Below are 64,289 nucleotides of genomic sequence, written 5' to 3'. Positions count from 1 at the left end.
TAATGTGAATGTAACATTGTGATGAAATGCCTCGGCTGGGCTAACATTTAGATGGTAATTTAAACATAGATTGGAGTTCCAGGAACCAATCCAACCATGATATGAGCCAGGGCCTAAGGACAGCCTATCATTTTGTAATGCTGGCTGAAAGCTTAGACAATGGAAGTGTATTAGTCAAGTATTTAATGATTATACGAATTAGGATTCTTTGAATTGTAAAAAGTATTTTCTAAATTTACTTTTGGTTATATGAATATTTTCCACGGCAAGTAGAAATAAAAGGTACTTTAATCATCGAAAAAAAGCTTTTTAAATTAATATAAAGCAACAATAGAAAAAAAACTTATGTTAAAATACTGTCAAAAATAATACAATTTAATACGAAACTTAAAAAAAAAAGTATAAAAAAATAAAGATGCATTTGATGGCGGATTAGTTGTATATGGATTGATTTCTATTATTTTCTTAGTGCATTGAACATTTATAAAAAACGCGTGTAGAATGTTACTCAGAAATAATAAAATAAAAGGTTAAAAATACAAAGTACAGTTGAACTAAACCTAAAGATAAAATCTGAAAATGTTGAAAAGCTTCAAAAATAAAATTAAACTTTTGACAAAAATAAAAATATATTTATTGTTAATTTTTAAATTAATGTTGACTTAATAAAATAAAAAAAAATTGGTTAGTACTAAAACCAAAAACATATTCCTGTTTTAGCTCCTAAAGCAGTTAATCAGTTAGGATATTATTTATTTTGGGATAATTTCAAGTTAAATATAGATATTTATTTCTTTTAAAGGTGAAGTCTATAAATGGATGGACCTTACCTTTGAGGCAGGGTAGCCGTATACCTCTGCATTAAATCCATAATTCCCTGGCCACTGTGCAGCGGCAACATTTGACTGACCAAAAGAGCGCAATGCGTGGAATTTGCATTCAAATTCAGGCCCGTTCACTGGGGAGGCCGGCGCCTTGAACAAAGTGGAAATACCGCAGAAATGCAAACGACAGGCTAATAAGCCCGAGCGGACAGTTTGGAATGCCTGGCCGGACTGCATATGGTAAACAATTGGCCAAGATCAGCTCCAGTTGGCCGGCATTATGCACCCAGGTCGCCGATTCCCGATTTCCGATCACCGAACGCCGTTGACAGCTTTCTTAAACGCCGGCAAATTGAGCTCCAGGTAAAATCCAGCCCGCGGAGGTGAATCAACTTAATTGCTGGCGGAATTGTGTCAGCAGATCGTGCGTTTGCGATATGCGATCTGCGATTTGTGGTGCAGAAGAAGCGGCGCCCGCCGTCAACAGCCAAAAACAATGCCCTTTAATAAAAACTCCTCGGGGCGAGTCCAAACTGAATACTCTTCGGCATTCAATGGATCACCAGTTACCTGGGAACTGGGAGCAAATTTTTGAAAATATTTTGTAGATTTATTGTTAAGTAATTTACTTTATTACTTTTATCGAGATGTGAGAAAATTAAGTATACGCATTCAATACAAAGGAATTTAATAATAACAAAGGTAACAAAGTTAAGACTAAAATATTTGTTCAGTAGTTCGGACTTATAAAATAGATATTAAGATAAATTTAATGTGATTTCATTTAAATATTTTTCTTACTTTTTTGTATATTATTCCATAGTTATAAATTTAAAAATTATTTCAAGTTTAAAAAGAGTAAACGGACGAGCTAAAAAATTGTTTAGAGCTGATATCAGGTTATTTAAAACATATGAACTTAAGAATTCAACCCGAATTAAGTGCTTAACCATCGTATTGTTATAAATATCTATTTAAATAGATTATATTCTTATTACACTAATCCGTTTTAAAATTAAATTTAATTGGTAAAAAAAACATTTATGTGAAAATTTAGATTTAGCTTTCTGTAACTTAAAATATAAAATAATATATGGGCACTTCCAAAATGTCGCTCGGGACATTTGCACACCTTTAAAGTTGAAAATAAATTGTAAAACAATGGATTTTAATTTTAATTATGGGCTTTTCTTTTCACTCTTCCCAAGCTCTATTTTTGGTAAAAATCTTATTTTTGTACCACTTTTAGTTTTTAAGATATCGGTAAAAAACTGCCGTATTCGCTCGGGACAAAAATAGAAGTGGATTTCGAGGAAGTTCATACAACACCAGAAATTAGCAAATTCTGATGGAATATTTGAATGCGATTTGTTTTAGAATGTTGTTCAAACATGTCGCTGTGAAATACTTTTGGTTTTACTCAAAAATTCTTTGCCGTTTTTTTTTTATGCAGTTTCAACCACATTCGCTCGGGACATGTCGCTCGGGACATTTTTTCCGACTGTTTTGTGAAGCGGATTTCTTTACCTCTATCTCTCAATTGCTGGATGTTTTGCTTTTAACTTAATAGTTTAGCATGTGAATGAAGCATTCAGTACAGAAAAATGTTACAAATTAGCATTCCTATAGGATAAATTAACAACAGAAGACAGGTCCAAAAAATAACAAAAAAATAGCCAAAAACTGATTTTTGCGTATATTGGTGGAGTTTGTCATAAAAATAATCAAACTATACTCCAAATTTGTAGTTAAGCTCAGTATCCAACTAATTAGAAAGTAATATCGGGGCAAAATCATGTGGAAATATGTTTTATTCAAGTTTCAAGGTTTTTGGCTTGGTGGACTTTTTTTGGAAGTGCCCATATGCTTCTAACATCATATGTATTAATCTTTGGAAATAGCTAAATTTTCGAACTGTTATGTGAAACATAACTTAGATTTATTGAATAAATACAAAGTATTCAGAAATAAAAAAATTATTTAAAAATAATTGAAATATTTTTAAAGAAACAGTTATACTCATTCCTATCCAAAATTGATAAATTAAAAAAAATATTGTAACAATAAATCATCAAAATAAATACCGCTATTACTTATTATTCGCACTGAGATCGTTTCGTTGATCAGTTGGCATTTAGTTAATAGCCGAAAGAGGTCTAAAAATAGCCCTGCCAATAAGAGGCGTTGGCGAAACCAGTTTGCAAAACACAAATTCAATTGGATAGAGCATGGGCCTCAAAATAAAGATAAATCCCCCCCACTTCTGTCAATGTGACAGTTAAAGAGGCGATGTAGGCGAAGCTCCACCTCCAATTGGATTAAGCGGGCACACACACAATAAGGCGATAATCATAAATTTAAATAAAGCAAGGGAGCATGCAGGAGTGAGCGAGATGGCGGGCCACTAAATTTGAATAACGTAAAAGTGTGGGTAGTTAATTAGTAAGTGGGATTAGTTGTCTCTTTTTCGCCTATGGGTACAGCTTTTTGTGGAACCTAAGAGAGCGATCGCAGCTTTTCGCAGTTGTGTGAGTGGGGAGAGCGCAAAGAGAGAGATATTTTTGAGGTACATTTTCAGAGAAGGAAAAGCGAGAGAATTGCAGCGGTGTAGGGGGTTTTTCATTGGATTTTGTTATTATATTACAAAAAACCCTCACTTATCAAAGTTTGAGAGAGCTTACTCTTTTATCTGCTCCCACAATTGCAATGTTGCAAGCAGGTGTATCTGTGTGTTCAGCTACCTGCATCAGATACAAAGATACATTCACACTGAGATACAGATACAGCAGATACGAATACAGAGACACCTTTGCATTGCAATTGTTTGAGTGCACTGCCGTTTGTTTATTTGCCTTTTGTTTTTATGGATTTGGCAAAAACTTGTTGCAGTTCGCTGCCGTTAAAGTTGCCGATCTGTTGCGCATCTTTAAGATACTTTTCAGCGAGCTCGCCTCAGTTGAGTTCAGCGTTCAGTGGTTGTAGCTCAAGTGCGCGCGCTCCCCGGACTTTTTGCAACTTTTGTCCTCGCGAGATCCCATGTGATACCGATACTATACCGCTACCATCCGATACGATCCGCTACGATTCGAAGAACCCCTTATAAAATATCCCCTCGTTCTCATCGCTCTCTTTTCGCGTCGCGATTTTTCACCACCCGATCTCTTTTGTGAAGAAGTTTTTGCGTTTTGACGACGGCATTTGTGCAAATCGAGGCGCGCTGCGAATGAGACGCAAATTCCGCTTGCGGAATTATCGGAATTGTTGAAAAACTAATGGTTTATAGTTGAAAAAAAGTGTCTTCCCTTGTGCAGATAAAGAAAAGTGAATACTAATTACAAGCCATTCACTTGATCGACATGAATTTTATTATATGTAAAGCTTGAGTTTGTTTGATCAACTTCACGATAAAGGTAAACTTCATCCGAATTATATTGTAAGTCAATAAGGAATAACTAAATTCCGCTTAAGAAATTATTTACATTTTTATTAATTATATGTTTGAGCCAAAAATTATTATTTTTTTATTTTTAACTTACATTGTATATGTTCGAAAATATCAAGTAAAATACTAACTAGGAAAATATACATTTTGACATGCCTCATTTAAAACATACAAATTTTTAGAAATCCCCAGTATCCTTAATACATTTTAGTTGTTTGTGTTTCCAAAAATCCAACCTATGCTAAATGGATCGAAGAACTTTTTTGTGCCGTATAACAATTCGGTAAAGCAAACTATCTGATCAGAAATTTTTAAATGATCTCTTCTTTTTTTTAGAGAATTCCATCTAACAGTGTTTAGTTTTATATGGATTTTAAGTACATCGCCTAGTTCTTTTTTTCTAAACAGTCACCCATTAAATTCTTTTTTTAATGGGTGACTGTTTTTTCTAAAAATATTGAATATGGTTATCAATTGTAAGCCAATTGACATCCCAAAAAGTTTTTGATAAGACTTCCCCAGGCCACCTGGACCCTAATCATGAATCACTCAATTAATCAAAACAGTGTGGAATTTCACAATCCTAATCTGTAATCTTTAACAACCTTTAATAAATGAAACATTCTTGAATTTATGTTGCTTGGCTTTTGTTTAAGGGGTTTCCCCCCTCCCCCAATGGTAAATTGAGTTCGATTATCAGGAATATGGGTTTTCTTTTGCAACTATTTTGGGCACAGATTGAAAGTCACAAGGTTATTGAAAGCAAACGAAGGTAAAGGAAATGTATACCATTTGAGCAGTGGATATGTTGTTTAATTAATGTTTTATTTTTTGTGCTCGTAAGACGCCTTGAGTCTCCGCCTGGAGGTAAACAGAACCTGCAGTAAAGTTTACTCTACAAAAGTTGAAGTGGGGCGCCCGTAGCACCAGTAACTTCAGGTACCTTTCGCAATATCGTTGGGGTGAACCGTCGTCAGGCGATAAATAATATTGAAATTGAAATAAATACAGCAAATAAGGTGTAAGAAAAACCGATCGATTTACACTTTAAATATTGTACCGCGCCACCATTCGATTTGTTTAATGTATATATCTATATCAATACACGTACGTGTATTATGTTGCCTTATTGATAAGCCGATCGCCTCGATATGTTTTATTAGCATAACACTTGTGGTGCGCCGCAGTTTTGAGTTCAAGTGCCTCTGGACAAGTTGGAGCTGCATTTCCTTTTTCTTGGACTCTTTTAGTTTGTTTTTCTTCTTATTCAAATGCCGTTATCTGGCCGGCGTATATAGATACAGTCGTACAGATACAGATACCAACCATTACCATTTGCTGTAACGATCGAGTGATTGATTATTTTTACAGTACAATAATAAATATTTGTCCAACGTTTGTGGCGTTGGCTGCTTAGCCTAATTAGATAAAAATGGAATGGAAAAATGCAACCTGCTCCTTCCTTTTCGTTCTTGGCGTAGCATTATCTCGACTGCGTTTTCCCCATTTACCATATTCGGTGCTCCTCAGACCGACCGACCGACCGAACTGAACTGATTAAGCCCGACCAGACCAGGCCAAGAAGACCAAGACGAGTTGGGACTTACTGAAGTATCTATATCTATGTCGACCCGTGTCGACAATTGCGTCGAAGCTGTTGTTTAAAAAGAAAAATGAGTTCAATTTGTTTGCTCTGGCCTGATAAGACACCCCCGGCAGGTGAGGTTGAGCTGAGGTGAGATAAAGTCAGCAAAGAACCTGTGTCATGCCCAGAACCTCCACTCATAACTCAGCACTTTGCATATCATCGTCGACGTGATCGACAATGGCACTTGCCCAAGTCTCGAAAAACTAATCAATTGAAGGGGTATCGATTTGGTGGGAAAGTCCACGACGCTGACAATTGGATGCTCTGAATTTGGGAATACCAATTAAAATTCTTAAGGCATGTAAGAAAGTAGGAGAGTTTTAAAAAATATTTTATCTCTTTAAAATGAATAGAAATTTTTCTATAGAAATTCTAAAATTAAATTATACACTATTCTAAATTTTTATTGAATCTTTAAGAATCATTGAATTTATTATTATTATTTTTTTTTTCAAAAATAGTCTAGTTTGTCATCTTTTTAAATAACAAAGTCAGATAACAGTTGATTGAAATCTTATCAAGCCGATAATTTTCATATATAATTTAAATATGAATCACTATTGTCGTAAAGACTGCACATAAGACTTGGCGACCGAAATCGACTCAGTGGATTGTTGATAAGAGTTATTGATTTCTTTGCGGTTGATAAGCCAATTTTGTCAAAAGGATCCTGCATCGCCTTCACCTCTCCGCTCCATTCTCACCATGCGGAAACGCGATACCAACGATCCAATAAAATATAATTTGCAAAATTAACAAATAAGTTGAAGGCTCGCGATTAGAGTTTATTAAATTCACCTGATTTCGTTTATTGCGCTCGCCACTTCAGCTCACTTCACTCCTCACTTAAATTCAATTCTATGAGCTAAGTGCCACGGTTCTAGGAACTCGTAATTCTTTCACCGGGGGTAAACAATAGAATCTCGAAATATGGGCTGATGTTTAGTCCGTGCAAAGTTCATTGGGGGCTTGTTTCGTTTAACACGTTTCACATTTCGCAATCTTGGAAATCGGTTCGTACCGGTTTCGGACTTTTCGTTTTCGATGTTTTGGGTTAGGTAAGGTCCGGTGCGATAGTACTTGCCTCAAGTGCCAATTGGTTTTAAGGGTGAACGATTTGACGGGGCTGAGGGCTATACAGTCGATATTTTAAAATAGGAACATTAATGTTTTATTTGTTTTCATATATTTTAATGATTTTGTATTAATAAGAATATAGGTAACATTGATGTAGTCACAATATTTTTCTATGATAACAATGATGACCCTAATAATATTATTACGAGGGCATTTCTTAGATCATTTAATAAAGATTATCACAGTTCTATGAGATACATTTTTTTGGAGATACATTTTCTTATGGTTATGAGGAGACCGATTCAAAAAGTCTTATACGACGTTCATTGTATCTTATCCTTATCTAAAAGATTGAAAACAATGTGACAATATAAGCCAAATATCACAGTTCCAAGAATCATTTTCCCTTTTATGGATCTTGACTTAGCTCAACTTCTGTGCTTCCCCTTTATTGACCTTTTCCGCTTCCTCACTTAAGTGCTTCTTATATAAATCGATCAGTTAGTACCTCGTGGTCGCCATTAGATCGACGTCTGTTCTTGAGAACCCGCCTGCCACTAAACAATAACAATTGAGCATGACACAAGAACAAAACCAAAGTAATAATAAATAAAATTTGTCACAAGTTGAAAAAGCAGGAACAATGAATGGCATTCATTAGTCAATTACAGTAAGACCTGGCTAGTTAACAAACACAGACGGTTATCAAGATAGGGCCCGGTGATACCGCGAAATGGAAATGAGTCAAAGGCAAGTGCCAAAAGGGGAAGCGATGATGTCTAGATAGAAAGACAAATAATTTGTTTAGAATTACGAATTTGGGGCTCCGACGACAAGGCAATCAGTAAAGTGTTGCTAATTAATATTGAGCTGCATGTGGGTTAATTTGTCTTAGTTGGTAAGTCACAAATTGTTTCATTTAGTATTTAATATTATGAAGTCTATTTCTTGTTTTTGTGGAGCAGAGCTAAGTCGACTTGAGCCGCAGGAAATCTCCCTTTGGCACTTAACGAATGGCGCCCCATTATTCATAAATATGAAAAATTCAGACCCCCTTCGATATTATGAGGGGTGACAGAAATCGATGGGAGACCTCTTCTATTTGGTTATGCATTAAATGTAATTAATTTTGTAAATTCCCTTAATATTTATGGACTTGCAACTAAACTTCTATTAGCATTTTAAGTCCACAAGTTAAAAATATACTTCTATTAATTGTCAATTTTTTATATGAATTTATCTACATATTTCTGACTACCTTAAGCCTTCCGCTGAAATTGATTAGCTGGGAAAGCGAAAATAGGTATTCGCATGAAATATTTTAGACTCACCCGTAATGAGTGCCAAGGCATTGTCACACTTGACTAAAGGTCATATTCATATCATATCCATATGTCGGGGCAGACCTGTTCCACGCAGCCTATCAATATTTACATAAAACTATGGATCGTGTGTTACCAAAATATGGGCTTTGCGAAACTAGAATTAATGTAAATTTGAACTAAGTAGTTTCTATATTTTTTTCGTATTAAATATTTATGATATTTAAAAAAAACACAAAGCTCTGCTGTTATAGTTAAAATATACAAAGGTACTTTCCTATATTGAATAGATTTTTATTATATTAATCTCCTGAAGGAAAAAAATATATCACTTAAAAATAATCAAGTTTTGGTTATTTGTACCCTTCAACTTATACATTAATAATTTCACAATAATTTCCCTCTATAATGCCTTCTAAATGCTATAATATTTAAAAAAATTATATTTAATTATATGACGGCATATAAACCTAAATAACATCTCTTTGACTAAGGTTTCCCCTGATTAAACTGTAAACCGTCTGGACGAACAGTTTGTTCCCATTTAGCACCAAAATAAGTTTCGTAATACGCTTATAGGGTTAAATGTTGGTAAATATTTAACAATGGGTAGCATTCCGCTGCACTCGGATCTAGATCGGGATCGTGATCGGGAACTGAAATAACTCTTTCTACTTCAATAAAAGAACATGACTTGGGCTTAACAAAGTGTTCTCTTCTGTCCGCACATTTAAATGGCATTAGCAATTATGCGTGTTTAAGCCCTATACATGAATGGAAATTTGTTTCTGTCGGTGTTTATTGTCTGATTATTATTTTATTTTTATACGATTGCCCCCGCCCCCTAACTTGGCTACTGTTCCGTCTATTCAACTCTGTCTGCTTCTGCGTTTGTGGCTTAAATGGTCAAAAACATCAGGTAGATGACTTGTAATTACGATGCCGAGATCGGAGTCTGTGCGAGTATCTATTTTGAAGTTGGGGAGTTTAATGCGCCGAAAGCGCTGGGGAGCTTGTAAATATCAATAGTTGCACTGAGAACAAATTTATTTATGGTTAAATATATTCTTAAAATCCGCTATTTTTAGTTTGACCTGGACTTTGAAAATAAAAAATATAAATATTTAAAAGTTAATTTCATTTTGAGCCCTTTGTTCACTATTTATTTAAATTTTTTAAATATTATTCCCATTCTTGGCAAGAGGATTTTAGAAAGAGACTTAGAATTAATATAGAGAAAATACATTTAATGATATTTGTGGTCAAAAATTGTTATAAATGTAATTCTATATAATATAAACTTATATAATAGTAAAAATTACGGAGTCCTAAAGTAATTTGTATTAGAACATCCATTTTGATACCTATATCATTTACCTGTAATACTTAAGAATTGATAGCATATTGTCTAGTAGTGTAGGGTTTATAACTATTTTCTTCGGCTGGCGATTATGAATATTCAGTTCGATTGCCCGCTACCGTTGACAGACTTGGGTCACCTTCATCCCCCCATCTGCAGTTGGCTGATAAGCTAAACAAAAGTAAGAATGAATTGGCATTTTTGGATTTTAATTTTCGGCCACGTCATCTTATTGCTGTTGTCGCCGAGTGAAATTTCAAGGCAATGAGCAGATTTAACCAAAATAACATAAACCGAAATTGAACTAATTAAAATGACAAAAAAGAAGCGAGGAAAAGAAGAAGCTCGACTGGGGCTTTCAACCTGCAGATAAACAGGTTCACATGTCCATCATACTTTGCGTGCGGAGTGATGAGTTTGCATAAATACAAGTGAATTTTCTTTCCAGCTCGTCTTCTAAGCTGAAAATGCGATTTGAGCTCTTTGAATTTCTAATTGTTGCGGCTTTTGGCTTGCCCAGAATTTCCTTTGGCTCGAAAATATTTCTTTAAAAAATATATTTATTACCATGACAATTGCTTTGATATAATTTATGGCACTCCCATGCTCGCTCGCCCCCACGACACACCCTTTATGGCTAATTAATCTTCTTTGGCTAATTACAGACCAGCCCATGTCCACTTGACCAACTTGCGGCTATCGGCTCTAATCAAGGTTCCCGAGGTGTTTTTCGAGAACTCGGACTCAACTGCTATCTGCGCCCGGGAGTGATTACCTATGTGCTCTATGCTGTTGCTGCTGTTGGCACATATAGCCGTAAACACTGATTATGCCATTGTTGCTAGCAAACTATTATCAGCAGCAACTTCAGCAACGGCAGCAGCAGCAGCAGCGTGTTGCTAGCAACAACGGCATGTTACTTGAATACAAAAGCCATTGCAATACAAATCGGGATAGCAACAATTGCAGCAGCAACAGCCGCAGCAGCAACAACAACAGCAACAACCAGCGACAGCTGTCCGCAGCGGAAGCACTAACAATGTCAACGCCGACAACAACATCGAAATATAAAATCAATGGCGAGGCCACCGAAAGCGTTGCAGCATCCACACTGCTCTATCATCATCCGCATCATCATCCGACGCAGCAGCAGCAGCAACATCATCATCATCAGCAGCAGCAGTTGCTGCTGCAACAGCAGCTCCTGCAGCAACATGTGGCCAGCAGTTCGCCGCTGCAACATCTGAGCAATCTGTTTGGCCAGCATTTGCCTACGCACAGTCTGCAGCATTTGATTGCCGCCGAGTACTGGCAGCAACAGCAGCAGCAACAACAACAGCCGGCAGCAACAATTAAAAGCGAGCCAACAACTCAATCAGTGGCAGCAACATCGGTCTTTAGCTTCACGCCGCAGCAACACGTCAATTTTGCCGCCTCATTAGTCGCATTACAGCAAAATGATGCCCTGCCCGAGGCAACAATGGCAACAGCAACACCGACACCAGCGACAACTGCATCAGCAACTGCAGCAGCAGCAGCAACAACAACAATGTGCCCTGCAGCAGCGACAACATCAGCAACATTGCAGGCGCCAACAGCAACAATTGACGACATCGATGATGATGATGATGACGACAGCAACATCGGCAACCACATGCAAAATTCTGGCGGTAAGTTTGATGTTTTATGATTATTTTGGCAGCTGCAGTAAGAAACGAGGGGAGGCTAAAAAGTTTACTAAGATATATGGCAATTTTTTTCTTTAGTTATGAATCATAAAATACATGTATTTTTCTCGTGTGTTTTATTTAAATAAAATACTTCACATTTTTTTTATTACTGTGCGTTAGAAATTTGTATGTAGCTACTATACATATGTATTGCTTTCCGAACCCTGGTTATGATAAACGCAATACATTTATTTTTTAGTTTTTTAATAGTTTTTATATTATAATAATTATTATAATTAAATCAACCAGTCAGATTGATTTTAGAATTAAGAAAACCATAATTCATCTTTTGTTATTGTCAACTTCGTTGTATTTAAATACCCCCTTTCTTATAACGTGACTTTTCGTTCTATACTTCCCTTTTCCCTATTGATTTTCAACTGCTTCTGAGGCGCATCCTTCGAAAACCCCTCGCTGTTTTTTGATAATGCAAGCTCATTTCCATTTCCTGTCCCGATCACGCTTCGTTTTAAGTCTGATTCGTTTTTTGATTCACCTCTCAGCTCCGTTTTGGCAACGTGTGTGTCTTTTGATTTATTATGCGGCCTTTATTTCATTCATAAAATGAAATGATTATGCTGTATGCCATGGCTGCTCGCTCACACTTTCGTGTCATCTGGCTTTGCCTGGACTCATTTTCATATCATTAGCCTCATCAGCAGACACGTTAGCTGCACTGCACATCCGCACCCGCCTCCGCAGCAGTCCGTCGAATCCCGAGGAACTGGAGAACCGGAGTCCCGGCCTCTTAAACATCATCATCAGGCGCAACATTAACATCATCGCAGCGCCCTCTCATCAGCCAATCGTCGACTTCTGTTTCCCTTTTTTTCCCTCAGTTTTTTGTGTCTTTCAGTTTGCTTTTCACAAAATCGTCTGTTGTCTGCACGCAATATTCGTAGATATAAGAATATTTTTGTTGGTTTAGGCCATCGCCACTTGACGTGTTGGTTGGTAGGAAACCGGAATGAATAAATATTCCGTGGTCAAGTTTTGAATATCTGCTCGCCTGATAAATGTCTCGGTCTGCGGAAATTTACATGGCCCCACTGCTCAGGAAACGAAATCGCATGTCGAGCAATTAAATTATGCTTTTTGTTGGAATTATGTAAATCGGCATAAAGCCTTTAGGGTAATATGCTCTAATTAATTAAGAAATGAGACTGGGAATACCTTTATTATGGAATTTTGATTTGCGTAATATATTCGGATTTTTACTCCATAATGAAAATAATTTAAATATTAACATAAGAAATACAAATGAAAAATATAGCTTTTTAATTTTTTAAATAAAATTTGTTGCAGAAAGAATTAAAAATTGGTAAATATATATATTCCTTGACCTATAGATCAGCGGTCGGCACACACATACGTTGACATTTTCTTTTATATTTGTGTGAGTAATTTGCACTGGGCAGCTCATCGATGTGTGTGTGCAGACCGCTGTTCTACGTTATACATGTGCGAGCAGCGCGGCGGCAGAACAAAACCCTATGCTCACTTAATAGGGCGCTGCCGACCGCTGCTATAGATACATTAATATCCCCTAACCGTAAGAGCATTCCTCTCCTTCCTGCTTCTATTGAATATGAATATCATTAATAACCAACCATAAAAGTGTTATAATCACGTCAGAGGTGTCAAAAGCGAATACCCCTCGCCGCTTCTGGGCCAACCCACCGCCAAGACATCTAACAAATTGCCAGCCTCTGTAAGCACGTGGATAATTGATGAGCGGGGCCACAGTCAAGCCTCTGTCGAAAGACCGTTCCTGTACCTGTGCCACCATCTCGGTCACACCTCCTCCCCGTTTGGCGTTTTAGCATAATTTCAAGTGCCCTCGAAGTGATCTCAAAGTGCTTTGTGTCTATCCCATAATTATGCCATTTGTACAACAGTTTTGAGACTTTGCCTTTGCCTTTGCGGAGACGGGACGGCAACATCAAACTAATTTGAATATAATTTCATAGAAAATTAACCACTTCGTTCTCCGCTCTCTCGGTTATTTATTGCTTAATCCTTGTGGTTTGTGCTTTGGAGAACTCGTGCCCCGGTTTGTCTTTTATGCAAATTCTTTTTTAATAACCCCATCGGCCGGGAATTCTTCGCCAGCATCTTTTGTTCGCTCCACCTTGATTGCAGTCTGTCAGATATCGCTATTGTCCGGATCCCTCGGAGGCCTCTGACTTTGACGCCTTTTTTCGGTTTCATTCAGCGCTTTTGATGGCTTTTGATTATTATTGAAAGTGATAAATGAAGATGAGTTGTTGTCCGGGGCGAGTGCAGTAGCAATTTGAACTCATCAGGCTGCAGCCAGTTGACTGATAGCTCTGATTGCTACCTGAAAAGCTCACAAAAGAGGTGGCAGCTGTAAGTCATGTATCGCTAAAAAGCTGAAGGTATTTAAAATAACTCACTTTTGAACTGATTTTTAACCATTTTTGCATATTTTTAAATCGATGTTACAAAACAATAAAATAAATTTTCTTTTAATCATTGAAAAAAACATTTAAATATCTTTTGTCAATATTATTCCTTCAATATTATATTTAGTAATTGAACAAATATTAACAAAATGTATCATTGAAAATTACCACACAGAGAAAAAAAATACCAAAAATAATCATCCATCGGGTATTTTTTCATATCAATTTCGGCCTATCTGTTTTCATATCAAAATGATATTTTCGAACATATGATTTTGTACCATATTGATATGAAATCATACCATTTCGTTATGACAAAAATTGATATGAAACAATATCAGTTCCATATTGTTCCGTTTTTTTCTCTGTGCAATAAATTTTTTTGCGACTTTAAATGGTAATATTATCAATATTATAATAGGAAATCAAATAAATCCACTACACTAATTAGAGCTTAGGCAACTGAACTGCAAAAGCTAGTTCTTTAGTTAAACGAAACCATTAAGATTGATAATTTCCTTGCATAAATTTAAACTTGTACTATCAATATCGCCATAAGCTATAAGCGATCACCCTGTGAACTGAACTGATGATTTATTAATTATATTAAAATAGACCCGGCGACCGCCTATCAGAATCATCAATCAAATATAATTTATTGCGGAGATTCCGCATTCAGAAAGCTTTTCCTGAGCGTAGTAGACAATTTCGATGGGCTGGGGCTTGGGCATTAAAGTTCAATTCGTTATCCCATTAGGCCATTAGGCTGCGGAACTATTACCGGCTAAATGCCCAGTTAGGCATTTGGAGTTGCAAATTGCTGGGAGAAACGTTCTGCGGCTCCTTGGCCAGATCATTGCCATATAACCAAATCCCTGGCCAGGGCGATCATCAGCCATTTGGCCAAGTACAGCAGCCATTAGGCCCGATTCGACCGATCCCGGCTCCCTCCTAACTACTTAACTTGAGTGCGGGACCGAAACCGAAACAGAAACCGAAACCGCGAGAGCTGACAACTGTCAGAATTTAATGGCGGCTTCAATTTTTATAACCAAAGCACGACTACCGTCAAAACTGAGAAGGGAGGGCAGGCACATCCACATCCACAGCCATAGCCATATCCATCCAGGCCGAGTTCGGGTTTTGAGTTTGAGTTCGTTCGAGCCAAGTTAAAACAGATTACGCCAGCCAATCTGACGAGGGCTGACTACGCGGCCGCTGCAAATAAGAAATGCAAACGAGTTCGAGGCCCGAATGCAGATTTCAGAGGCACGATATCGGTTCAGAGGGGAGTTACTACGTACTATACTATAGCCCATGCCTATACGAAGTACGTAGCGCTCTCGCGGTGAGTTGTATGTGTGCAGCATGCAATATCAGTTCCCACAGTCGCCGCGGCGGTTGCTCTTTGGCAACGCCTTCGAAAACTGATGACGTTGTAAGGCAGCCGCAGAGTTGAAGCCGCCGCAGCCTCCTCCGGCCCTCCCCCTTCCGCCGGCGAACTCCTACTCCTTTGGCTGATGACTCGGAGACCTCGACATGCATATGAGCTTGATGGGTTCGAGATGGGTGCGTGAGTCACGAAATAAATTTATAAGCTTATTAAATTTAACTATTTATTTTTTAATTTAACTAATTTTATAAAATGTAGCTTTAAAATCATTAAGGACGATTGTTTTAGTGGGACCAAGTCATGTATAAATGGTAATTCAAGTGGGCCCAAATAGCATGTGAAGCACAGTATGACCATGCATTCTGTAAAGGAACTAATATTTTGTTTTTTATCAGTGAGTGTTTAAAAAAAGTGGGCTAAGCATATTCACAGTGTAAGGACAAATATATCTAATATATGATTGGTTTGTTCTTTGGAGAGCACCTAATAGAGATCACTAAATAGTAAATTACAATTTAAAGTGTTAAGCCTCCATTCAGATTTCCATTACCCCATCACAATTTCCTTAATTTCAATAAATTGACTTTTGAACCTGCTTAAGCCTGGACCAACTGCAATATGCTTCAGTCACGCTCACATCGCAAAGCTCCGGCTTTTGGACCACAACCATAACCATCACCATCATCATCCACGCTCGTCTTCGTCGTCGTCGCTTATCTGGCAAAATTTGATCAACGTTTTCGCAATTCGGGAGCTCCGCCCCGAAGGTATTTCCATAAATATTCCTTGGCCCCAGCTTCAGTATTTTGCTGGCTGCTTTGCTTCATTTTGGACTGTTCAGGCCTTGCTTTTTACTTTTATTAGTTGGCCAGTTGTCTGTGCTGTTTTGGTTTTGGCTGTTGTTGCTGCTGCTGCTACAAATAAATTAAAATTATGCATGCTTAGGCATAGGGCCCTGGGAATTTGTTTGGTGGGAAAGCCTCTTTTGTCTTTGGCTTAACTTCGATTTTTGTTTTTGCGTTTTTTTGGGCTGCGTCTTTTTGGGCTGAACTTAAACAAATATGTTTCGATGGGTGCAGATAATAATTTTTTGAACTTAAATTTATGTGTGTGGGAGCCGATCGTTTTTGGGCAGGAGTTTGTTATGTCAATGGGTAATAAAATGTACAATTATGGTAATTGTGGGTTAAGTCTGTTGGGGATAAACTAAGTTCCCAATTGTTAGGTAATAATTATACAACTCTCAGATGACCGTAACTAAAATGTTTAATAAGTTGTAAAGTATTTAACCGTTATTATTTTTTAGGATTCTATTCTAATAAATAAGGAACGTATTTCTTATGATAAGAAAGAAGCAAGTCAGTAATTGCCAAGCTTGAAGATGTTTCCTGTCTAAAAACCTCCCTTGGGAAAGCCCTAAGCCCGGCACGAATTCACCCTCTTTGCATGGCATTTAAAAATTTTAATAAAATTGCATTCGATTCCGTTCGAATACGAAAGCCGTTCAGGCACGTTCGGGCAGTTAACTTAGTTTGATTGCTGGCCAATGGCCAGTCGCCGGAGGAACCCAATCGAACTGAACAGAACCGAACGCAGGGCCCCTTCAATATGTTTACCATAAAAAATGGTAAATTTGTGCTACGTTCTGTTTGAATTGAGCAATGCAGCCCGGGAAGGGAGGCCTGCATCCTGGCGCCTTCTTCAGAACGCAAGCCGCTGAATTTCCAGCGAACTGAGCGCATCGTAACTCATACGCCTCGTGGGCTCGCAAAGTCAGCGATTTAATTTGCACCGCCGCAAACTTCACCTCCAATTAGCCATAATAAAGTTGAGACGTGATATTTTATTTCGGTTTTGTGGCGGCGAGGGAAATTTGCCTACGTTTTGGCGGAGAGGGTCGGGCTCCTCATAAAAATCCGTCGACGTCGACGCGTCTCTTTCCGCAGAAAACCCGAAAAAAAGGCAGCTGGTCAAATTATATGCATAAATAATAATTTCAAAGAGCCTGGCGAGCAGCAGGCGCAGAGACAAAGGAATAAGAACTATAAATTTGTTTCATTTTTGAGTGTGGAACGTGAGTTTTAGTTTATTTCGGCCAGAAAGGATATGTTCGAGGGAGGACTGGAGGAACTCCCTGCTCACTCAATGTTCGAACTGCGAAACCCTATCATTAGCATTTCCGCTTTTTATTATTGCTCAGCATATGTATAAGCCATGGGGCCATGTGAGAGTACCAGATGATCATACTTAATCATAATTTAAAGTCTTCGGGTCTCCGAGGATCTGCGGATTCAAATTGCCCGAGAATCTCGCCTGGCTTGTCATATGAAAATTGCAGACCCATTAAAGGGAGTCGCGGATCCCGCGGGTCAGCGGATATGTTGTTCTCTGAAAATGTGCTCAAATTATCCGTGTCCCGGGAGAGAAAGGGTGAGAGAGTTTTGGGTCAAATTATTGTCGGGGCCACAGTGGTTGGGGCATGATAATTGAGTCCTTTTACATTTTTCTTACAAAGTGTTTGGGGGAATTATGAAATTATATCAAAATTAAGTGGTCGAAAAGGACTGACTTATTTTTATAGAAAAAGAACCATTGGAGTTTCTGTCTAAAAACTTATTCCAAATATGTCCGTTTATTTTTAATCTTAATTCGATTTAATATTCACCCACTCTCCATGTATTTATTATACAATATTCAGTTAACTATCATTAGAAATATATTTTATTTTAAAAAGCTAAGCTTCAAAGGAATATCTTAAAATATTAAGATTGGTTTTATAGACCCCGAAACCACTGTTCTTCCCTGTGGCAAAATTAATTGACTTTGCCCAGAGATCCCGACTACATTTCGTAGGCAAATTAGCTTTGTGGCCTGGCTGGAGTTTCCTGGGAACACAATTAACCAAGTTCCTTTCGGCCGGGAGGCGTTAGACGGCAACCTCTTTTACAGTTAGCTGGCAAATTGAGTTTCGAACGAGGCCAAGAAGACCAGGAACCCAAAGATTTCGGAGCCAAAAACAGGACCTACCTGAGTTGTAGAGCGAAACACAAAACAATTTGCCAGCTACGGGAAAGATTAATGGTCGCCACAAGGAGCTGGGTCTTCGGTAGCGATTGCTTAGACAGTTCCCGGTATTAATTTTGAATTCATAATTCAGGAAATCTCATTCAGGGAGCCAAACACTCCCCTGTCGGCAAACTCCTTTCAAACCGCTCTCACTCCCTGTGACGACTGACCTTCAGAGTCTTTAGACTAAAGTCAAATATATTTAGTCTTTAGCAGGCGCCGAAGAAGAGTCTTCTGTTCAAAGTCTTTGCGCCACTCTACACTATTCACTCTCCCCATGACGCCGACTTTTATGAGTCCAGTTTAACGCCAGTCCCTGTCCTGGTGCAAAAGTTGTGCTCATCTGACGCTCTTGCGGTTATAAAATTGTGCCAACATTTTTATTACTTTTCAACACATTTTCAAGTTGACGTTCGAGTCAGTCGTCCTCGGCGCTGTTTTCGTTTTCTTTTCGGTTAAGTGTTTTGACCACACTTTGTATAGAAGGTGAGCGCCAGTTCGACTGTTTACCAACTGTCTACAAAATTTATCAATGGTTTTTAGTGTGGAAAAAAATGAAATTTGTATTAGTATTAAACATTTATGAACTTTTTTTCAAGCATATTTCCCTTAGTCATTAATTCCAAAAACCTTATCACTCAAAGTGATAGACCAAATTCTAGCCAGCACTTAAATATTTCTGAGAAAAATACTGAATTAATCAATTTCCAAAATCAATAATCAAAATACCAAGAAATCGATGACAAAAGTTCACAATTAACATTACCAATTGCCCTTACCAATATAATATTTTGTGATTAGGAATATCAGCAAATTTGAGCTTTTTAGACACTCAAAAAAATAATGTCCCTACATTTTACAATAATTGTTATCATTTAGTTTTACTTTATCAGGAATAAATATTTCTTATTATTTTTAATTTTTACAAGGAGTGGCCATTAATACGAATAATATACGAATGTTAGTTCCAAAAGGAACTATGACACCTAAATTTGAACAGGAAGAACATTTAAATCAACTAACCAACTAAAATCAGCTAAATCAACAAACATTTCACAGAAAATAATTGTAGCTAACATAATAATTTTTTGGTTAAATAATTATTATTTTATTTTTATTGTAAATCACAATTTCGAAGTGAAAATAGCAAGATAAAAATATCAGAACAATAAACTCTAAATTCCCACACGTTTTCTATGTTTAAAACTAAATACTTTTAGTTAGCATGCGAGCGAAAACTGTGCTTAATATGAAAAATATTTATAAGCAGAGATATAAGTTAAATATCGAAGTCCACACTTTGTAATACTCAAACTGAAAGTTTACAAAAAGCGTAATTTTTTATTTCATACCTTTTTTTTGGTGCCCGGCAACAACGCAAGTGAATTGAATGGGATGAATGGGAAAATGAGGCGCAGCTAAAGGAGCGTACAATGTACAACGAGACCGCAGGTTGGACCTGTGCCCGACTGCAGCCCGATCTGCAAGTTGCCACAGTCACAGCCACTATCCCCCTTACAAGCCCCTTTCCATCCCCACACTCCATTCCCCAACGCGAACCTGAACCGATCATCCATTGCCAAAGTCATGGGAACTTTTTTGCTGCTTGCGCCTTTCGTACGTTTCATTTAATTTGCATGGATCGTGCGGACGTCGTACGTAAGACTGACGACTTGGAATTGCCGTAGTGCCTCCCCCAGCCACTTGGCCCCCTCCCCCTTCCTCTGAGCCCCCCAAGCCCCCCCTTCTTATGCGGCTACTTTGTGAGTTGTTGCTGCTGTGCCTGCGAAAGAAGGACGCGAGTCATCATCATAATCAACTGCCATGGCGGCTGCTGCTGCTGCAGCTCTGAAAGCCTATCATTATGATTATGACGAATATTACTTTTGTATATAACTTTTACGCTGAGCCAAAAGAGATCCTCTCTCTATATATCAACAGGTGCAGGCACAATACTAGGAATCAAAAGTAGTATATAAAAAGTTGAAACCAATTTTGTCTTTTCTATTATTGTTGTTTGGAATAAAAAAATGTATATTTGTTAATGAACTTATTTTTAAAACTTAAATTTTGATCAAGTATAAGACTTGTTTGCATACTAATAGTATATTATTATGAGCCAAATATTTCCTTAATTATTCTACTAAATTAGCATGCCAAAATGATTAAAAGATACCATCGAAATCATATAAATTTAAATCATAGCTCATTTCAAAAGATATCGAAAATTAAATTTATATATAACAGATTTTAATATGTAAACTTTAAAGTCTTCTTTTTTCTAACGATTTTACATAAGTTACGAGGACCTCAGACATAAGTGCTATTGCGTTGACCCCAGCTGTATGTACATGCACACGAGCAACATGTTGCTGCAGATTCTTTTTGCATGTTGCTGTGATTGGTTTTAATTCAAGCCGAAAGAGCCGGGCAGGTTCAGGTTGAGGCTATTCTGCTCTTTCGGCTTCGGCCGGGATCGTCCAACAGAAGCGACCTCTTGGCCACAATGGAGGGCGTGCTGCAGCAGCCGTGGCAGCAACATCGGCCGATGCATATCTGAAATTAGTTTTGGTAAACCCTTGCGTTGGTTCCCTTTTCGATATATATATATTTTGTTTTTTCTATACTCGTATTTTGCCCCCGCCTTAGTCCGCTCGACTAATTAGCTCCCTTCGCTGTTTAGCTCCTTGTGCGATCTCTGAGCTGGCAATCATAAACATTTACCAATGACAAAAACAACTTCACAAAGTAGTAATTGTTATTTAACACTTTGGCAGCCGCCGCTAGATGTCGCTGCAACTGTCGGCAATTGTCTGTCACGAGATCGCTTCATTGTGGACTTTGCTGGCTTGGCTGGTGAATCATTGTGGCCGCCTGGTCGCCGGGAAAAACTTGTCCAATTCACGGCACTCGCTTTTGTTGTGGCTATAAAAAGTTATTAACTGTTTCGCTTTTTTATTTTTTGCACCTCAATTGCAACCGTAGACAAGCGGCAGACAAGCTCCGTAAAGAAGTCAAGCAAGTTAAAAATAGTCTTGAATAAAAGAATCGGTTGTTTTGGCTGCCGGATAATAAAAACTTTCTTAAGGTGCTTGCTCTCTGGCAAACGGTAAATAATAAATAACAAATTAAATTCAATTAATGTATTGTGGTGGGTCTTTTGAGATTCATTTATATTTAGATGATGGTTCTGGGTCAAGTTGGTACTAGAATTTGATTTGATTGATTTTTTAGTAAATATATATTTTTACTAATCACTATGGACGGCAGTCCATGTAGTGACGAAGCGCACCAGGAGAGTGTGCGAAGGCGACTACTATTATATAGCCGCAAAATTGAAAATCTGCTGTGATAGTCCGATCGAAAGGTATTGCAATAACTTAAAGGATTGCATACCAAGACTTTAAGAAAATCAATTGGCTTGGGAGAGAGAGCGGTGAAAGTGAAAAATTGAAAATTTCGAAATTTGGAGCTGTTGGGGCCGGTGGGGATAAATGCCCCCTCGCAATGTTTTAGTTGTATTCCTCTTGAAAATACCCGTCGAATGAGGGATCATTTGTCAAAATCCGACTCTCCGTTCAAAAGTTATAGCCAAAATAAGATTTTCTTCTTCTTCCCAAAATGAAAATTAATTTCTGTTTGTCAGTTTGTCCACTTGTCCACTTGTCCAAAATATGTTTTTTAAGTTCTGAAAATTTGATATGACGTTCATCACATCGATATAAAAAACTTTTGTTCTACCACTTTTGGAAAAACCCGCTAGTTTAGCGGGAAAACAGCTATAAATAGCTAAAATTCGGAAAGCCGTAACTTCTATACTACTAAAGCTACAGGCTTGTGCTGCATCTCGTTTGAAAGGTATTTTTAAATGCTATAAACGCCTTCTATATGCAATTTGTGTAAATGTAATAATTAAAAAGATATGAACAAAAGACAATTTTTTAAAACTTTTTTTTAGCTTTTTTTTATTTTTCTCAAAAACGGCTCTAACGATTTTCTTTAAAACCTTAAACTGTATAGCCCTTGAGATTCCTTAAATTTTGGTATATAACACATTACTGTAAAAAGTCACGTTTAAAAGTTATTTTTATACGAAAATAGCCACTTTTGCCAGCTCGAACAACTAAAGCTTCCTGAGTATTGAATTTTGTGTGAGGGTATCCGAACTGTATTTTAGGGTCATGGAATCAGTAAATTTGCACTTAAGAGTTCCATATAGGAATCTTTTGTTCTACGACTTTTGGAAAAACCCGCTGCTTTAGCGGAAAAAAAGCTAGAAATAGCTAAATTTCGTTAGTTTGTAAGTTCTACACTACTGAAGCTACAGACATGTGCTATACCTCGTTTAAAAGGTATTTTGAAATACTTAAACGGTTTTTAACTTAATTTGTTTAAATACAATGGTTTACAAATTATGATTGACCAATTTAAATTTAAATGTATATACCAGCTCCTATGAGAGCAAATATAAACAAACAAAAACTTCTGATATCAAATAAAAACACCTCTTAACGAGGTAAAAAACTAGTGACGATCGCACCTTCAACATACAAAAGTTCTGATATCAACATTTGTGACGAAAAATGATTACACTCGTCATTAAATAGACTTTCTAATATTTTCTCATTCGGCACGCTGCAATAGAAAATGCCTGTAAAGGGAAAAAGGCTGGAATAGAGTGCTAGGGCGGGCCGAATGAGAAAATATTAGAAAGTCTATTTAATGACGAGTGTAATAATTTTTCGTCACAAATGTTGATATCAGAACTTTTGTATGTTGAAGGTGCGATCGTCACTAGTTTTTTACCTCGTTAAGAGGTGTTTTTATTTGATATATTTAGAGATCAATTTTGCCAAGCATTGTAAAATTGGCTAGGGAAATATATTTCTACCCTTCAATAATTCTAATCAGATAAATATCAAGGCTGGTCCAATTATATGAAAACTCGCCCTTAGATTTAATTTGTCTACTCAACGCCAGATGGCTTTCTGAAATTTCCTGAAAAATCAAGACAAATTCTTTCCGCATTTTGAAAATCCCCTGTTATAACCATATTTTCTTCGGAAAATCTCAAACCCAAAGACCAACTTCTGGATAACTGCACTTGACTTCTCAGTCCTTACCTCTTCTTATCCACATTCATGCAGTGTTCAAAAAGCAAAACTAATTACAATTGACAGGCAATTGTGTCAGTTCCCCGGCAGCAGCAACAACAACTCACTCAGTTGCTCAGCAAGTCAAGTCAAGTCACCAAGAGCAATTAGTTAAGCCAAAGAACCCAGAGCCGAGGCTTAAAAGAAGGAGCAACTAGCGAATTGTGAACTATAATTAAACATTTGCTAATTACCCCAGGTAAAGTGCGGCCCCTAGACAAGTAGGATGAAGGGGTGCCACCTTTAGGATGCCATAAAACAAATATAAATGCAAGTTGCTGGCCAATATAGAATGACAAAAATATATGGAAAACGAAAAAAACGAGAAACTAGGGGAATGAAAATCCACTGAGAATAAACCAAAATAAATATATATTTTCGTATTTTAACATGCATTGAAATGTTTGATAAGTTTAAAACCTTAAAAGATTGTAAAAAAAATATGTAAATTTGAAAATTAATGAAAAAAGTAATAAAAATTATGAAACCATAGAAATTAATAATTTTGCATTATGAAACCATAGAAATTAATATTTTTGCATTATAATTACCATATCATTCGGTTGAAGTTCGATAAAAAAATCAGAAAACAGTAGTTTAAGGCTGTTTTTATGATTTCAGTTAAATAACGAACATTTTCTCAGTGCATTTTGGCCTGCCCGAACTGGTGGCTAGTGGCACCCCCCGGGGTCAGCTAATTGAACGCTTTTGGCCCGATTGCTGTTGAGAACTTCATTTCGCGATCACAGCTGGAGAGGGAGAAATATGGCATTGAATCGATAGAATTCCGCTGATTTATAGTGAAATTTGCATATGCCACAGTGCTGGAAAGCAATTGCTTGCTCCAGCTATGATCACCCCCTCTCCTCCTCTCCAACGAAGATGCCAGCGGAGGTTCGTTGCCTCAGTCTTTCGATTCGCAGACGTTCTGGCCTGTTTGAGCACTTAAGTGGTTTGTCTCCCTCGGTCCCCCCGCCCCCATAACGCTCTTTATCTGGTAGTATTTCTCTATGAATATGCGTTAATTGAACTTTTGCCGAGACAAACTGTTATGCGCCTGCAGACAAATGCTGCATCGACATCGCTGCCTTTTCCAAGTCCAAGTCTCAATTACAAAAGCTCAGTTCAGTTCGGCTCAGTTATGAAGGCAGCAGAAACAGCAACAAATATTTGCGTATCTTTTGTTGTTTTTTCGGTCTGTTGTGCAACTAATTAGTGCGCAATGCATTGCACCTGTTGCTATCTGAAATACCCTATATTTATGGACGGGTATCCAAGGCTTTATCAAAGTGTTTGGTTGTAAACAAATATTTGTCTTAATAAATTTTAATTAGTTTTAAAAAAATTAAATATAATTATTTTGCCTAAATATTTTTTTAACTTGACCTATTTTTAATAGCTGCAAATTTAAGTCAGTAAAATAATCCAAGTTCGAAAATTTCCTGACACTTTTATTGCCCATTAGGGGTATTTAATCTGCCGACGATCCCCGTTCACCTTTCGCGCTCTTTTCGTGTTCTCTGCGATATTTTGCACCCAGGGAATGTATTTTGCATGCGATCGCCGCTTAGATGCCGTCGCTGATAATTATTTGTTGTAGTTCTGGCTGCAAGCTCTCTTGTTTTTGTAGCAATTTGCAGGGAAATATAATTTGTTGCCGTTGCTGCAGTTTTCTGTTTTTTTTTGTATTCTACCTACAATTAATTATATGTTAATCGCAATGCATGCTAATTACCCATCCCCCCTCCCCCGCCAACTCGTTGGTAATTTAACCCTGACTGCGAATATGCGTGCGTTCTACAACGAAAATGCAATTGTTTTTGCCGCTGTTCATTCAATTGAAAAATTACAACTTTGGCTTATTTGCGTACATTTTTTGATTGTTGCTACCATTTAAAAATATTTTTTTCACTCATAAGCTTACATTATCCGGGATAACTGGGTTTTAAGCTCGTACTAATTGCTAATCTTTGCCAGAAATGATCGTAAGCTTTAGGGAGGTAATTAAATCGTTTTAATTTTCATATGTAAAAAATAAACGAAAGGCTCTGAACAAAAGTTTTTGTAAATATTTCCTTAAAGGAGTAATAAAGACTCATAACTTCTAAAATCATTGTACGAATTTAATTATAATATTAGCATTAACTTATCATAACATTTTGGGAACTTACATACTAAAAACTAAGCTAATACATTGGTATACGTTCACCATTCTTTTATTAATTTGAATATGCAATATATACCAATCTTTCTGTATATATATATATTTTATAAATAAAACCAAGAGTATATTTACAGCCACGACCATCTTGCTGCTTTATCTTTCAGTCGAGTGGCATTTCTTCATTTTTTTTTAACAATTTCAATGTCAATTTGTTTTCAAATCGAACTACGAGACAGCCTGAGATTTGTTCTGGAACTCGAACTGTGTGACTGAGTCCGAGATGAATGTCAACTAAAAGCACAGAAAAATTTTTTTTCCGTAGCTCGTTTAACGCTGTCAGAGGATCAGCAAGTGGTGCAGGGGCCTCAAAACGGACTTGTTTAGCGGCTTTTGTTTCAAGCTGAGCAAATTTTTTTCCTTTACCCCCTCTTGGTTCCTTTTCGCAGCCGCTTTTGATTTTCTTAACTTTTGTTGCCGATTTTCGCATTATTATGAATGGATTGGATGGATGGATTGGCTGGATGGATGGACGGATGGATTGGCTAACTGAGACGATGAGAAGACAGCCGAAGAAATCATCATAACAAGACAAGAACAGAGCCGAGATTTCTGATCCTTGACTTTGATCTTTGGCTGCCACATTTCAGCAGCGGCAAAGTTGAAAGCATTTTTCAATGATTTTTCGCATTGTGTTTTTTTTCGGTTTTTGCCTCTTTGTTTTATTTTTTTTAGACGGTTTGACTGTGGCACGCATCCCCAGTAAAACTGTAAAGCTAATTAGGGGGTTCTGCTGCCACAGCCAGTTAAAAAATTTATGAAGTGCAACGAGTTTCTTTCTTTTTTTTTTGCATAAAGATATGGAAATTTGTGGCAGTGGAAGAGGGGAGAAATTATTGCGTGTTGTATGGGGAAAAAAGTGCGAAAAACTCAGGCAACTAACAAAGCGAAATGGAAATATTTCAAATTTATTTAGACGGCACAGTGCGAGAGGGAATTGTAATGAAATTCAAATAGTTTGCCGCGTTTATTTCGATTTTAAAAAGTGTGCAAATAATAATGAGTTTGGTTTTTGCAAATTGAAAATTACGCAGACTTATATACGCCAAGGCACACACACACATAGACGAGCCAAGTAAATTGCAATAATTGTACTAATTGTTATTGCAATTATTGCTGGCAATTACCATGACTAATGTGGGGCAAAATGTTTGTGCATATTACGAGTACAAAGACAGCCAGCTGAGTTTCAGATAGTTGAATGCTCCAAGAGCCTGGATTAATGTCTTTCAGGCAAGTCTGATAAACACTGAAGTTATTTGAACTTAAATATAAAGACAAAACAAAAATATATCATCAAAAGAAGCAATACAATATATTAAAGGCATTTTAGCTTTTAGCATTTATTTGATTTATTTTGACAACCTTTGACGATCAATTTGCCGATTTCCGAACCCAATATATTAGGCATTTATAATGCCGCCAGGACACCTGCATTTTTCTTTCATCCTCGACAATTGGGCATCATTTGATTTATGTACTCGTTCACTTCCGTGTTTTCCATTTCCCAGTTGCAGCATTGACCGACTGCCCCAGACAATCGAATAAAATCATTGGTTCAATATCCGTTTGGGTAGAATGAAATGGGAACCAAAAACTTCAAAAAGATGGGAATCATCTTTGAGGAAGGGTGGCGGCAGTCCCCTTCCTGGGTTTTTATTTTCTTTGAAATACAATTAAATTTCGTTTAATTTATGGAAGGCCCAGCAAGTGCTGGGAGCTCACCATTGAGCTAAATCCTTTGCAAAAAAATAACACAAAATCAGAAGAAAACTCCCCCAAGACAGGCGACTTGTTTACATTCCCACGTCCCAGAACTCACCTTGCTGCATATTCAAAGAGGAGAAATAATAAATAATAATGAGTGCTCATCAATAGGATAATGCGAAATGAGTTTCGGATCCTTTCGGTCCTTTTCCGTACTCCTTAGAGCAATCTCCGTTCAAGTGGAAGGCAATCTAGTGAAAGTTGTCCTCGCATTTTGACTACCTGCTTTTGCAATTTTCCATGCATTCGCAGGTGGGATTGCCATTGCCTCATCCGTTGGGTCCCACAAAATGTTCCCAGACTTCTTAGGGTTGTTTTCCAGCTCAATCTTATGCAAAATCACCTTAAGGCGAATTTGCATGGGAAAGTGTTTGTGCGGGTTCCTAAATGGAACATCTTTCAAGGCTATTATTCTGGAGATTATTGTTATTATTGAGCAGGAAAGTGCAATTTCATGCAGACAGGTTGATACGATCCATATAAATAAATGAATGATTGTCAGATGAATAAATTTTCATATATGCAGGTACTGGATTTAAATACAGTGTCAACTTAAAAAGGTGGATATAGATCTTTGTTATATTAAAATTGCAAGAATATACATTATTAATATATATTTATGCAAAATAGTGAAAAGAAATTATAAATCAAGAATAAAGTATTTTACGGTTTCAATGGCAAAGGTTTATTTGCCTACTAAATTTCAAGTCAGTTTTGCTAATTGCATTCATTATTATTATTATTCTTTATTGCCAACGTTTTGATTTATAATTTCGTTCGCTCGAATCACAGCCACTCCCTCTCCTTGCAACCCCATAATTATTCACTTAACACATATCTTGGCTAAACATCTAAACTAATAACTTTTTGCTCTGAAAAAGAAGAATTGCAGGAAAATGGAAACGTAAATAATATTTTCTTGCTCATGTTGCAGGGCTCATTAATTTCGCTTGTTAACATTTTTAGCTAACAAATTTTCGTCGGCGTTTGCCGCATAGCCAGACGAAATCCATTTTCCAAGTCGAAAAACATCTGTTAAGGCATTTGCATGGCTTTCACTTATGTGGGGTGAGTGCCAATGGAAATGGAAAATGTGGAAATTTGTCGCAAATTACTTTCACTCCGAGTATCGTGTTACAAGGAAGTCACAGGCGGCGACAGCTCGAATTTGAATTGAGAAGCCAGCGAAATCGAAATCCTTTCGCAGGACCCGGGACACCCCCAACCGAAAAAAGGGGAAAATGTGAAAATGTTTGCATGTCAAATTTAATTTCCAAACAAATAGAGCGAGAGCAGCTGCGACCCGCAGTGGCCACAAGCCTTTGGCACAAAAGTGAAAGGATCTCGGGCCAGGATATTCGATCGACATCGATGTGCGTGTGCCGGGCCGCCTTTAATGATGATAAATGCGATGCCTTGCCATTGGAAGCTGCAAGTTCCGCCACATTTAGCGACGACGACAAAACATTCTCTGTTTTCAAAAAATCGTCATCAGCAGCGACTCAGTCGAAACAATTTTAAAGCGGGGTTCTCGTCGCACAGTGGCGCCTTTTGACTTTTTTTTGGTAATAAATCATAACTTTTGAACCAGTGAAGATAATTGAATTTTGTAAACGGCAAATGATAGATAATTGATCCACCTTTCAAATTATTGCTTGAGACAGGGAGTGGGCGTGGCAGAGGCGTACTTACAAATCGGCAAAGTCAGAATTTAAAAACAAATCCATTTTTTTCCGACAAAAAAAAACTTTTTTTAAAAAGTTTTTGTTTTTTTTAGTTTCTTTTTTCATGTTGTAATTTTTAAAACTTATTAAAAAAAAATAAATAAAAAATTGGAATTTTAAAAAAAAATTTTTTTTTTTTTTTAAATTACGTTTTGTTTAGTTTATTTTTTTATGTTTTAATTTTTAAAAACTAAAAAAACAAAAAAAAAAAAAATTAAAGTTTTTTTTTAAAAATAAAAATTTTTATATTTCATGTTTTTTGAAATAATGGTCACAATTTGGTAAACTTGGTAAATCCAATAGACTTAACATTTCTGGACTATAATTACAAGATTCTAACTCTGTGACAAGGTTGTGATTCCATGACCCTAGAATACAGTTTGGATTCGCACATACTAAATTCAATGCTTTGGCAGCGTAAGTTGTTTTGAGCTGGCAAAAGTGGCTATTTTCGTTTCTGAATAACTTTTAAACGTGATTTTTTACAGTAACATGATATATACCAAAATTTAAGGAATCTCAAGGGCTATACAGTTTAGAGTTTTAAAGAAAATCGTTAGAGCCGTTTTTAAGAAAAATAAAAAAAGCTAAACAAAAAAAATTAAAAAAAAATTGTTTTGTGCATATCTTTTTCAATATTACATTTACACATACTAGATATAGGAGGCGCTTAAAGCTTTTTTAAAAACCTTTCAAACGAGATACAGCACAAGTCTGTTGCTTCTGTAGTTTAGAAGTTACGGCCTTCCGTATTTTAGCTATTTATAGCTGTTTTCCCGCTAAACTAGCGAGTTTTTCCAAAAGTGGTAGGACTAAAATTTCTTATATCGAGCTGTTGAACATCATATAAAATTTTCAGGACTTTAAAACCATGTTTTGGACAAATCTTTCACAAGGTTGCGAAATATGCAATTTCTGGGACCATGACTTTTTTCCCTTTTTTGGCTCTTAAAACCGCGGACGCAGGCGGACGCAGCTACAACTTTCGTAATATCAAGAAGAAAGTCCAAATAACGTTTTACGGAAGTATAAAAAAAATAGTATTAAATAGTTTTTTTTTATTTTCCATCAAAGTTGAAAAATATGGAAAAAATGGACGTTTCGCAAATAACTCATAACTAAGAGATGCGCATGGCAAACTGCAATATGTTTTACTTTTTTTACTCTTAACTAACACACCAATCCGTGGAAAAAAGAAGCAAAGCGATTCGGTACCTAGTTTTTAAGAAAAACCCCCCGGAAGTGCGAAAAATTACCTAAAAACGGTGTGTTTTTTTTAAGTGAAAAATTGTTCAACTTTGAAAATTCATATCTTTTACAAAAATTTTTTGATTTGAAAAAGGGTTACATATTTGTAATAGTGGATCAATTACCTGTCGATTGGTATGGGTCACAACTTTCTAGGACAAAGTCGAAAAAGTGATTTATTGCACGTTTTTTGGCCCAAGGCGCCACTGTGCGTCGTCTAACCCTTACGGGGATACGGGGATTGGGTTACACAACAGGGACAATAACAAACAAGGCGCGCATGCGCAGCACGCTTGGTTTGAGGACTCGAGCGAAAGGCGCATCCTTTTCCCCGCACGCGCTGATTTCGATTTTCATTTTATTCGTGATGATCACAATGATATCTCTTCCGATACATAGCCTCCGTACCCTATCCACTTTTTATTATTTCAAACAATTTTTTATTGGCCCTCGGGAGTTTCCAAACTTTGTTTTTTGCTTATCATTCATGTTCATGCAAAATAGGGTTGAAAATTCATGTACATATAGTTTGTGATTTTTTTTTCGTATTTTAGAGCCATGCCCACATTTAATGTTCGCCCCTTTTCCACCCCTTTATTGCGACGCGAGCAGCTGCCATTAAAATTCCCTTTTACTTTGCGCGCACAAAATTTTAGTAAAAAATCTGCAAAAATCGTCAAGTAATTGCCTGAAAAAAAATCTCAGGGTGAGAAAAAAATGAAAATCGAATCCTCTTAAGTGACATTTAACCTTTTGAATTTTTTTCTACCATTTTTGCACCATTTTGTAACGTATTTTTGTGAAACCAAAATAAAAAGGATTTTATTACCACCAGCATCAAGTCGAGTGTTTTCTTGGGAAACATAGATTTTAAATTGCGGAAAAATGGGTAAACTAACAGAAAAAGTCATTAAAAAAATGCGGAGATATTGCGGGTTTTGTGGTAGCGTGGGAATGGGTGAAAATTTTGGGAAATGTTATTTTCGGCAATGAAGCAGAAAATGCTATATTTTAAACAATTTTATAAGAGTAGACAGGGAAATTTTCACCTAAAGAAACTTTAAAATCTTAATTACAGATATTCATATGAAAAACCATTAATTTTCAATTAACCACAAATGAATTATTTATTTAACAATTTCAAACATATCAACCTTAAGCCCATAATTTCCACAGACAGCAATTGAAAAATCCTCTATAATTACGGTCTTGCCACACATTTTCACTTCATTTGCAGCGCTGCTAAGGCAAAATTTAAATGCAATAGAAATAAAAATTAAATTAAATATATGTGTTTAATATGAATTTACGCAATTTAAGAGCATTTTTTTAGTTTGCGGCCCGCTGATGTTTGCTTTTATAATGCGCGATTTGGGCCAAATAACTGCAATTACAAAACGCAAAAACGCAGAAGACCGGGTGGGGGAAAGGGAGTCAAGAGGGGCGTCTCGAGCGGTTGCACATGCAAAGTGCGGAAGGGAAAGAGACGAGGCGAGAGGGGCCCAAGTGCCTGGTACGAAATGTATGCAAACAAGCAGCGAAGTGTAGAAAGGCGTGTAAAAAGCGGGGGCGTCAAAAGCGAAGGCGCGGGTGGCGGATGGACGAAACGCACTGCAAATTATAAGCGCTAATTGTGCTCAGTGTATGCAAAAAATGAAAAACCGCCGAGTTGCGTGCCAAAAGCGCATTAAACAGAGCGCACCGTTATTTAAATGAGCGCCAAGCTTCGAGGATTTGCTGCCAGTGTACTTTATGCATGGCTCAAAAATGTGTACATGCTTTGGGCGGGATCAAGAAGAGAAAACAGAAACACAAATCATATGTATGACAAAACGAGATCATAAAAAATTCAAATATTTTATTGTTATTAAAATACAATAGTAAGCCGACTTTCCAGAAATTTTGGAGGCATAAAGAATGTTTTTTTAAATTTCATGTCACTTAAGTAAAGTAAAATAAAATTTATTTTTGCAGCGGAGGGACTCTTTTTATTTGTTGTTTAAAATGTATACAAAGTGCAGCATAACATTATATATGGTCTATGAATTCTTTGCGTTACATTTGTGATCTATACATTTTTGTTGAACCATGCAATGTAAAACAAAAGTGAAGGTATTTAATATTAGGTATATAAATCTTAGAGACTTTTCGATACGAAGCTTTCCCATGGACTAGAATCCAATTCTTTACGACCAACGGAACGGTTCAAGGGGCGCTTCTTAGAAAGAGTCTTAAAAGCACGACGCTTGACATTGGGGGAGGCCTTAACCAGGTGAATTTTCAAGCGACGCCCGTCCAAACGCACCCCATGAAACTTCTCGATGACCTTCATGGCATCATTATGATTCCTAAGTGCCAACTCGGCGGTTCCCAATGATTTGCCATGGCGATCATAGTGCACGGTCCCCTTCAGTATCAGTCCATCTTCATTGAACAGCTCCATGATATCCGCATCGTCCACGCCGTAGTCCAAATTGCAAACGAGGAGAAGAGTGGGTCCAGGACCCGTGGTCTTCTGAACACCTCCAGTTCCTTTGCGGGTTTTGAGAACCCCTCCAGATTCCTTACCTTGTTCTGGCTTCCTGATCATTTCGGTTACCCCAGAACGACGTTTACCTCGACGAGACCTTTTCGGTTTCTGCCGAAAGACATCTAGCTTTAGAATCTCTTCAAGCTTCTTCATTACAATCTCCATGTTGCTAGTGATATTTTTGCTTTATTTAAAGATTATTTAATGATACAAAAAAAAAATTATCTACCAATAGTCCGGTTGAGAACTGTTTCAGGTTGAAGGAACTATGAAAATTGTTAAAACGACAAATGACAGACTGGGCAGACACTTTCTTAGATTTGCAGAAGTTTAAAAAAAATTACTACTAAGTTCTAAAAACTTTTGATAAAAAATAATCATATCCCGATTATATCGAAAAAAATAAAGTACATCAAAATTTTACTCCAGTTTCCCACTGCGCTGTTTCGAATATCCCACCCATATTATAATACCTTAGATACTATATGAAAAGTCGCAAAAGAAGAAGCGATAAATTCACGTTTCGCATACACAAAAGAGCAAAAGTCGCAACAATAATCACTTTGCCCATTGTGCCGCCGTTTTGTTTCGCTTATTTTTGGTGCGTAGCCAAGTGATCACAATGGGCCGGTGATCATCATTTCCCGATTCTCCAGATTCGCTATTGTCTGGAACCGGGTTCTTCTTCGATTTTCTTGGCCAGTGTTACAGTTACACTTTGTGTGCCGAAATACGCAGCGGGTGTGGTGTAGTTGTTTCTGTAGTTGTAGTTGTAGTTGTAGTTGCCAGGGGACAAAAGCCAAATTGCACTTGGTTAGGTGAGCTCGATGCATTGTCCTTTGCGCAATGTGCAGTTCCCACGATGAAGGTACGGCGACTGCTCCTGTATTGCGGTATAGAATCCTTCTGGACCCCAGCAACACCTCCTTTGATTCCCGGTTACACCTGGTATTCGGTATTCTGTAGAGGAAGAGAGATGGATGGACATCGATCTCGGGCAGGTCTCTCCATCGATAGCTCCTCAATTAAAACCCCTGGCTGACAGAAATTTATGACCGTAGGAGGATCCTTTTCTCGGTGCTGCCACTTCCTCGTAATTGTGCAATTGAAATGCGCTGTCAAACGGTAAAAAATCTAATAATTTTTAGCCCCTTTGTTGTTCTTCGTTTAATGCTGCAATTCGTTTGTAGTTGCAGTTATCCTTATTATATCCCCGGCGGCTTGTCCTCAGAAGTTTACCTTTTCCTAAGATATTCAGGTTGCGCAACAGGCAGAGATTTGTTTGCTGAAGCGAGAAATTGAAATCCTGAAATATCGCAGATCCTAAATACTTTGCGATAAAAAACTAGATGACATTGGGTTCTTGGAAACGCAAAATGAAGGCATCAGGACAAAGGCGATGTTGGTTACTTAAGATTTATCTTTGTGGTACATCTGGTTTAAAAAGATTGCAAATTTTTGCACTAAAAAATTTTAGCCTTCTGATCTGAAAAAATTAACAGAGAGTCTAAATTAAACAATCCCTAATTTCTGAAAAGCTTTAGAATATTACCTACCCAAATCATATTTCCTAAGGTTATCTTCCCTCATTTAAAATATCACACATTCCTGCGCATTTGGGATTTCCCCTTTTCATTTGATTCCCCCTCAGAGAACTTTCACACTTGAAACCCATCCATGTGACTCATTTTTTAGTAGCATTCCGAAGCACTGAAATTACCCAGCAACAGGAAAAGGACTCAATGAACACATGACGGCGGTGTCCTGCCGTTATTTCAAGCATCAGTTACCCGGAGACATTTCAACGCCTTGCCATGAAAATATTTTTCATATTTCCCCGTTCTTTTTTGGCCCACATGCCGAGTGCAGGCCCTTCAGCCAATGAAATGTGCCCGGTTGGTTGCTTTTTTAAGAGTCCCCCCACCGGCGAACCCCCTCCCAAGTTTTCTCCACACCAAAAGCGTCGAAAATATGACGTTATCAGCATATTTCCAGGAGTGTGCGTATTGGGCCATCAACCCCTAGGGGGAAATATTAAAATGAAGGCTCGACGACTCTGCCCGCCCGTTTTTTATGTAAATCAACCCCTTTTTATGGCCCACCAGAGAGAGAAGCTTATTCAAATGGGGTGAGAGTCGTAAAAAAAGGGTTGCTGTGATTCCATAACGATGGGCTTATGTAAATCCCGAAGTCAACCCTTTCGGAGATAACGATATGTGCTTGTGATTGGTTCTCTGGCAGTGATTTGAATATATAGGGTTCTACAAAATGGTGTATGTTTAAGTGCTACGACTCAAGTTTTATATAAAAAAAAATTATCTAAGATATATACAAATAATTTATACTGTAAATTAAATTAAGTAAAATTAAATTAGTTAATATAAATTTTGGTGAAATTCCTTTTTTCCTATATAGTAAGATTTGCCGAAGTCAATACTGAATAGATCACTACGGTTTTTTATTTATAATTTAAGTTAAATTGGTTTAACTATATAAAATCCATGCAATTGTAAAATTTCCAGGTGGAATAAAAATATTTGAATAACATATAATCGTGATAAAAATTTAATTTTGTTTACCAAACTATACCTTGAGTTAGGGTTCCAAACTTACACAACCTGGTAGAAATCTTTGAAAATCTATTTTGCACATTTTTCTTTGCAGTTGGCAACTTTAAATTCGAGCCAAGCCAACAACATGCCGGGGCTGCGAATGAAGCTGTCCTAACGAGTGCCGAGGAGAACAAAGATGGAACTTTGACTGCTGTTGACACAAATATGCGCGATGTCAGCGCAAATCACAGCAGCTCCTTTCTCTCGTCCTCCCCCGCCTCCTCGACTCTGGTGTCCTGCCACTCCCCCTCCGCGTCGCCCCCTTCAGAGAGGGGGGATGAGGGGACGAGGATAAGGGACAAGAAGCTAACGCTCGAATTGAAGTTGCAATCGTGTGATGAATATGTTGAGCAGCCAAAGGATAAAGGAGCCGAACGGCTGCATCCAGCTCAGATTGCCAACAACAATGCTTCGTCGCCTCTGCAATTGAAAGTGGAGGAGCAGGAGGAGCAGGACAAGCAGGAGGAGGGGGAAAAGGATAAGGTCCTGGAACTGACCGGAGCAGCAGTTGCTCTCTATGGCCACTTGAACAATGCCAGCAAGGATGTGCGAGATTTAGAGCAGTGCCTGAAATTGCAGGACCCAAGTGGTGAGTAGAGAAGGAACTGATGCGATGGAAATTAAAGTTAAGAAGATTTTCAAGAAAAGGGGAGCTATATAAACATGTGCATATAATTTTATTAAATAAAATACTTGTTTGAGAATTAAATTTATACAAAATTTTTAGCTTTGATGAATATTTTCTGTTAGAAATTAAAATTATTTAGTCTATTCATTAAATCATTTAAATATTTTGTAGCCCTAATTATTGAAACCTAAATAACATAGTTCGAAATGCAGGCTTAAAACTTTTTTATGAATAGGTATCTAACACATTTTCTTGTAAATCAATAATTTATCTTATTATCAAAAGACATTAAGCCCCTATTTCAAATACACATCTGTATATTTTCTTTTCCGCCTTCCAATTACCCTAAACCAATAGTTCATTAAGCAACTGTCCTCAGCCAAAATCACAGCTGAAGGCATGCAAAAAGATTTCCGTTTTTTACCTTAAAACTCGTGGGAAACTTCCGCAAAATAAATCCCAAAAATAATTTCCGAAGAGTACATCGATTTCTGTTTTTTGGAGAAAAAGGCGCAAAATAAATCAAAAACCGTTAACAACCACAATCGGAGATCTAGGTATGCTCAAAATAGCAAGGAAAAGAAAGAACGCAATTAAGGAAACTCGCTATAAAACTCCCGAAAAAACGAAACGCAGAGAAAGTTTCCTAACTACCCCTGGGCAAACAGAAGGAAACTCAAATTTTCATGCTAAAAATTGCATAAAAAAGCGGAAAAAAACTGCAGTTGGGGGTAGGTAAACGCCTCGCATATGCATATCTCAGGACTCGGTACTCACTACCTGAGGGTCCTGCCGATTTGTGTCCTTACTTTTTGGGGTGTCAAATGCCAGTAAAGTACCGTAGCATGTTCTTTGCTATTCCATTGTTCAGCCTCGCTCTATCGTGTGTTTTTTAAGAAATATTTCCTTATCGAGGTAGGCAGACAACGCAATTGATTTCTGTTCTTTTCTACCCAAAAAAAAAACAGACCGAAATTTTCTATAAGGACATAAATAAGAATCAAGGAATGTCATTGAATGTCATCCTCGACATCGATGATTCGGTGCTTCATCATGTTACCCAAAACAAAGACAAAGTCTGAACTGAAGTTGCCATCGAAGATATGTAAAAAACCTTAGGGGAATGCTATGCCAAGGATCATGAATATTTTTGGACCAGGGACAGGCTGCAGCAGCTTTTCCTTTTCCCTCCTCATTTTCAGAAGAGCTACCCTCTTCGGTCCATCCCCAAGTTATTCGAGTTCAAATTTCCTATAATTTCCAGCAAAATTGTGAGCGGATTTTAAGAGATGCTAAGCTGCTGATTAGAATGAGGGACAAATTTAATTAACGCACACACTCTAGCTGCACTGGCGGTGAGTTTTCTACTGAATTTATAGTTGCTGAAAGGGTGCAAAAATATAATCTTCAAGGGCAGATGACTTTCGAAAATGTGTGCACAAATAATTGAAATAGTGTATTCTGAATCATGAAAAATAATTTAATGGAAAAGTAGAGGAACACAATAATTTAAACATTTTTTAAGAATTTATAATTTAATTTAATCTCCTGCTCTTAAACTAGCTCCATTAAATTGTGTAGTCCCAAAAAATATATAAACTTTCTTTTTACTCCAAATTCAGTTTCCTTTTCCCATTAATCAATGCACTAAAATCTAAAAATCAGTATACCCACAAGAACAAGCCCCAAAAAGGGAGATCTCACTAAAATACAAACACATGCCAACATGTTTGCTGGTCGAAAACACTTTACGATTTCATTAGACATTTCACTTTTCATTATTTTCTCAAACAATTTACCAAGTACCCTCCAAATGGGTACGGAAAAATCCCTTTCCATTTTCTTTTTAATATTTTCCGGCTGCCCCAATAAAAATGTTGTTTGCCAGGTTCAACTCTTCTGGACTTTTTGCCTTTTTTATGATCTTTGCCTACATTGACTTAAGTAATTCTCGGCAACGAATTTTCTTTTACGATGGGCCGCAAGGACGCCTCGCAGTGTGAGGTGAGTGCGAAAGGGTAGGGAAATGCGGGAATGCCGGAAAATAGAGGGAGAGCCGACAAATAGTTTTGATATTTTTTATGGACACGCACAGTAGGCCACATAGCATCAGTTCGAGTTCACGCAAATAAAAAAGTCAAACGGTCAGCAAGTCAATAGCAGCTAAAAAGAGTGAGTTGTATCGAGTATTTGATACCCTGGTCTAATTAAAACTGTTTATTAATTCACTAGGATAAGATCGAATATGTCAAATTTGCTCATTATTAAACAGACCATACTTTCAGCGACTTTTTGCTATATCATGAAAATGTATTTCAACATTTAGTTAACAATTATCATATTAGCATAACTATTACCATGGTTACATTTTTAATTTGAAGAAAAGATTATTTAAAGGATTTCTATCTACCAATGTTTTTACAGATATATTTATTTAAATTACGTAAATTGTTCTCAATTTAGTTAAGCCCAAAATGCCTCCCATACCCTGTAGGGCATCTCAGAAATCCTTTTTTTAACAGCTCCTTGCGAACGTGAGAGAGCGGATGACCAGTAGTCGAAGTGGACCAATGCCTCATGGGCTAATTAACATGTAGACCCAGGATGCTGGCCAACAAACCGACTTTCTGACTGCCCAACTGACTCGAATGACTCGGTATCCTGAGATACCAAACGTATCGAATGTTTTTTATGATTTACGTGGAAATCGAGCCAGTTCGCGTCGTAAAAAAGATGGCTAGCAGCGCGAAATCCTTCAGACCGTAGGAAAACTAAACCGAACCGATCCGAACGGAACGCAACGGAACCCTAGGTGGCTATCATTGATGGAAGCGTTAAACGCTTGTCAGGACCTAGTCACTGATTCCTCTGACTCGACCTCCCTCTCCCTCACATATTTTCCTCTTACCTGTTTGTAATTTTTGACTTTTTATGACTTTGTAACAATTTTTTATGATTTTTTTCCATAACAAAGCGATATACGCATAAAAAATATATGTGTACATTGTGCACTGGTCAGGTAGTTGGGCTAGTTTTTTATATGGGAAAGATTTCGTTACTGTCGCCTTGAAAATTTGACTTTTTCATTATAATTCATTTGTCCTCACATTTCTTGGGAATATAAAAAAACATTTGGTTTTTAATATGCATAAAAAAGAAATTCATGGAAATTGACCTATGTGCCGGATTTACCAGGTCACGGAATTGTTTAAAATACGTTGGAATTATAATGTGATTACAAATTTATTTTTTTATAATTGATTTCGCTTTTAATTCAGAAATATTTGTCACCATAAATGTCGTTTCCTTCCGAAGTAAATACAAAACCAAAACAAATCATAAAATAATAAAAAAGCGGAAAAAAAGAAAATTTGCCAGGAGCAAGAAACAAAAGCAAAGAAAGGCAAAGGAAAAGAAAATTCTGCCAAGTGGGTGGCAAGCGCAAAAAAGGAGATGCCAACTTTCCGAGGGGAAGTGGGTGGCTGGAGGTGGTGGTCTTCTCTTTTTTCGGGAGTAGGAGTAGGGGAGCTCCGCACATGTGTGCATACATGAATGGCAAATAAAATTGCGAAAGCGGAGAGGCAACGGGAGCCAGAACAAAGAGCGAAATCAGAAGACGACAATGCTGCAAATATAAAGTGAGGTTTTTTTTCGTTGAATGGGGAGAGGGGTGGGGGTCTCTGCTGCAGTCGACGTCGACGCAGCTTTAAAATATTTTTACATAGCTCACAAACACACATATACGCACACACCTAAGCAGCATTTTTGACTCGCCAATCATAAAATAATATGCATACACACATACAGCTTCAAAGAGCGAGAGGGGGCCCGTATAAAAAATCCATTGCCATTTGAAAGCCAAATTTAAATTTTAAGCCACGCCTCAAACAAGCGCACGCATCTCGCACAAACACACACACACGTACAACAATGGAGCCCACGAGCGAACCACAAACGAGGTAGCCCCCCACTCACACACTCTCACACTACATTTTAAAGCGCATAAAATGTGTGTGTTAGTTTACAATTCACTCGCCTTCGAGAGAGCCCAAGAACTTCTCCTCTCCACTCCAATTGGATTCTGACTGTGTGTGTGTGTGGAACGCATTTCTAATGCCAACGCGAGAGAGAGTGGGAGAGAGAGCGAGCGATGGAGAGCTTTGGGGCTCGCTCTCTCCATCTCGCTCTCCTCTGCCTGCGATTCTGCCTTTTGCCCCAAGTTCCAATTCAACTGCAGTCGACGCGCAAAAGTGGAACCAGTTAAACGTGTGGAGCGCTACATCGCGTTTTTTATCACGTATACGCCACCATTTCCCCAGTCGCTTTTTTACCCCCCGTGCTTGAGTGTGTGTGTGTGTTTCTGTGTGTCTGGGCTAAAAAAAGGACAAATCAACCCATAACGCTTTTTTAGGGGTGCAACAAACACACCAGTTTTCAACTCAAAATCCCAAACGCCGGCAAAGAGAGGGCGATAGAGAGGGAGAGAAAGAACGCTCGCAGAGAGAGCGAGAAAGAGAGAGCAGACACAGACCATCATCATTGCCATCATATCATCATCATCGGAACGGAACCCAAACATTCAGGCCTAGAGCGATTATCCGTTAGTTCGCAGAGAGCTATCCTGCCGCTGCGACCGCTTCTCTGTTGTCAGTTTCACACGAGACACGAACGCGTCCACACGAAAGCGGCGCTTCTAAAAAAAAAAGAAATATTCAACAAACAAAAAACCAAACATTAAACACCAAATAACAAACAATCAGAACCCAGTGCTAAAGTGAACTTACAGTGCTCATTGAACATTGATCATATCGCATATAAACATTTGTATCTGCACCTTTGAGTTGTGAAAATGGTTATGTCGGAGCTACGTTGGCACACCGCTAGTCCCGAGGATAATAACAACTCCTTGAAGCGCGATTTGCTCAAATCCACACCGACCAGCGCCCGCGAGGCCGCCGTTCACATAATGCAGAATCGATGTAAGTTGAAGCCCTCTGAACAGCTAAAGCAAATCATACAAGTTATTGAAGCTTTTCAAATACATTTTAAGTTTTTATTTAAATACTTTAAATGCCAATATAAAGCTTTTAAGTCTATTAATAACACTTATAAACATTTTTAAATAAATACTTCTTTGAATTTACAATAAACTTTTAACTTATATTAAGTTAAAAAAAGTAGTAATATTAATCTTCCATTTGATATTGAAATTGAGTTACAAAGATTGTCTCTAATCTTAAAAAAAACATTGAATTACAAAAGCTCTGACAAAATATTTTATTGTTTTAAAAAAATATACTCGGTTTATTTTCAATAGGACACCTATTCAGTTTTTAAATAATTACTTTAATTAGGTAAAAAAACATATGAATATTAGAAAAATGAAAAGCTGAATCAACCATAAGTCCTCATGTGTTCCGATAAAACCCCAACTAATAACCACCCAAAGGCGGTTTCCCCAAAAACGCTTGTGCAAGGTCTGCCTTTCACCGCTGAATTACTAAGCCAGACCTCGTGAAAATTACCATGGGCACTGAGTCAGGTGCTCTGCACTAACGAAAAACCCAAGTCTCAATGGCCAACAGCTAGAACAAAGAAAACTGCAATCTGCTTATTGAAAATAAACACCGGCACAGGTGTCCCCGCCATAAATATTAACTCCCAGCGACCCACTTAAAGACGGGTCTCAAAAACCCCGCCGGTGCCAGGCTACGCTAGAGAACCACAAACTAACAAATGAGTATTACAAATGCCGGACCATAAAAATATTTATTAAAGACGCATTTCTTGCACAACCAGCCCACAATTGTGACCATGTAAATAGGTACGGTTCGGGCGAGGGGTACCGATACTACTTGTGGCGATGGGCACTCAATGGAACCGCTCGGCCGTTGTAAACAATACTTTTAATTTGTTACCTTATCAATTATCGTTTTCGAAGCGCAGCAAATGCGGGGCAATAAAAAAGCGCATTTCGATGACAAATATTGTAAAAGGAAGTATCATACGGAATATGCGTAATAATTCCGATGAGCCACACTCGAGGTGTACCAAGTGGTACGGGCTCAGGAATGGGTTATGATTGATTATGTAAAACTGACGAACGGAAAGTGAGTAGCTCGGTGTTTAAGTGGCGCATACAAGTCGCCAGATAGGCAGGTGACTATGGAACATTTTAATGAGACAGACGTGAGGGTGATAAAATGGGGGATTTTTTTACGTTATACAAATTTCCACCTACTTCGTGCAGGAGTACTTCTGTGCCCTGCTTCGAGCACGTGACGCAAATGGCTTCTCTAATCTCAAGAACTAACGATAGCTAATATATGTCTCATGATATTCCCGCAAGGGTTTACTTACCTTGTACACTACGATTTGCTTATCGCGGCCGCTTATCGCCAAAAACCAAAACCGAAGTAACGTTTTGCACACCTGCACAATACTCAAAGATTCCAAGAAGTCCGCCTCTCAAAGTAAACAAGTATCGTCATATTTTGGTGATTTTAATAAATTAATCGGAGCCCACAGAAAATACTGGTTCGCTCGTCGCCAATCAGTTTTAAATTAATATATTTGGCCGATTACGGCCACGCCAATTGACGACAATGTCCAACTTGAATAATAACATTATTTTTAGTCATTGTCCATGAGCTCATGCAGTCTTTTCCATTTTTTTTATATTTGTTGTTGCCCTACTATATCGCGTTATCACCTATCGCCGCTATAAAAGCCGATCAAGAAAGAGGGCGTGTGTCCGCTGGCTCAACTTTTTATGGGTAATTCTAGGAACCCGAAGGAAATAAATGAAGTATCGATTAAGATTTACCATTAGCAAGGCGGAAATCGTTGATAAATGCAGCAAGTATGGTTTTGTAATGCAGGTTAAGTGTTAAACAAATGTGGTTCACTTTTTTAAGGGCTTTACAAATTAATTAAAACTAAAACCTTTGTTTATTTGTTTAAAAAAGATTACAAAGGCTAGTTGCATATTTAATAAGCATTACTTATAATATTCTAAGACCACAATTTATCAGGAATTTGAATGCAAAATAATTATTTACTGAAAGACATAAAACTAATACTTGGGAAACTCCTAAAGGAAACTGCTCTTGAGAACATAAGGAGACTCTCCTTAATTGTTTTCGCACTCTCTCGCATCCTCTAATCAAGCTTTCATTTCGCCGCACTTGAAGCTTTCTCTCTTTGCGATTTTGCTAGTTTTGTTTTGCTACGAATATACAGGCAGAGACAAAGGGCCAAAGAGCACGCACATAATGTTTGCTTTCCCTTCATTCTATTATATTTTATTTTATTTATTTATGTTATTTTTTCGGCTACTTTTCGGGGGTTCCAGCCACCCACCGAAGCGGAGGGGTCAAGAGTTCAAGACACGCAGCTTCCGCCGACGACTCAATCGATAGTCAGTCTCAGTCTGCGCACGTGATGACCATATAGCATATATGGTCGGTTGGACTGCCTGTGTGTTGGTCTCAGCCCAGCCACCCCCAGCCAGCCAACTGTCGAGGTCATTGACTAATTGTGTGCGCCACCAATGCCCAATGAATCCGACTTCTGTCCCCCTTCGATTCTTCGACGACCATCGTCCTCATCATAAACCGCCACCCCCGCTGGGCGATTCTCTAAAATTTTATTTATTTGGGGGTGGCCGCCTGTGGTTTTCGCAATTTATCTGCCAAAAACTGTAAAATTCTCAAAAACGTTTCCAAATGCTGCTCATTTTACTCGTGCTGGACACGCGCGAGGGTGTTGAATTTCCCTTTCCTCCCCACCTCCAAGTTACATAATTTATGTGGCATTTTAACGCCGGGTTTTTGTAAAATTTTCATTTACCTAACTCGAACCGATATACTATATGTGTGAATGTATATTCTGGATCCGCACATATGCCACATGCACCACTTGAACTGGCAGCAGTTGTGCCGCTTAATTAGCGGGCCAAAGGCGTGGCCAAAAGGGGCGACAGAAGTGTGCCAGAAGTGAGGGAAGATTGTGGTGGCAAAAGGGAAGAAATCCATTTCAGATAAACTGATTTAACTGATAGGATCTTAGGTAGCGAAATCGAAAGGAGGTGAATATAACTGCTAAAAGAAATTCATTCAGACATTTTAGGAGGTATTATTAATTAGATTAAATATAAGGAATATTTTAAAATATTATTAAACATATTTAAATGTATTTAATAATACTACTTTAGTTACTATTCAGCAACTTAATCTTAAAGAAATTTAATCAGCTAATGCAAACCTTGAAATTTGCTAATCCCAAAGTGTCATACTACACCCAAAAAAATAAGAGCACTCAGTTTCTAATGCATTTCGGAGAGGTCACCTCGCTGCACTCGTAAATTAGCCAGCGAGACCAAACAAAATTCAATTTCTACAGACATAAAAATGCAGCCAGCTCAATTTCAACACAAATGCTGACCGCTCTCGTTCCCAACTCGAAAATTCAAATCGTACACAGACCAGGTGTTCCTTGAACTCCATTTCATCTCCATTCCGACTGCCCCTCGAGGAAGGTCCATAAAAATATCCTTTTATAGGCAACGGTGTCGATGTCTGGACTTTGGACTACCGGCCATTTGGTCAGTCCTGGCTTAGAATGTATATCGATATCGATTTTGGGTGTATCGTAAACTTGAGCGTTTGCTTCTAGGAAAATGTTGTGTATTTCCATTTTATGCTCGCGACGTGTGTTATTTTACTTTTAGCTTTAAGTGCTCTCAATTTAGCCAGTCTAAAATTTTGTTTTCCCTTTTCTTTCCTTCCAGATATCAGTCGTCTGTCGCGTTCGCCGTCGCCACTTCAATCGAATGGTAAGTGTGTTTTTGTATATTTTACCCATCTCAGAGCATCAGCTGTTGTCCGAAAACGATTTACGAGATTTGTCCACTTCATAGGGATATATATGTATTCACATTTCTGGTCTGAAACATCTGCTTGGGGGCATACTCGGTTTCACTAAATCACTCGCATGTTTTCGGTTCGACAAAAAGACAATAAACCGGAGGGAATATCAAAATATCAACCCTTGCCTGCGACAGCCACGCGCTAGACCCTAAATATATAGGGTATATATATCGGTTTTTGGGTTAGGGTTGGTTGGTCGGTTGCTCTGTTCTTTCCTAGGGAGGATATCCCCTCCTCACACAATGGCCTGTCAAAACTTTTGTCACAGCCCTTTCGGCTGTGATTTAACCGAAAAGGCGAAAGGGAAGGAGGAGCGAAGGGCGTCTTTAAGTTGATTTTGATGTCTTATTAAATGGGTGTTTCGACTTAACAGCTTCTTAAGTAGTTTCTGAGGTGACAATTGGGTCTGTCAATTCCCCCTAATTGTTCCCTAAACCGAAAAACGAAAACCGAAGAGCGAGGAGAACCATTGTGAATATCGGTCCTTGGGTGCACTATAAATTTTTGATAGATTCATAAAACCTTCGATTATTATTCATAACTCGTTCCTCGAAGAAGGCTGCGTTCAATTTGCAATTCACACTTTTCAAATTTCATGGACTTCGTTAGTCACGGTCCGAACAAAAACCAACCTTTTCTGGCCCCCTTTTTTTACCACATTATTGACAGCATTTCGCTTGATTTGAATTCGAATATGTGTGAGGGAGGCTGTCTGGTCGAATGGGGCTGTGTGTGTGGGACTGGACACAGTTGCTGTGATTTCTTTCACGAACATGAAAATATATATATTTACATATATTTTATGCAAAAATTATTCCGTTATGCCAGCCGCCGTATGTGGGAGCGCTTTTGGGGTAGCTCAATGTGCAGTCAAACTGACCATTTGGCTTTTTTTTTATTGGTTGTGCTAAATGGAACAGGAGCGCGCTGAAAGGGGGGGTTTTAAATAATATAGCTACTGATATTAAATGGTTTTTCGGTCCTTTTCTTATACCTCTAAAAATTCATTTATGAAATAATTTAATTCTTTTATATTAAAATTACCATCAAAAAACTTTTTTTTGGGTCCTAAACTTTTTTTATTAGAATATAAATAACTTACCCTGAATAAATACCAAAATTCTTTTCATATTAGAAACCTGAATTACCTTAGTTTCCCTTAAACCCCTTTCATAAAGGCATTCACCGCCGCCCATGTCTATAGCCATTCACACAACACATACAAATCGAATTTGCACATCATCTGAATACCAAATTGACGCACGTAGCCCGTCCGAGGAGGAGAGAAAAAATCGTTCCTGGCCAGGGTTCGGTCGCATATGTAAAAAGGATGACCATGTGGTCGGTCGGTGGGTCGCCCACTTGGGCGAATAAGTCATCAAATTCATGTAGCATTCAGGCATCGGGGAATGGGGGATCGAGGATTGGGAATCGAGCATCAGGAGGCGAGCACAAGTCATAAAGTAGCCCAGGCAAACATATGCAAAAATTGCCTGCAGTGGACAGGATGTGGAAATTGGTTGGGGGAATAGGAATTTGGAAAGGGCTATTTGGGAATGTGAGATTCGGGATCCCAGACCAAAGGCCACTTCAAAGGGTTTAACTCCTTTGATTGCCATTTATGAGGGAGGAAGTCTTAGTCCTAGCTCAAAAATGAACTCGTCTTGTATTTAAATATTATTGCAAATCAATTGGCCTCTGCCCGAAACCATCCCCTCCCCACCCCCTTTGTTGTGCAAATAAAATGCATACAAATAGCAAATTTATACAAATCGCCTGGCCAGGCATTTGAAATGCTAAAATGCCACTTAAAAGCAGCTAAAAGCGTCAGCCAAAATGAAAAGAAAACATGAGAATTCCATTTGATGTCAAGGTGGAACTATGTAAACTATGGACCGAATGGCTCGAAGGGGGTGAAAAGAGAGGCTGACGGCATTTTCGCATAATAAAATGGGTGGGTGGTCACGAGAAAGGCTTTCACTCGAAACCGAAAACCAACGGACTATGAAATTGAACGAAAATTATACAAAACGCTCGTGTGGCCTATGCTAAATTTATGCAAAAGGACACTCGAATGGGAAATGGTCAGGGGGCTAGAGGTTCACTTTTTTGCATAGCATGAGTGGATGGGGAAATATATTTTGGTCAGTTGGTTACGCCTCTTTCTTGGCTTGATTGGAAAAGAGTTTCTATGTCATATTTTTCCACCTTTTAGTATTATTATATTTCATTTTCCTAACCCATAAATTTCTCTTTCTCTACTTTACAGCTTCCGATTGCGATGATAACAACTCGAGTGTTGGCACCTCCAGCGATCGCTGCCGCTCCCCGTTGAGTCCTGCTTTATCCCTGACCCACCAGCAGGCCAAGCGCCAGCTGATGTCCCAACTGCAGCCCCACCCGGCTCACCACCACCACCATCTAAACCACCACCTGAACCACCATCACCATCAGTTCAAGCAGGAGGAGGACTACGAGGATGCCAATGGCGGGGCCTTGAACTTGACCAGCGACAATAGTCGCCACAGCACCCAGTCGCCGGCGAACTCGGTTAAATCGGCGCATGCCTCGCCGGTTCCGGTGATTTCGGTGCCTTCACCAGTGGCGCCGCCCATGATCTCGCCGGTTCTGGCTCCCTCCCCGGTGGGTGGTGGTGGTGGAGCCACCACACCCAATTCGATGGCAGCCGCAGCTGCAGCAGCAGCCGCCGCCATGGCCTCCCAGATTTCACCCATGCTGGCCATGCCGGGCATGTCCTCGCCACAGGCTCAACTGGCTGCCGCCGGCCTGGGCATGAGTAATCCTCTGCTCACAGGCTCCCTGTCGCCGCAGGATTTCGCCCAGTTTCAGCAGTTGCTGCAGCAACGTCAGGTGGCTTTGACTCAGCAGTTCAACAGCTACATGGAGCTGCTAAGGAGTGGCTCCCTGGGAATGCAGCAGGATGATCCCGCACTGACCACCCAGGTGGCAGCTGCCCAGTTCCTGATGCAGAGCCAACTGCAGGCCTTGGGTCAGGCCACCCAGCAGCTGCAGGCGCTGCAGAAGCAGCAGCAGAGGCAGCAGATCCAGCAGGATGAGCCACTGCAGCTGAACCACAAGATGCAAGTGCAGCAGCCACGCAGCTCCACTCCCCATTCGATACGCAGTCCCATCGCGATCCGCAGTCCGGCCAGTTCGCCCCAGCAGCTGCACCACCACAGCCACCACCACCACCCACTGCAGATCACGCCGCCCAGTTCGGCGGCCAGCCTGAAGCTGAGTGGCATGCTGACGCCGAGTACACCCACCAGTGGCACCCAGATGGCCACCACCACGCCGGGCACCACCACGCCGCAGCCCAAGACGGTGGCCAGTGCCGCGGCCGCCCGGGCAGCTGGAGAACCCTCGCCCGAGGAAACCACCGACCTGGAGGAGCTCGAGCAGTTCGCCAAGACCTTCAAGCAGCGCCGGATCAAGCTGGGCTTCACCCAGGGCGACGTGGGTCTGGCCATGGGCAAGCTGTATGGCAACGACTTCTCGCAGACCACCATCTCGCGCTTCGAGGCCCTTAACCTGAGCTTCAAGAACATGTGCAAGCTGAAGCCGCTGCTGCAGAAGTGGCTGGACGATGCCGACCGCACCATCCAGGCCACCGGCGGAGTCTTCGATCCGGCCGCCCTGCAGGCCACCGTCAGCACGCCCGAAATCATTGGACGCCGCCGCAAGAAGCGCACCTCCATCGAGACCACCATTCGCGGTGCTTTGGAGAAGGCCTTCCTGGCCAACCAGAAGCCGACCTCCGAGGAGATCACCCAACTGGCCGACCGCCTCGGCATGGAGAAGGAGGTGGTGCGCGTGTGGTTCTGCAACCGCCGGCAGAAGGAGAAGCGCATCAATCCCTCGCTGGACAGCCCCACGGGCGCCGATGACGATGAGTCGTCCTATATGATGCACTAAGGGATCGGAAATGGGTCACTTTTAGGGACAAAGACAGTGCAATGTGCCGGAGAAATCTAAGGAAGCTTAGCAACAGCAGGTGTGTAAATTGTCTATGATAATAATATTAATTAAAATTCATTTTAAATTAAATAAAATTTACTTTTGACATAATTATTTTTATTAAAAAAATTGTCCATTAAATATTTTTAAAATATAAAAATACCCTTATTATTATAAACATTTCACAACTATTACTTTAACTTAACTAACCTTATCTCTTTCTTTGCTTATTATCTTGCAGGTTCAAAGTCGCAAACACATCAAATACTAGCATAATTCTGTACTTCGGATAGGTATCAGCTCCTACACAAAATGGGGTTTGCTTATGTTAACTATTAATGGTATTTATTTTAATGTAACTCTATTGAAAAGTCATACCAAAATACTGCTGTTTAAGTGAACTGGTTAACGACGTTTACTTAATCACCAACATTTTGCTGAGCATAAGAAAATTGTATTTTTTTGCTCAGATAAGCAAATAAATACGATTTCTTTATGAGTTAATGTGACGTTTGTGTATTACTAATATTTAAGTACAGTCTCTGCACAATTTTCAAAGTCAACATAATGAATTCCTAGCGAATAGTTATAAACTTAAACACTATCCACATCAAAAGAAAACGTAGATTAGTTTCTAAGCATATTTATTTTTCGCGTGAATACTGTGATAATCAATTTGAATGATTTTAATTTTAATTAAAAGAAAAAGAAAACAAAGAAAAACAATATAAACATAACTTAGCTGTACTTTGTATGTTATGGGCAAGTAAACTAACACAAAAAAAATTAATTTAAATCAAACGTATTTATGTGTAAAAACCAATTGAATTTATGAAAAAGAAACAAGAAAACATTTACAACTGTAAAGCATGAAAAACACTAGAATTTTTAAATGTATAACTACAAAAAGGCAAAAAAGAAAAACTCACAATGAAATAAAAACTATTATCATACAAAATAATTACAAAAATCTTTTATTTTAGAACACATCTCTTCCAAGTTTCAGCTCTTTTCTACTGTGTATTTATTGTTTTTTTCCACAAAAATACAGAAAGTATCTCAAAGATATCAATCACAAGGGAAGGAATTTGTTTTTGAAATTAGCTCAGCGGCGCATATGAAAGGGCATCATGAAGAATCGCAAATGTCTGAGACGGGCAAAAGGCGATCTGAAATTTTAATAAATAACAACATGCAAAACTGAAATTAATTCATGGAATTCAACTGGGAGAGAAGCGCGTGCAGAGCTAATAAGAACCAGACACCCGCAGTACGGCCACTGGACCGATTCGATCTCATGACCAAGATATCAACATGCAGATGAGCCGCATGGAACGAGGTTCCACGGGGTTTTCAGGCAGGGGCGAACCCGAACCCGGGTCACTTCAAGTACCCACACACTATCAATGGGAAGCCGACAAAACAAAATGAATTCACTGCGATTTGGAGGAACGTCGTTTGCTGTCATTGTCGCTCCAGCTTTGAGCAATTAAAAATTGTTTACTATCTCTGTGAGTTGGCAAGTCGAAAGTACAGGGGGCGTTCGATATATATAAAGGGATAAGTCTCCCTTTGGTATAGCACAAAATATAATAAAATGAAAAAATACATATTGGGGTACTCTAAGTTAGAGGAAAAATAATGCCATTTATATATGTTTTAAGCATTTATATATGTTTATTTAGAATTTGTATCACCAGCAACAATTTTATAAATTTTTCTATAGACGTCGGATTTTATCCGAAATTGATTTTTAATAAGCAGAAGTTTAGCAATCCCTTATCAGAACTAAAATAGATATAAATATAATTATGATTTTATGAACATATTATTTTTATTTTGTAAAAACAATTATATTTAAAATTTTACCATTATATGGTAAATTCTTTTTTTATTGTATGCAAATCATCTAAGTAAATGTAAATAAAACATAAATTACACTAGTTTACAAAATAAAATCGACCTCACCCTAATCGAAGGCAACCTTAATTTTCCGGTAAAGTACATCTCCCTGATTAAGAAATGGGCACTTATAATTTTTTGTATGGTGTCAATTTTTTTTTAAGTGTAAAAATGTATGAAAATAATTATTTTCATAAAATCTGAAATATGAGATTAGTACAGCGAGGAATTTTGTAACTTTAAAGCCTTTTACTTGACATTTTTAATCTGTTAGAACTTCTAACTTAGAATCACGTACTTGTCTTGCTAGGGCCCACTGTACTCATTAGCAGGCCAGAAGCTCGACATATACGCAAATGATGTTGAAAGCAGATGCAGATGCCCTCCCATCGACCTCCCTGGTACTTTCGTACCGCCGCTCTTCCGCAGACACTTGTTTGCATGGAAAGCGCATAATCATCGCGTGTCATGTGGAAATTTATACTATTTATGGTCTGTTTGTTTGTAGTCAGATGGAATCAAACGGAATGGGTAGCGTTGCGCTTTGGTCTTTTCTGTTTGGTGTTGGGCCTTGAACGGGGTGGGATGGGGCTGGGATGTACGAGATGTTTTAGCCCTGGGCACTTATGCCTGGCTTTTGTCTGCTCTGCCCTTAATTTTAATAAATTCATGGAAAATTGCTGGTAATTACGAGACAAGCGACGACGATTTCACAGGAATTCAGCGGCTCAGCCCAGCCATTTCCTTCCGAAAGAAAACGGCTTGGAGAGCGTTAATTTGCATATAAGAAAATTGGAGCTCGTAAACCCCATTAGCGCGTACAGCGAACATTGTAGATGGATTGCGATAAATCTTTTTGGCCCCTCGAGGGCACCTGAAAATGAGCCTTAGTTCGAGACCCCCAATTGGCATTTCCCAGGAAACTTTCTAAGCTGCGCGAAATTTTGAATATTCATTCGGGACCTAAGTCTGGGGCCTAAGTTCTACACGCTTAAATCAACTGAATTATACAAATTAAAGCACATTTAATTACCGACTCGAGATGTGGCGGAAATATAGCTTTAAGGTGATGGGTCGTCTAGTATGCACTCCACTTCTATGCCATTTAAATCCCCGATATGACGAGCTTAACACCTGCTCCTCTTCTTGCGGGACTGTCTTCTTGTCATGCAGTGGCATCAAAGACATCAAAACTAACCTGAATGAGGCATAAATTTCAATGGACTCTTTTTTTCTTCTATTTTTTACTCTCCAACTTTCTAGTCGCGAGCTGCGACTACAAAAAATAAAGAGGAAAATTTGCAATGCATTGCATTTTAGTTGGAATTGCTTAATTTATCAGTTCAGCACACAGTTGGCATTTCCAGCCCGGAAAATGGGAAAAGGGGGAGGCCGGCGAGGCACGGAGCCCATGAATATGCATTGTGGAACTTGCCTCTGCCACATACTTTTAGTTAGACATTTTATTTCATTGCTGCATATATGGATACACCCTGTTTTATTTGTGTTCAAAGAAGGCCAATACTAGGAATCGTTAGGGGTTAGGTTGGGGAATGCCATTAAACGAGTTAAAAAATTAATATGATTCATTCAGGGTTCGATATATGCAGAAAGCTACGGGAGACTTACTCCGGGCTCCTTGGCTTTTAACTACTTTTACAACTAGTTAAAGCTTAAGAATTATGACTGGGAAATAAATCAGTTTTTAATTGATTTCTAGTTCTGAGCGTAGGATACATATATTCCCTTTTATATTAAAGCTAAAAAACAAGAGTAGTTATTGAGAAGGGGTGCATTTTTTTTAATTTCAGGCTTGGTAGGTAATATCAAACAGGTTTTTTCTTCAGCTAAGAATTAATCTTTAGCTTTAACAAAAAATATTTTTAAAGTCCTTAAATAAAGTACAAGAGGTGAATCTTAAAGTACAAGTGGTGAATAAAAAAACAATAAAATTCCCAGCCATTTACTTCAGTAAACTGAAAGTCTGAGTCATAGCCGCATGGCCCATTCCAACCCTCCCTAATCAAATCAATAGCTAATAATATTGACCTTAAATCATACAAAGAACTTGGAATTATTACATTTGCGTGTACTTAATGAATGCAAGTGCAGACCACAATCGAATGCCGAAAAGCCAGAACTCAATAACCGCGAGCAGGTGTTCTCCAATACAAATTATGCAACTTTAATTTGCAGTCGACAACAAAAAAGAAACAAAGAAGCCTTATTAGCATTCGGCCAATGCAAAAGGGAGCCAATTTGTAAATTATATGAAAAGGTCGAGCATGCAAGTTAACCACTTCCCGTTCCTGCTGGTCATTAATTAAAAATTAGTTTTGTAAATATTTTGCTCGCCTTTTTGCGCAATTCGGTTTCAGTTTGTCTGGTAATTTTCATTTTTTCGTTTTTTTTGTAATGTATTTTCTTTGTTTGTTCCTTCTGGAAATTAAATTGTTTTATAACGAAGTGTCTGTGGGTTGCGAAGCGCAAAAGTGGCGCCGTCCCCTTCCTTCCATCCTTTCCGGGGGCAAATGGTTAACTTCCCGGCACTTTGCATGCGATCATGCAATTGCACCGCTCGGAGTGGGCGGTCAAGTGGGCGGGACGGGGGGAGGGGCCCACAACCTAGCCCGGTCCATATTACTTTTGAATTTAATTTACGGCTCGGGACTCATTAAAGCTCGTGGCCATAGAATGTCTCTGTTGCCCAGCTTGTGATTGCCCAGGGAACCGGGATCCGGCAAAGAAAGATCCAGCTACCCACTCCCCATTCGACTCTCTTGGCTGGGTATGTTAATATCAGGAGGAGGGGACTATGTAGCCACAACACCTACTTCATTACACGTTGCAGAAATATAATGCAGCTGGGTTTTCATGCCTTTTTGAGGTAATTCTTCATATATGAACAGTGGTTCGAAGGGTGATGAAATCAATCATCATTCTGTAATAACTGAGTACAGCGAATATAATTCAGTTTCTCTTTTAGAGATCCTAAAGGTAAATAATGGTTGGTTTGATTTTTATTATAAACGCTTTAAAAAACCACTAATTTTTTTTAATTAATAAAGATTTTAAAATGTATCTTAAAAATAATATTAGTTTTAAACTCTTTCGTTCAAATTTCTGTTTATAATACTCATTTATTTTTTAAAAATAAAGAGCTATTACTCTTATATCCTTAACCACTGTGCAGCTACAAATCGAGTCGGTGCATTATGCCAAGAACTATCAAAATCTTATTAAATAACAATGTTAAAGCCAATCCCCTGGGGCCCAGCGGATCGCGTTAATAGAAAACATCATCAAAGCGAACAAATATACATTTTATGATTGCGATAATCAACAGAGACACACAAAGAAAGGAACGCTTTTCCATGGTCAGTGGGTAGGTGTAAAATTATAATACATATAACTAATTAGTAAATATCATTTGCTGCCCAGAATCGCGTACATTAGATATAGACACCGGCCATGCAAAGACATAAAATCGGGCTAAAATCTACAATCTACAATCTTACAATGATGAAGAGCCCAGAAAGAGATCTTGCACGCAATCCGAACGGACAGCATTTTTATTTCTCATTAAATGCACATTAAACCCGATGCTAATTGTATTTTCTTGTACCGCGGGGCACCATGCAAATCGCCTTTGGTGGGTGTTTTGCCTGTCAACCGAGTCCGATCAGGGGATTCTCACACAGAACCCCACTTGATTACATATTTAGAGCGGGAGGGGATCGTTCTCATCTCGTGTCGGCCGACATGAAGCCAATTAAAGCCACAAACTGCACTTGCAACTGCAAGTGTCATAAAATTTAATTTATTTAAATTAAGACAATGGCAAAAAATTTGCGTTTTTAATTGTCAAGTGCGGCCGGCGTTCGAAGCTCTTATAAGTTTTTCAAAAGCCCAGGAAGTAGCGGTTTTATTTGGGTATCTTTTGATTCTTTATTTCCTGTAGCCTACAATGGTGACTTTATATTCAATAATAAGAACGCGGATTGAATTATTGATTCATTAAAAAATAATATAAATTGCGTGGAAAAATTATTGAAATATTTTTAGATAAGTCGGTTTAGTTTGAGCGTCCTACTGTATATATTTTCTTAATATATATATATCGCACATTATAATAAATATAAAAAAATTATTTTATGGATATACCAGACTTCCGTTTAAGATATTAAGGTATATCTTTGGAGTTCACCACTGTGGAAAATGTGTTCAACCTCACAATGAAATCATCAGATGCAGTATCCTTTTTCCCCATCAGTTTTAGCCCTTGAAAATTGCAGGCGTTCGAGCAGCTACCACAATCTAAAGATTTTGTTTAACCATCCTCGTCGGACAATACTCGAAATTTAACAAAAGGTCGTTCGAAATGCGCTGGCTGAATGCAATAAAAATTAAATAAAGTCATCAAGTCTATTTACAATTTTCCGAAATTGTTTCATTCAGCGCGAGACAAAAAGCCATTGTCAAATGGAGCGTGCAAGAAGAGCGAGCAAATCAAAGAACAGCAGCCATCGAAAGGGCGACTGTTGAGTAATTTAGTTGAACTGCCGTAGGATCGTCGCAGCGGATGAACTATGACCTGCCCTGCAGAGTTCTGGGTCGCCCACAAAACGCTTCCAGGTGCAAATACTGATGGCAGTTTGTATCTATCCATGCGTTCTATGCATCCCAGTGATTTATGATGCGTTTTTGTCTCGCATTCTGGGGAAAAATTCGGCTCGAACCAACTGCCCAACTTTGTGTAGGCGTCCAAATAACACTCGATGTCTGGACCCGATCATCCCAACTCTGCGGTCATCATTCTCTCACTCTCACGGTATCCAGATATCATCCCCCATTTCGCGGACACAATGCATCCTGTTTGACCAACGCACTTTTGGCACGCTTCCCAGCCCCTATACCATTGCTATGCTATAATAACCCTACCCAAAAGTCCTTTTGTTACCTACTCGGAGACTCGGACCCGTACTCCCACTCCCTATATGCCGATCCCGACTAAACGCTCCGTTTAGGCTGCCCTTAATTTCTCGAGTGGCGTGGCATTAACCTTGACTCGGTCCGATCCTTATCGCGATTGCCTTTATTGTTTATTGTGTAACATCCATCGAAAGTGCTTTGTCATCCCCGCGAGAGATCCAGAAAGGAGCGAAGGAGGGAACCGCGTGCGAGGGTGTTTCTGGCCCCTCGATTACGTATTTCTTCTGGTTATATAGTACTATTGGTATCCCTTCGCTTTGTTCGTTACTATTTATTATGACATTTGGCGCGTGTTGAAAGGTTTTAATGCGGGGGATCTGAAGTGTGACCATGTGGTGCGGTGAGTGAAGACCGATTTAGGAATAGGATGAGTAATGTATTCAAAAATCAATGTTTTAGGTTGACTTTTAAAAATGTATTTGTAGAATAAAAAATTTAAGCTATCTAATGATGCCAAAAACTATATAAGAAACGTTAAAAGAAAGTAAATAAAAAATATTTTTATTTCAGGAAATCTCTAATTGATCTTTATTCAGAACTTTTATTAAAGAATACGATGGTCCCGACAAGATCTTCCCATGGTTAAGAAAATTATTAATTGTCAAAGCAAACATTTAAGCCAACGGCAAGTGAAGTTGTCTAACTTGCAATTGGTTTCCACTTGCCAACTTCTATACTTCTCGTTTCTTTTCGTTTTATTCTTTTTTTGACTTCACACACCGACGCCCACTTTTCTGGAGCACCGCCCCATTTATCAATATTCATTTAGTGTCGTCGTCAACTTGTTCTTATTGTTGTTCTTGGCGCTGCTCCCTCATTGTTTTTGTTGCTGCGCTACTCCGCCTGTTTGATGATGATCATTAAACGGAGGGAGGGGGTAAAAATTAATTGACGGCGCATAATGACAGTTTATCTGGAAAAAATTGTTTGCCCCGAGTGTTGAGTTTTAATTAAAAATTATTGGATTACTTTGTTTGTCTCTGGCACCTCCGCTCGCCTTTATCGCAACAACTTCTGGTCCTACTTGGCTATGCCTAAGTGTAAGCCAAAGCATTTCATCATTTTAATGATAGTCTAAGAAAAAGCTAAGTTCTTCGAGTGACAAAAAAATTTGCGAGGCAGCTCAGGTCTCGCCAGTTATACTCATATTTATACCCTATACTCAAAGATGCTCTGAAGGGTGTAGTTGGCTTCTGGGAAATTATTATGGCAGATGGAATTTGCAGCAATAAGGCGTTGGATTAAGTTGCTGCTGTCTAATTGGTGTTAGCCACTTGCCAAATAAAGGTACGACTTTTTGCACTTGAAAAGTTCTGAGAAAAGTTGGAATGGGCATTTAAAAATGTTCTTGCTAAAAGTAAGAGACAAAATATTTTACTTTCCGAAAAATGATTATATGTAATAATTTAAAATAATAATAATGATTTTATTTCATTAAAAAGTCTGTTCAAGTCAGTTGAGAAATTATGCAATTTTTTTTCTTTTTTATATTAAGAATCCACTCTGTTTTAGGTAGTCATTATTATTTTTTAATTACCATTATACCCAATTTATTGCTGATTCAATTTCTATCAAACTTCTTCTTAAACCCATGGCTTTCAAAAAAGCAAAACTCAATCCTTAACACTGCCTGACAATTCTGTTTGCGATTCGCGATGATCCTCGGTTATGGCCACGTTGACAACCTCATCATCATCATCATGATGTTGGCCATCGGAGAGCGGCTTTTGCCTTTCTTGACTTCCACTGTCGGCCGTATGATTTTTGATCATGCTGCAGATTGGACCCCTCCGCTGTCCCCTTCTGTTTGACTTTGGTTTTGGCCTTAAGGAAGCCATTACACGCATATATTCAGCAGGCAAGTCGGTCTTATGAACTGCAATCATTTCTGCCGCAATGTCTCTCGATCCCTGTCGCACTTCAGATGTCGTTGGTCGGTTACGCTTTGTTGTTGCAGTTCTTATTTTCGATGGCTGCTTGTTGATCGCACAATTTATTACAACAAATTTAAATGTCTGCTTTGTGTTCGGCATTTTTATGGTGTTTTATTTTGTGTATTCCTCAGCCACTGAACATGCAGATGGAAAATAAAATGCATGTCCCATTGTGAGTGTATTCATTTTTATGCCTCTTGTATGTGGTATGGAAATTTAAAAAATATTTTTCTTGCTAATTATTAAGTTATCTCCAATTATTATTTTACTATTTTCTAACATTTTTTCATTTAGCATAAATATTTATTAAAAAGGGAAAACATTTTTATATTACTCATTAACATTTGGAAATAAATATAAAATAATTATTAATTTTCTATAAAAACTTATAGTTTTTCCCAATTATTATTTACTATTGTAAGGAAAAACATTATTCTTTAAAATTTGGAAATATATAGATCTTAATTAAAGTCCTTTTAATTTTAATAATGTAATTAAATCTGAATGCAAGTAGGCTCTGTCGCTCTTCAAACGACATCCGCATAGACCCAGTCCGTCAGTCCATTTTCGCTACGCCTTAACAATGGAGCTTTGGCCCGAGTTGTGCATAGTTTTTAAACTCAAATTAAAGCACAAATTGCTACCGCAACGAGCGACTTCAAAGGCCCAAAAGCCGATGGGGGCCAGGGACAACAGCTCGGAGTCTCCCAACAGTAGCCCAAAAGATTTGCGTTGCGGCTCGGAGTTAAAGTCCCTGGCCAGAACGGCTCAGAGCCCCGAGAACACCGCAGTTACCCTCAGAACATTCAGCCAGCATTCACATCCATCAATTTCTGACGCTTTCATCAAGCGGCGACGACATTTGCCACAAAGGAAAGGAGCGGAGCTGAGGCCATGTTCTGATTATTGTTGCCACTGCGGACCGGATCAGGTTCTGTCGCTACTGCTACTCCTGCCCCGTCCGCGCATTTAAATTGTCGGCAGGATCCAAGCGTTTTGCACTAATATCCACCAAAAGCAGCCAGTCCTTGTCCCCAATGCATTCCTTTTCGCTTCCAGCTTTTGTCTTTCTGCGCGGCTTACTTTTTGCGACTTCTTTTCATGGCATTGACATCTTTTCGTCAAAGTCAAATCATTCATTTTGCCGCATCAAAATGCATAAATATTTTCGGCTTTCGGTTTTCGGGTTATAGATTGAATTGGTTGTTGATTGTTGCCGATTGTTTGTTTGGCTTTGCTTTTGGCCCTTGCAGTCGCAGCCGTTTCTTGCAGCGGCAAAAAATTTAAATCGCCAACATTCTGTCTGCTAAGGCAAGCGAAAATACTGGGTTGCCACGTCAATACTTTAAATGAAATTTATCTAGAATGTAAAGCTCTTCAATAAAATTATAAACGTTTTCTTTAGCTTTCTTAAGATATCTCTAAATATGTTCCTAATCTAAAATAAAAAAAATATTTTAGTTTAAGGCAGACAAAATTGTTGACCAGAGTTGCCAGTTCAATGTTTAAAAGCAAATGTTATATCAATCTGAAAATAATATCGAAATCGATAATATTATAATTATGATTTGCATTAGATACTAACAATGTTTAAAATCTCTTCTTTGGAGAAATTTGTTAAGGTTACAAAAGAAAATGTTTTTTTTTAGACCTAAAAGCTTAAAGTTTTAGTATATAAATATCCAAAGTTAGTAGTTAACTTCATATCGTATTTTACAAATTATTTGTAGTAGAAATAAATAGCTAGAATTTTCCAAAATCTTTTTTTACTTGACAACCCTGAAAACTACCGCTAGTATCTGCAAATCGTCCACGATGACGAAATGCCAAAAGCAGATACGAAGATACATCAAAGGCAGATCGATGCTAATGCTGGCTGTATTCTATCGCTACTGTATTCCGCACCGGATTTCGATCCCTCACCGCCCTCCTCGAAAGCGAAGAAACTTTCGGCACCGCTTTGAAAGCCGGTCGTTGTTGGTGTTCACAATGCCATCAAAATTTAAATAGCAAACAATGAAGGAGGGGCGGTAAAAAAACTGCATTCCCCTATGTCTGCGACATTTTTTGTCCTCCTTTCCGAAAGTTTTTCTCCCTTTTTTCGTGGGGCTTTTGCTTTCTTGTGGAATTTTTGGCGAATGCTTTTGTTTTGCAATTAGTTTTTGTTGCCTACAGCGCCTAACGGTATACCAAATGCTTAACTTGCGATTTTATTATAATAAAATCCCCAATCGACTCCAAAAGTCAAGGTCAGGCGGAGAGGAGGCAGAGGATAAAAGTTGGAGTTGGTTAACTCCCCGTTTTGATTTATGCGACTGTGAAAATATCTGAGACCCACAATTACAGAGGAGCAGAATGACAAAGATGAAAAACGAGCTCGATCCGCGGCTATGGAAATGTGATAAGCTATAATTAAGCGACCGAAAAGGATGCGGAACGCTGCGAGCCTCCAATGGGGGGCGTGGCATATGCTAAACAACATGCAAGGGGCGTGTAACAGTGTAAGCAAATTTAATTTATACAATGCCATGCCAATATGCAAAGAATTAATTTCGTATTTTGCGGCTAAGACAAACCAGGGCGCCCAGGGGGCGGATTGGGCGGATAGGGGCGGTCGGGGAAAGGGGAGGGGCCGGCTGGAGACCGGGGGCGTGGCAGTCGTTTGGCATTTCAATTGGATAAAGTGGCGCCCCGAACTGGTTTTCGAATTACCAATTGGCATTTGGTTAATCCTTGGCAAAGAACTGGAAAAATGGTTATGATTAACCCATTGAGGTCCGAAAGGGTCAGGATCGGCATATCATTTAGGGTCAAAAAAATTCGTACATATAGAAAACCAATGCATAAATATATTACACTTATTTTTTAGCCTTTATGTAAATTATAGGGGAGAGGTCTGTAGGTTGAGACACCTCCCATTTGGACATTCGTTTTTGAAACTTCACGTGTTAGGTACCGATCGAAAGCTTAGTCTTTTAGCTGTAAAATAAAGCAAAAAAACATTTTTTTTCCCTTGGGAAAACTAAAAAATAATTTTTTTTGAAAAGTCCCAAAAAATGACAATTTGAAAAAGAGGTCTGTAGGTTGAGACACTTTTTAAAGTCAATAATACTCACACAAAAAGTACTCCAAACTATAAGGAACTATTTATTTATGTTAATTTAATCAATTTTAGCTTGTCCTAAATCATTTCCCATCCATTTTTTAAGAACTTAGACCAAATAACAATCAAAATCAAAAGGCTCTTTGAACATTCACTTTTCCCCTAATATCAAAGAAATGTACTAGGCAGAAAGCGACCTCTGTTGGCCTCAGGCCTTACTGTATGAAAAACGGGTGTCTCAACTTACACGCTCAAAGTGTCTCAACTTACACAAAATGGGATGTTTCGGGAAAAAAATAATTACTTTTGTTCTGACTGTCACATTAGGCAGATTCTTTTTTTAATTAGTTAACAGTTAATATACTAATGTTTTAAATCTCTTACCAAGTTAATTTAAGGATGTTATTAATTTTAAATGAAATTTTGAAAAAAGTAGACAAAAATTTTTTTGGTGCAAAATGGTACACGACTCTCACAGCATAAATCTGGCTAGAGCTTGGCTTATAATGTTTTCCCCAAAAGTTTTGTCACTAAAAAGGACTACAAAAAAAAAAATAAAAAAAAATTTTTTAGTGGAAAAGTTTTGAGAAAATTGAGTGTCTCAACTTACAGACTGTCTCAACCTACAGACCTCTCCCCTAATAATTTAAAAAAAAAGAATAATCCGAAGATCCAGGGTATCCAGTAAAACGGAAAAATAATATTTACTTTTATTTATTGTTTACTTATATTAACGAATTAAAAATATTACCAATATTTAAATAAAAAAAAAAATACTCCCAAAGGATCTGTTAGCAGGATATATGGGTTAATCATTCAATGGTTGTCTTACGGGCTTGCCTCCTGGTGACCACAGAAATTATGTACAAACATGCAATATGTCATAATATTTATTGTTTTTTGATCGGAACACCCCCTCGCCATAGAGTCAGTTCCCCCAACCGACGACAGCAGACGTAATCGATCAGGTGTAGAACCCACGGCAATTGAGTAATAATTCATAAACATATTTCCACTCGAAAGAAATTAATTTGCCGGCCAAGTTCCGACTGGCTGTTTTGGTAGTTCAATGGGGTTCGGTGGTCATTACGCGGACGTGTTGACGTTTGAAATGACAACAGCTAGCACACACAACTGTCAATCAATTTCGGGTGTTCCAGTAACTACTCCTATTGGCTATGCCCAATTATTCATATTGTTCCAATGAATCGAAACAAAAAGCCGTCAGCTGTCGCGGTCGTAATGGGAAACTTTTTCCTTCTCGATTTCCCCTAATAGTTGGCGGATATATCCGTTACGTAGAGTCACGCAAAGTGTTGTGAAAATTTGTTGAAAATTGCTGCAATGGAACCGACAAAAAATTGTGAATAATTTACAAATGTGGCAGGACTTTTCAGGAGTGGTAGAAAATATAAAAAACGATTAATTGATTCCTAATAACGCCAAGTAAATGAGTACTGAGAATCATGTTCGATTCCTATATTTACTTATTCATTTCCATGAATGATTTCCACATTTCCATTCCACAGTGGCATCCTCTTTTTGGGCTATTCCCCCAAGGAACTTGTTCCTCCTTTATTTGTGTCCGAAAATGCAATTCATTTCCCTTACTCCCCAACGATTCCGTATTATCCACTATTAAATGGCCACTTGAATTCCGAATTTGAGCATTTAAATGTCTGCTTTCAAATACACAAATTTCTATTTGATTAATTGCACGTATGATGGAAGAGAAGTGAAAATATTTGAGAGTCATGGTGAAGTATTTATTTTTTGGTGGGTTGGTAGACGACGAATTCAACTGTCTGTGTCTAACGAGATTCACAATTGGGTGACTTTCTTTGGGTCTTTTCATTTGAATATGAACCACATACGCTTTAATTAAATTAAATTAAAGGGGACCTAATTACATGCTTTTTCTCTCACTGCTAATTTGAATATTCATGCTTCGAAAGGTTTATAATGAGGTTTTTATTAGTGAAATATAAAGAAAAGTAAAACATGCAGTAGGTAACAAATATTTTAAAAACATCCAAAATTATGAAATATTTTAATATTTAAGATCAGAAATTATTTAGTTAATCCTAGCTTTACATACAAACAAAAGTCTTTGGTACACTGATGTACCATTGCCCTTCCATTGGTCAGTAAACTCCATAAACGGCCAGTCCTTTAGTTGCCCACGTCATTCATTCAATCATCTATATCGGACACACCCAGATGACACATATCGCCTACGAGTTATACAACCTATGCATTGGAACCCACATATTTACTTAGCAAATTAACTAAAAAGCGAATGAAATAAACGAGTTCTACCCGCGAGGAGTGGGAGATCTAAAATTGAAATTCAATATGATGAGCGAAGCAAATACAATTCGAATACAAATAAATTGGAATGCGATAAGCGTTGCAATCAAAGGTAGAGAACTAAGGAAAACCACACCCCTGAGGAGACCCCTAGCATGTATTTTCACCAGCAGGTCCTGGCCATGCGATACTTTGTGACAATTAATACGCTAAACGATGGATGAAATGCCGGCAAGGACGACAGTTCCCATCGGACTGGCTGGGATATGTGTAGTTAAAAAAATAATGGCCGGGGGAAGGAGCACGCCTAGCAGGCTGAAAATTGCCACGGGACACGCGCCGCGCTCGTTTGCGCAACTAAACTGAAATTAGTTGGTAAATGATGCGACTCCACCCTCTGATAAAAAACAGATAAAAAATGAAACTTACCGCCAGCCAAAAAAAAAAGAAGAAAGAATGGGGTGGACAAATGAAACCGCACGACGACCGCAAGAACGCATCGATAATGACTGTAATAAGGATTCAATGATTGTCGTGGATTTTGTTTTATTCTATTTTATACCGACTTGCGCCACCCTTTTTTATTCCATGTAGTTCGGCCTCCGTTTTTGATAGGACGTCATACCAGGGTTACTTTCAATCTGAAACCAAATCGCGTTAGCTTGATGGACAGGATCACCCCCGAACTATTGCGTTTTTTATGCATTTTGCATGAAAGTTTCACGATGATGATGAAATTTGTCAAGGAAACGGTCCACCCTCTTGGGAATGTTGTTTTATTCTTTCGCTACGCATGCTCGAAATGCAAATCACTTTTCCCCATTTTTCTGAACAGTCACGGTTATTGTTATGTGAAATTAATTCTATGGGAAAACTACAAGGGTGTATGGCAAATAAAAAATTGCGGAATTTAACTGAAACTATGGCAATGAAAATAGTTATGCTCAGTGATAAATGTTATATTCAAAA

At 38.3% G+C, this 64,289-nt stretch overlaps 2 protein-coding genes across 3 annotated transcripts; one reads left to right on the top strand and one right to left on the bottom strand.

Annotated features, from left to right (window-relative positions):
* The first annotated feature begins 3,812 nt into the window (after positions 1–3,812).
* nub (nubbin) lies at positions 3,813–50,239 on the top strand. 2 transcript variants are annotated; one of them, XM_017157279.3, is made up of 6 exons: positions 3,813–4,234; positions 10,339–11,343; positions 35,596–36,132; positions 44,963–45,007; positions 47,371–49,116; positions 49,321–50,239. In XM_017157279.3, exons 2-5 carry the CDS (start codon positions 10,503–10,505, stop codon positions 49,035–49,037), a joined length of 3,090 nt encoding a protein of 1,029 aa, XP_017012768.2. In that variant the 5' UTR covers positions 3,813–4,234; positions 10,339–10,502; the 3' UTR covers positions 49,038–49,116; positions 49,321–50,239. The 2 variants fall into 2 exon arrangements, with proteins under 2 accessions (XP_017012768.2, XP_017012769.2); XM_017157280.3 differs by lacking the exons at positions 3,813–4,234; positions 10,339–11,343; positions 35,596–36,132 and adding an exon at positions 40,418–41,150 and having other exon boundaries at positions 49,321–50,052.
* Ref2 (RNA and export factor binding protein 2) lies at positions 32,380–33,288 on the bottom strand. The gene is made up of 2 exons (XM_070217390.1): positions 33,161–33,288; positions 32,380–33,100 (listed from the first exon to the last, which is right to left on the bottom strand). Exon 2 carries the CDS (start codon positions 33,094–33,096, stop codon positions 32,539–32,541), a length of 558 nt encoding a protein of 185 aa, XP_070073491.1. The 5' UTR covers positions 33,097–33,100; positions 33,161–33,288; the 3' UTR covers positions 32,380–32,538.
* Positions 50,240–64,289: the final 14,050 nt, after the last annotated feature.

Source organism: Drosophila takahashii, chromosome 2L, assembly GCF_030179915.1.
Source record: "Drosophila takahashii strain IR98-3 E-12201 chromosome 2L, DtakHiC1v2, whole genome shotgun sequence".
In the NCBI taxonomy this organism is placed as follows: domain Eukaryota; kingdom Metazoa; phylum Arthropoda; class Insecta; order Diptera; family Drosophilidae; genus Drosophila; species Drosophila takahashii.
Note: the sequence above shows the minus strand (reverse complement) of the source record. Positions and strands in the feature narration are given on the sequence as shown.

What these genes read in the sequence shown, in the direction of transcription:
- Ref2 (XM_070217390.1), bottom strand. Translation starts at nt 33,096, where the DNA reads ATGGAGATTGTAATGAAGAAGCTTGAAGAGATTCTAAAGCTAGATGTC.
- nub (XM_017157279.3), top strand. Translation starts at nt 10,503, where the DNA reads ATGCCATTGTTGCTAGCAAACTATTATCAGCAGCAACTTCAGCAACGG. An exon ending in GAAATTGCAGGACCCAAGTG is followed by an intron (nt 36,133 to 44,962) that starts GTGAGTAGAGAA and finishes CTTTCCTTCCAG; the next exon opens with ATATCAGTCGTCTGTCGCGT. An exon ending in GTCGCCACTTCAATCGAATG is followed by an intron (nt 45,008 to 47,370) that starts GTAAGTGTGTTT and finishes TCTACTTTACAG; the next exon opens with CTTCCGATTGCGATGATAAC.